Raw genomic sequence first — 62,646 nt, 5'->3', positions numbered from 1 at the left:
CCCTCCCTCGGACGGAATGGTCGAAGAGCTTCCTCATCTCGGCCGTGAACCCCTGGTATGAAGCCATGCAGGGATCCTGTCGTTCCCCCAAACGGCTGAAGCCCACTCCAGCGCTCGACCACGCAGCAACTCAATCACAAAGGCTATCCTAGCCTTGTCTGTGGCATAAGAGTAGGGCTGTAGATCGAACACTAACCCACACTGCATAAGGAAGGAACGGCATCTTCCCAGCTCCCCCTCATATTTATCCGGCGTCGGAACCTTGGGCTCACGGAAGGACACAGCTCCAGAAGCGGCAGGCGAGATGGGTGAAACCGGTAGTGGATCCTCCACCGGAAACTTGCGCTGGTTCTGGACCTCCGTCAGACCGGTAGAAAGGTTCCGAACTGACAACGCGATCTCCTGTAGTACCGTGCTATGATGGCCCAACATCTTCTCCTGATGGGTAATGGCATGGCGAACAGAGTCCAGGTCCACTGGGTTCATTACTGGCCGGATCGTTCTGTCACGGTTTACTAAGCCAGAACCCAGAAGCAGACCAGGACAAGGTAAGTTGAAACAAAGGTGAGTGTTTATTTAATAGATCCACGAGTGAGGCTGAATAATCCAGGGAACAGAGCGGGTGGCGTGGATGGGTTGTTGAGGGTGCAGTGGTAGGTCCAGTAATGGCTCGGCAGCCGCCCGACCATCAGGCAGAGGTTGGGTGAAGGTTCCGGGTGAGTGACTGCAGATAGAACAAAACGGAGGTAAGTATACAGCAAGTCAAAAAGGTGCAAAACAACAAAACTAACGCTAGAAGTTCCAAGGCTGATACACGGACAAACATACTGTTCATGGCTAACGATCCGGCAGGGAATGGATGTCAGGTCAGAGCTATGAAGGTGATGATCAGGGCCAGGTGTGCAGATTGCTGATGGAATGCAGGTGTGGAAATCAGGAGAGCTCCCGCCTAGCAACGTAGCCCGGCAACCAGGCAGGAGCGTTCCAGAACCCTCGGGAAACTGGAGATCCCGAGCAGAAAAACTAATACACAGACAGGAACTGACTCAGACTGCCGGAATCGTTACAACACCAGGAGATTTTCCACCCCAAAAGCCCTTTTTAGGGCTCAGTGCCGATGCACCGCCATGACACCTGCGGACCCCCACGACCTTTGTTTCGTGTGTTTGGGGCCGCATGCCAAGGAAGGAGCCGGCAATCCCCCGAATTGCGCCTCCTGCGCCCTCCTTCCTATGAAGGAGAGGAAGCAGCGTTGGCGTTTTTAGGGAGGATATCCCCCTAGAGGGACGTATGTGTCTCTTCTCGCCTCTGCTTCAGAGGCGTCGTCGGACAGTGCTGGCTCAGGGGATGATAAGGAGGGAGACGCAGAGATGGATGTTCCAATGGAACAATCCGACCCTCTAGCGCCAACCTTCAAGGCCCCCTTCCCTATGGGGAGTACGAGGTCTGAAGGCTCCTTATGCGAGGACGACACGGGCTCTGTTACGTCAGCAGCCCTGTCCTTCGCAGCGGCCTCTCGACTCGACATAGCGCTGCCCCCTGCTCCCCCCCCTGTGGAGGTTGACTTGATGGAGGGCGGCCCCTACTCCAAACCAAGGAAGGCAGCTGAGCCGATGGCTCCGGCTATGCCTTCCCTTGGGAAATATGTCGAGGGCTCGTGGGACACACCCCTGGCGGCGCGTTCGCCGGCCAAGGTGTACATCCCATTCACGAGAGTGGCTGGACGTGAGTGGGCGGCTAAGGGAATCCCTAAGCTCGAGAGCGCCATGGCGGCGTATCTAGTGCCGGGTTCGAGTCCCTGGGCGGCCTCCAAGAAAGCCATCTTACCAGCACAAAAGACAGATTCACAGCACAGCTGGCTGAAAAGTCTTTCACGCTGGGAGCCCAAACTGTGTCAGCGACTAACAACATCGCTTCTCTCGCGGCCTCCCTATCCCGCCTAACAACGGGTAGGTCAGAGTTGACCAGCGACGAGATTGAAGAGGCGTCCAGGATTTCTGGCGCTATTCTTCACTTGACACAGGCGTCAGCGATATGCGCAGGCCGGTCCATGGCCACCTCGGTGGTCATGGGACGTCACCTCTGGCTGTCAATGACAGCCATGAAGGAGACGGACAGGGCCTCGCTACTGAACGCTCCCGTCTCTAGCGAGGGCCTCTTTGGGGGTCGCCCGTTAAAGAGGCGACGGAACGTTTCGGTAAGCTGGACGAGGAGAAGAAGCACCTGGCTAAACACCTGCCATTGGCAGGCAAGTTTAGCAGGGCCTCAACCAAACCGTCAACCTCCAACGCCCCCAGTAGAACTACAGGGAGGCGACGGGGCCAGGCGACAGGCGCCTACCACCGACAGCAGGCGGCGGGCTCGGCCCTCCAGCGACGACGGTGGTGGCGACGATCCCGCCCGGCGAGAGAGGTCGATCACGAAACCGTCCTGGCAACACCGGAAGGTCAGCCAGAAAAAGACGGCACCAATGACGAGACGAGGGGGAGAGGACGGATGACGGCTCGGCGCAAGACGCGACAGAGCCCACTGTTCCCCCCACCCTACTGTTCAGGGCATGGAGGGAAATGTTTATTGTTGTTGTGTGAATAAAGAGCTGGCTCTCACTGACATTGTCACAAAAGGGCCTGTCTTCCATGACACATTGCAGAGTACTTCACGTCCTATGAATTTCTCTCACCATCCTGAGTGTAGCTCAACCCACCAAGAGTGCGTAGTTGAACACACTCAGGAGAGGAAAGAGAAAAAGGTAGCAAGGCGTAGCCTTAGCTCACCTGATAAAGATATTTTACTACAGACTCCTAGGAGCTCTGTAGTAAAGGTCTCACATAGCAGGCAGCCGTCTCAGTCTAAATATGACATGAAGACGCAGCCGCTAGCTGGGAATGACGCCTTGCTTCAGGCTAACGCCTCAGCCAGCGCAGCTCAGACCCGTGCGGCGTTCACGGAGGGCGGGAATACTAGAGTTACAGGTGTAACCAATGTATGGAAGCCCCCGGCTAATTCAGAACGTAACAATGCCCATTACTCTGAGTGCAGCTCACCACACCCAGAGTGTGCTGTTGAGCAGCCTCATGAGACCAGTGAAAAAGAGGTATTGTGGCGCCACCTTGTGGTACCAGTCAGAGACCACACTTTCCAGACTCTTTTGAGTACTGCAGTGGACGGATCTCATGACAAGCAGCAGTCTCAGTCAGACAATGACATGATGACGCAACTGCTATCCGGGGAGGGCGCTCTGTCTCAGGTTAATACCTCAGTCAGTGCAGCCCAAAACCGTGCTGCGTTCACGGAGGGCCGGAATACTAGAGCTACAGACGTAACTAACGTATCAAGGCCTCCGTTTCTCTCAGAACGAGCTGATGTTTCCTCTCCCTTTCGAGGGGGCCCGCCTTGGGCTATTCCACCAACCCAGTGCTGGGGAATAGCGGCGGCGAGGGCCATAGAGGAATACAGGTCCTTCCTACTGGACGCACCACAGCTTCGTGCGCGCCCGCTTTCTCTGCATTGCTGGCAGTGGCAACGAAGCTGTACCCTCTCACGCTGGCTAGAACAGACGTTGCAGAAGGGTTATGCCCTCCAATTCCATCGAACCCCACCCCCGTTCAGGGAGTGGTGAGACGGTGATGAAAACGCCGGACAAAGTAGCCGCTCTGATGTCAGAGATTACGGAACTTTTGGCGAAGGAGGCGGTCACAGTAGTTCCCCGGGAGCAGAGGAACAAAGGGCTGTATTCGCCTTATTTCCTAGTGCCCAAAAAGACGGGGGGAGTGAGGCCGATTTTGGATTTACGCACTCTCAACGAGAGCATAACCAAACGACCCTTCCGAATGCTGACGACAAAAGCGTCTACTGGAATGTGTCCAGAAAGGAGACTTTTGTACAAGCATAGACCTAAAGGACGCGTACTTCCATGTGCCGATACAATCGCGTCACAGGAAGTTTCTGCGGTTCGCCTTTCAAGGGGTGGCGTACGAGTTCACGAGGATGCCATTCGGGTACGCCCTGGCACCTCGAACGTTTTCCAAATGTGTAGAGGCGGCATTGGAGCCGCTACGTCGTCAGGGATAAGGCTATTAGCCTACCTAGACGACCTGCTGGTTCTCGCCCCGTCAGCAGAGCTGGCGTTCACTCACACAACACAGACAGTGATTCACCTCACGCGTCTGGGGTTCGCTGTGAATTGGAAAAAGAGCGCACCCTGGCCCAGCCATCAGATTGTCTACCTGGGGATACAGCTAGACACTGCAAGGATGAGGGCTCGAATCTCGGACCCTCGAAGGGTAGCATTGTTGCTAGCCCTGAGGAAGTGCCGACCGAATCACACAGTGACGGCGCTATCGATCATGTCACTTTTGGGTCTCATGTCGTCAGCCCACTCTGTGGTCCCGCAGGGACTTCTGCACATGCGCAGAATACAGCGATGGTTCGCCCAACTAAGACTAGACCCAGTGCGTCAACGTCATCGGTTGGTGGTGGTTCCTCTCTCGCTAAGAGCAGACCTGGACTATTGGAGGAACCCGAGCGTTCTCACGCACGGAGTCCCGATGGGCAAGGTGTCATCCTACATTCCAGTATTTACAGATGCCTCTCTGACTGGATGGGGAGGGACATGTCAGACTCAAGCGATAAGAGGTGTATGGCCTCAATCAGGTCGTCACATAAACCTCTTGGAGTTGGAAACGGTTCGACTGGTTTTGACCCACTTCGCGCCTACCCTTCGGGGTCGCGATGTGCTGGTCTGGCCAGACAACCGAACCACAGTGGCCCACATAAATCGCCAGGGAGGGGTCAGGTCACCTGCCCTCCACCGGGCGGCAGAGGAATTGTGGCTGTGGGCTCACGAGCACCTTCGCTCATTGAGAGCAGCACACATTCTGGGCTACTTAAACGTAGGAGCAGACCTCATGTCATGAGGGGGTCCTCGAGACGACGAGTGGTGTCTGCATCCAGACATTGTTCTCGAATTTGGGAACAGTTCGGGAGAGCCGAGGTGGATCTGTTCGCGTCACGAGTGAACGCGCAATGTCCCCCTATGGTTCTCTCTGAGGGAACAGGACGAGCCACCACTGGGAAGAGACGCATTCGCGCACTACCCGTGGCCGAAAGTTCTCCTGTACGCATTCCCTCCGCTGTCTTGCATTCTCCCACTGCTAGCCAGGGTGAGATCAGAGGAGCTGTCAGTGATACTGATAGCGCCGATCGCCCGGGGGCTCCGTGGTTTGCGGAGATGAGTCAGATGTTGATTGCGCCACCTTGGCCAATTCCACATCGACGAGACGCGTTGACCCAGGCGGGAGGCTCGATAGGGCAGTGGCCCATAATCGGCCAACCACTGAAGGCTTGGCTCCTGAATGGGACAGGTTGAGGCGCCGTGGGTTATCTGATTCAGTGATCAGAACCATACAAGGTGCACGAGCCGGTTCCACTTCTAGGATGTATACCAGCAGATGGAACGTTTTCTCACGATGGTGTGACACACAGGGCGTAGACCCCATGAACTGTCAGGTGGAGAGTGTGCTTGTTAGGCCTACTGCTGCTAGGTAGCTCTCTCTGCTCTCTCCCTCCCCTCTGTCTGTCCTTGATTGCAGGAGTGAAGTCTGGTGTGCGGGAGTCAGGGTTCCAGCTGCAGCTCATTCACCATAATCACCTCAGCCTTTAAGACCCGGTCAAACTTACCACTCATCGTCAGATCATAGTCAAGACGACCATGTTAGTCTCGCTGCCGACTCAACCTGGTTATTTTTGCTCTTTGTGTTTTTGGTCTGTTCTATTTACTTTTTCTCCTGTGCCACAGATATTTGGAACCTGACTCCTGCCTCCGCTTCACTCCTGCCACCACCATCCTGCTCTCCAATACCGGACCTCTCTTTTGGACTCATCACGGACACTAGGACATTACGGTACCACACCTGCCCTGATCTGGATCTGTTACCCTCCCTGTAACCTGGACTTGCTCTTCCCATATATTTGGAAACCTGGACTTTGAACATTGTAAATAAACCTGTTAAAACTTCTATGGCTTCGTGTACTTGTCTGCATTTGGGTTCTTATCCAGTTAAATCATAACAGTATGATCTGACCAACATGAACCCAGCAGACAGTAGCTCGGATACCACCCCAGAGTGCACTGAAATTTGGACTGCCATAGCCAATCAGGGCATTTTACTTGGCCAACATGATACCCTGTTTAAGACGATTGCTGAGGACAGTCAGGTGCTGCTTAATCAGGTTCAATTACTCACCAATCAAGTGTCTGCCCTTACTACCCCTTCAGCCCAGATCAGAGAGCCTTTTGTTCCTGCTCCAGAGCGCTATGACGGGAACATGGGAACCTGTGGCGATTTTTTGACTCAATGCTCGTTAGTGTTTGAACAACAGCCCCTCACCTACGCCTCAGAAAGAGCCCGTATTGCCTACCTTATTAACTCTACTAGCGGTTCCGCTCGTGCCTGGGGATCCGCGGTATGGGAGAGTCAGTCGGACATTTGCAACGCTTACGTTGCCTTCACCACGGAGATGAGGAAGGTTTTTGACCACCCCGTACGAGGCAAGGAGGCTGCGAAACGGTTGTTCTCTCTTCGACAGGGGGCTCGTAGTGTGGCGGAGATGGCAGTGGAGTTTCGGACTTTAGCAGCAGTGAGTGGTTGGAATGACGAGGCATTACAAGGAGTGTTCATCAATGCTTTGTCTGAGATTTTAAAAGATGAATTGGTGTCATATGATGAATCGGCTACGCTGGATAATCTTATTTCACTCACTATCAGGTTGGATAATCGGATTCGGGAGCGCCGCCGGGAGAGGAGTGTTAGTTCCAAGCAACCTGTCTGTCATCAACAAACTCCTCCCTGCATCTTCCCTACGGAGAAAGCCGTGTCTTCCCGAGTCGATACGAGGAGCACTGAACCCGAAGCCATGGAGGTGGGTCGTGCACGGTTGTCCTCAGAGGAGCGTGCACGTCGTATTCAGGCTCGGGTCTGCCTGTATTGTGGAGAAGCTGGTCATTTCGTTCCTTCCTGCCCAGTTCGTCCGGGAAAAGGGCCGGCTCATCATTAATGGGAGAAGTTTTGGTGAGCCGAGCAGCGGATTCTTCCTCTTCTCCCCGCATTCTGCTCCAGGCATCCCTCCAGTGGCAGTCCCAGAATTTCTCTGTTAGTGCGCTGATTGACTCTGGTGCCGACGAAAGCTTTTGGATAGAGAGTGGGCTCAACAAATGGATTTGGAGACTGTTCCTATGGACTGTCCGCTGCAGGCTAAGGGTCTAAATGGACAATTGTTGACCCGTATTACCCATCAAACTGTTCCTGTTTGTCTTAGAGTGTCGGGAAATCATCAGGAGAACATTCAATTCCATATTATCGACTGCCCACAGACACCCCTGGTCCTTGGTATCCCCTGGCTCATAAGACACAATCCACACATTGATTGGGTGACAGGTAACATTGTTTCATGGAGCACATTTTGTCATGTGAATTGTTTGTGTTCTGCTCAGACTCCTGCCAGTACTGTGCCTCAACCTCCACTGGAGTCCATGGATCTCTCTGCTGTCCCTGACGCGTATCATGACCTGGCATCCGTTTTCTGCAAACACAGAGCTACTTCTCTTCCTCCTCACCGGCCTTACGACTGCGCCATTGACCTCCAGCCAGGAGCCCCGCTCCCCAGCAGTCGCCTGTACAATCTCTCCCGGCCGGAGACGGAGGCTATGGAGAACTACATTCGGGACTCCTTGGCGGCAGGTATTATGCGTCCTTCCTCGTCACCTGTAGGAGCGGGATTCTTTTTGTTGCTAAGAAGGATAAGACCCTCAGACCCTGTCTTGATTACCGTGGTCTTAACAACATCACCATTAAGAACAAGTATTCTCTGCCTTTGATTAATTCTGCTTTTCCCCTCCTTCATGGTGCTACCATCTTTACGAAACTGGATCTACGAAATGCGTATCACCTGGTGCGCATTCGTAAGGGGTGATGAATGGAAGACTGCCTTCAACACACCCTTGGGACATTTTGAGTATCTGGTTATGCCTTTTGGGTTGTCCAATGCCCCTGCTGTTTTTCAGGCACTAGTCAATGATGTCCTTCGGGACATGTTGAATCGGTTTGTTTTTGTCTATCTGGATGATATCTTGATTTTCTCAGAGTCCTCCCAGGAACATGAACTACATGTGCGCCAGGTGTTGCAAAGGTTGTTGGAGAACAAACTGTTTGTGAAGATGGAGAAATGTGAATTTCATGTGTCTGAGACCTCTTTTTGGGTTACATCATAGCTCAGGGGGAGTTGCGGATGGACCCAGCTAAGATCTCTGCTGTCACGGACTGGCCAGCTCCCTCTACCCGCAAACAACTTCAACGATTCCTGGGGTTTGCGAACTTCTATAGGAGGTTCATCAAGGACTACAGCCGCATTGCGGCGCCACTCACCGCTCTCACCTCCATCTCACGACCGTTCGCTTGGAATGAAGGGGCCGAATCAGCGTTCGAAGAACTGAAACATCGCTTCGCCTCGGCTCCCATTCTGATGCAGCCGGACCCCGACCGCCAGTTTGTCGTGGAGGTGGATGCATCCGACACTGGGGTAGGTGCAGTGTTGTCACAACGTTCTCCTGAAGATAACAAACTGCATCCCTGTGCTTTTCTCTCAAGGAAACTTTCTCAGGCAGAGAGGAATTATGATGTTGGCAATCGTGAACTGCTCGCCGTTAAGCTGGCTCTCGAGGAGTGGCGACATTGGTTGGAGGGGCGGAACAACCCTTCATCGTTTGGACGGATCATAAGAATCTGGCTTACCTCCAGTCAGCGAAGCAGCTCAACCCCCGTCAAGCCAGGTGGGCACTATTTTTTGGGAGATTCAATTTTTTCTCTGTCTTACCGTCCTGGGTCACGCAACGTCAAGCCTGACGCCCTGTCTCGTGTTCATTCGGCTGTTGATACTGGTAGTAACCCTGAACCCATTTTGCCTCCTACCTGCAGTATTGCAGTCATCACATGTGACATCGAGGGGATTGTTAGACAGGCTCAACATCATCAAGCTGACCCTGGGAGGGGTCCTCCTAACCGGATGTTTGTCCCTGAGTCTGCTCGCTCCCAGGTACTTCAGTGGGCTCACTCGTCTCCCCTTACCTGTCACCCCTGGAGTTTCGCGGACCCTTGACTTTGTGCGACGTAAGTTCTGGTGGGCCACGATGGAGGCGGACACTCGAGCCTTCATTGCTGCTTGTACGGTATGTGCACGAAGTAAGAACTCCACCCAGGCCAGCGCTGGTCATCTACGACCTCTACCTATACCCAGCCGGCCCTGGTCGCATATCGCTATGGATTTTGTCACTGGACTTCCCCCTCGTCTGGTAAGACTGTCATTCTTACGGTGATTGATCGTTTTTCTAAGTTCGCTCATTTTTTGGCCCTACCTAAACTGCCTACTGCCAGAGAGACGGCTGATATTTTGGTTGAACATGTGTTCCGCTCTCATGGTCTACCCACGGATATTGTCTCTGACAGGGGTCCCCAGTTTGTCTCCCAGGTGTGGAAAGCTTTCTGTAAAGCTTTGGGCATTACATCCAGCCTGTCCTCTGGATATCACCCCCAGACCAACGGGCAAGCCGAGAGAGCGAACCAGGAGATGGAGACCGCTTTTCGCTGTGTCACTGGGTCTAACCCTGGGTCATGGAGCTCCATGCTCCCCTGGGTGGAATATGCTCATAACACCTTGACTAACGCTTCCTCTGGTTTGTCTCCTTTTCTGTGTGCTCTGGGTTATCAACCTCCCCTGTTCCCTTCCCAAGAGAGGGAACTGGCGGTACCCTCGGTGCAGTCCCACATGCGCCGCTGCTTCAAGGTCTGGAGGAAGGCCAGGGTAGCTCTGTCCCGAGCTTCGGCGTACATGCAGAGGCAAGCCAACCGTCACCGGTCCCAGGCTCCCGGTTACTCTCCTGGTCAAGAGGTATGGCTGAAGTCACGGGACCTTCCATTGAAGGTGGAGTCTAAGAAGATGGCGCCTCGTTTTATAGGACCGTTCAAGATACTGTCTATTGTTAACCCCTGCGCGGTTAAGCTACAGCTTCCTGCCTCCCTACGGGTTCATTCCACCTTTCATGTTTCCCAGATTAAGCCTGTGTCGGTTAGCCCTCTGTGCCCGCCCTCTCGTCCCCCTCCTCCGCCCAGGATCGTGGGTGGGGGTCCGGCCTACACTGTCCGGCGACTTCTGGATGTTCGCCGCCGAGGTTGTGGTTTCCAGTACCTGGTGGATTGGGAGGGTTATGGTCCCGAGGAACGTTCCTGGGTGCCCAGGAGCTTCATTGTGGATCCTGCTCTGGTCCGAGAGTTTCATAGGTTACATCCCGATAAACCCCGTCGGCCGCCAGGTGGCGTCCGTAGAGGGGGTACTGTTAGGCCTACTGCTGCTAGGTAGCTCTCTCTGCTCTCTCCCTCCCCTCTGTCTGTCCTTGATTGCAGGAGTGAAGTCTGGTGTGCGGGAGTCAGGGTTCCAGCTGCAGCTCATTCACCATAATCACCTCAGCCTTTAAGACCCGGTCAAACTTACTACTCATCGTCAGATCATAGTCAAGACGACCATGTTAGTCTCGCTGCCGACTCAACCTGGTTATTTTTGCTCTTTGTGTTTTTGGTCTGTTCTATTTACTTTTTCTCCTGTGCCACAGATATTTGGAACCTGACTCCTGCCTCCGCTTCACTCCTGCCACCACCATCCTGCTCTCCAATACCGGACCTCTCTTTTGGACTCATCACGGACACTAGGACATTACGGTACCACACCTGCCCTGATCTGGATCTGTTACCCTCCCTGTAACCTGGACTTGCTCTTCCCATATATTTGGAAACCTGGACTTTGAACATTGTAAATAAACCTGTTAAAACTTCTATGGCTTCGTGTACTTGTCTGCATTTGGGTTCTTATCCAGTTAAATCATAACAGTGCTCTCTTTTCTGCAGTTTATGTTTGATAAGCAGAAATCGCCCTCCACCATTCGGGTGTTTGCAGCGGCAATTTCAGCTGGTCATAAGGGGTTTGACGGAAAGAACGTGTTCAGTCACCCATTAGTGAAACGTTTCTTATTGGGAACGCGGCGGCTTAGGCCAATGCCTAGAGCCACGCTGCCCCAGTGGGATTTGGCCTTGGTTCTCGAAGCGCTATGTAAGTCGCCGTTCGAGCCATTGAATCAAATACCCCTCAAGATGTTGTCTATCAAGACGGCACTGTTGCTCGCCTTGACTACCGCTAAGCGTGTCAGTGATTTGTGTGCCCTGTCGACGAGACCCGACTGCCTTGCCATTAATGGCGATCTGAGCAGAGCGGTGTTACGTCCTAACCCGGCGTTTGTGCCGAAGGTTATTAGCAGTGCATATAGATCACAGACCGTAGAGTTGTGGGCTTTTTCTCCCCCTCCTCATAGGGAGAGGAGTGAGGAAAAGCTTAATTGTCTGTGCCCAGTGCGCGCTTTGGCGTGTTACGTTGAGCGCACAGCAGCGGTTAGGTCATCGCCTCAGCTGTTTGTGTGTCACGGTGCGGCTGCATTAGGTAGACCACTTTCAAAACAGCGATTGTCTCATTGGCTTTGTGAAGGTATTGAGACAGCGTACGAGGCAGCGGGGCGACAACTGCCTCAGGGTATCAGAGCTCACTCCACTCGTGGAGTAGCAGCTTCTACTGCCCTCTTCAGAGGAACAGGGGTAGAGGATATTTGTAGAGCAGCGTCATGGTCGACGCCGTCTCCATTTATTTGTTTCTATCTATTAGATATGTCTTCTAACTCTTTGGCTCGATCTGTACTCAGCGTGGCTGAAGGAAGATCTTGAGTAAGATAGAGAGGGAAAAGCAGGACTGTGGACATGTGTGTCCATCAGGTCCGCTTTGGTTAGGAAGATATATTCTGTTCTATCTATTAGATATGTCTTCTAACTCTTTGGCTCGATCTGTACTCAGCGTGGCTGAAGGAAGATCTTGAGTAAGATAGAGAGGGAAAAGCAGGACTGTGGACATGTGTGTTCATCAGGTCCGCTTTGGTTAGGAAGATATATTCTGTTCTATCTATTAGATATGCCTTCTAACTCTTTGGCTCGATCTGTACTCAGCGTGGCTGAAAGGAGATCTTGAGCAAGAAAGAGAGGAAAAAAGCAGGACTGTGGACATGGGTGTTCATCGAGTCCGCTTTGGTTAGGAGGACATATTATGGACAGATATGTTTTCTAACTCTTTGGCTCGGTCTGTACTCAGCAAAGCTGAAAGGTGACTTTGAGCCAGGAAGAGAGGATAAAGCAGGACGATGGGCAGGTTCCAATCAGGTCCGCTTTGGTTAGGAAAACATGTTTGTTGATAGATAGGCTTTCTAGCTCTCTGGCTCGATTGTACTCAGCATAGCTGAAGGGGAATCTTGAGCGGGAGGAGAGAGAAGCAGGACGATGGACACAGGTCTCTATCAGGTCCGCTTTAGATGGAAAGCATATCTTGTGGCATGTCTCTTGACTGACAGGGTCAGTATAGTAGAGATATGTATTGAATTGACAGAATGTGAGGTCATCTATCTGATGGTTCAGTTTAGTATGACTTATATTTTGTTCCCGCCTACTAATCTCTGGGTTCCATTGAGCGAGTGAGGTGGTCTACTGGGCACATAATGTAGAGTGACACTTGGTGTCATTCCATTAGTGGTCGGTGGTGTTTTTACAGGATATTGAGGCACATCTATCTGCTAGTACAGATTAGTGTAGCTTCTATTCTGATGATCTGCCCACTAGTTATTGGCATTGCCATTGAACTAGAGGGGGCGGGTCTTTAACCGATGACGCAGTATATTGTGACGCCCGGAGGGGTTTTTAGTTGCAGTACTGCGGGAATTGGTTGCGGCCATTGCTAGGCTTGACCTTTTCATTTTTTAATGGGAAGTGTTAGGCTCGGCAGGGGAGTACATTTTGGGAGCGCTACGCTCCGCCTTCAACCACTAGGAGCAGAGCTCCCCTATGGGGCGGAGCTCCACGATATAGAACGATTAGTTACCGGAGTGTAACTCCAGTTCTATGAGTGGAGCGGAGCCCCATAGGACTTAAGGCCCTGCCGACCCTCTTTAGTCTCGCTGAAGATAATGTCTCGGGAGGCTGAGTGAGGGATGTGTCCCCTTTTATAGGGGCACCTGTGCTCCCATTGGCTGCAGGTGTGTGCATAAATTTGCTTTCAGGCTGTTCTGCCTTAGGGCAGAGGGTAAACCACTAGGAGCAGAGCTCCCCATGGGGCTCCGCTCCACTCATAGAACTGGAGTTACACTCCGGTAACTAATCGTTCTTTATGCAGACTTGCCCAGGCTTGACGTAATACTTTCGTGATTTCCCAGAAATCCTGGTGTGTCTAGGCTGTTGGCGCCGCCTTCTTTCTGTGTTTGAGCAGAGCAGAGCAGACCCAGACACTTGCTAGGTTAACATCGAATTGGCGACAGATTGTCATGAAGATTTGATAAAATCTACATAAACAAAACATGCGCCTTTCCCCACCAGTGGTGTGTTTCCACCAAACTGTCTTGTTTAGGATAAAAATCAGTATGTGATGACGTAGTGCACCTAAAATGTGGTTTTTCCCTCAAGTTTGAAGGTAGGGAATACAAATCTAGAGTTCAATGTGTTTGCATCGCATTTTCAACTCTACCAATAGATTTGCCAAAAACTTTTGCATAAAATAGCAAATGTGCCTACTCGGTGTTTGGCACATGCGCTCTAGCCAACAGTTCGCAGATAAAGTGTTATTTGTCAAACAGCAGTCAAGCATCGATCATCATGTTTGGTTAGACTTCGGTGCAGTTTTGGACATTATCGATCAAAAATGTATGTGTTATGGCTTTTCATCCCCTGCTATATCGTGGATCGAGAGTTACCTTTAATTAGCATAATAAAAAAATCCCCCATAAAAATCCGTACTGTTTGCACATTATCCCACCAGTGGTGTTTCCACCAAACAGACTTCTGGATGAAAAGCAGTGCGTTTTCATGTATCTAATTAAAATCTAAAGTTCAATGTGTTTCCATCACATTTTCAACTCTACAGATAGTTTTGTCACAAAAACTGTTGAGTTAAATAGCAAATGTACCTACTCTGGTCTTGGCACGTGCGCTCTAGCCAACAGATGGGGTAGGCTGGGCAGGTAGGCTAAATGATGAGATCATTATGGATAAAAGCAAGAAATTAATCATAACTTATTTCATCTGTAGCCTAATAAATTGCATGCTTTCCCAACTAGTCATAATGGGAGGACCACACAACATGTCATAGCTGACTCCATTTACTTTGATATGATGGTTATTATATCAATATTTGCTCATAAAAGCGTCCCCATGACATTTCTCGCATAATTCATTTTACTGACACAAAAAAATCCCACCTTGTCTAGCATATTTTGTTTTGTGGGCATTTGGAAAGTTTACCAAAAAAAAATCTGTTTCCATCAGGCCTGTCCTTTTTTTTTTGCCTACTTTACTGGCATAAAAAGTTTGGATGGAAACCTTGTTAGTGATAGTAAACTAATACCCTACATGACCAAAAGTATGTGGACACCTGCTCGTTCAACATCTCATTCCAAAATCATGGGCATTAATATGGAGTTGGTCCCCCTTTGCTGCTATAACAGCCTCCACTCTTCTGTGAAGGCTTTCCACTAGATTTTGGAACATTGCTGCAGGGACTTGCTTCCATTCAGCCACAATAGCATTAGTGACGTTGGGCACTGATGTTGGGCTATTAGGCCTGGCTCGCAGTCGGTGTTCCAATTCATCCCAAAGGTGTTCGATGGGGGTTGAGGTCAGGGCTCTGTGCAGGCCAGTCAAGTTCTTCCACACCGATCTCGACAAACCATTTCTGTATGGACCTCACTTTGTGCACTGGGGCATTGTCATGCTGAAACAGGGAAGGGCCTAGCCCAAACTGTTGCCACAAAGTTGGAAGCACAGAATAATCTAGAATGTCATTGTATGCTGTAGCATTAAGATTTCCCTTCACTGGAACTAAGGGGCCTAGCCCGAACCATGAAAAACAGCTCCAGACCATTATTCCTCTTCCACCAAACTTTACAGTTGGCCCTATGCATTGGCGCAGGTAGCGTTCTCCTGACATCCACCAAACCCAGATTCGTCCGTCAGACTGCCAGATGGTGAAACGTGATTCATCACTCCAGAGAACGTGTTTCCACTGCTCCTGAGTCCAATGGCAGCAAGTATTACACCACTCCAGCCGACACTTGGCATTGTGCATAGTGATCGTAGGCTTTTATGCAGCTGCTCTGCCATTTCATGAAGCTCCCAATGAACAATTATTGTGCTGATGTTGCTTCCAGAGGCAGTTTGGAACTTCGGTAGTGAGTGTTGCAACCGAGGACAGATGATTTTTATGCGCTATGCACTTCAGCGGTCGGCGGTCCTGTTCTGTGAGCTTGTGTGGCCTACCACTTGAGGCTGAGCTGTTTTTGCTCCTAGACGTTTCCACTTCACAATAACAGCACTTACAGTTGACTGCGGCAGCTCTTGCAGTGCAGAAATTGGACAAACTGACTTGTTGGAAAGGTGGCATCCTATGACGGTGCCACGTTGAAAGTCAATGAGCTCTTCAGTAAGGCCACTCTACTGCTAATGTTTGTCTATGGAGATTGCATGGCTCGATTTTATACACCTGTCAGCAACGGGTGTGGCTGAAATAGCCGAATCCACTAATTTGAAGGTGTGTCCACATACTTTTGTATATATAGTGTACATCAATGGTGCTACCTGAAATCCATTGTCTGTGAATGTAGGCTATAGCAGTCTTTGAACAAAATATGATTATTGTTTTATTAGCTATCACCCTAGGGTTAGGCTGAGATATAAAGGCATAAATAATGACATAAAGTTATAGGGTGGCATTCTGTGGACGCATTTATTTTTGCTCATTGGAACTTCACATGATGATGATGCCTTTTCGGCCGTTGGACTCAATAGAGTTGGAACGTGGTCACCTCTCCGAAGCTGGACGGGTTCCGCCGGAGGTTGGGCGTGTTGCGCCGAAACCCAAACCGCCCGTTGTAGCCTATCAGCGGCTTGATGTCCAACATGAGACCACTGTGGTTGCTCACCTGCTCTCGGGAATGACCTGTCCGGTGCAGAGACAAGATAGCCTATACCAGTGACTCTGAGCAATGATGATGATGTCAAACATGATAGATTATGAATCCCATGTAGGTCTACGGCTAAATAAAAGTACATTGATTTATTGAATAGAATAGAATAGTTTCTTCAGAATATAACTGTAACCTATTCCTCAGTGTCCTCCAACTGTTTGTCACTTCACATAGCCTATAGGCCTATCTCCCCCCATCCTTAATTCGACAGGTCAAAGAAAGCAATGGCATGCATTGATTATTTCCCCAAGGTGGCCAGAAAAGCCACAATCTGTATATAAAGTCGCTGTGGATAAGAGAGTCTGCTAAATGACCAAAATATACAATGTAAATGTAAACTTATTTCTCTGATTCTGTGGATCTAATTTGATGTCAAACAGGACATATTATGAATCCCATTGAATGCAAATTTGTTTTTAAATAGAATAGAACAGCCTATATAATACAATCAAATAGAATATAATAGAATATCCTAGAATAGAATAGAATATCCTAGAATAGAATAGAATATCCTAGAATATCATAGAATAGAATAGAATAGAATAGAACAGAATATCCTAGAATAGAATAGAATATCCTAGAATATCCTAGAATAGAATAGAATAGAATATCCTAGAATAGAATATAATTTCCTAGAATATAATAGAATATCCTAGAATATCCTAGAATAGAATAGAATAGAATATCCTAGAATATCCTAGAATAGAATAGAATAGCCTAGAATAGAATAGAATATCCTAGAATAGAATAGAATAGCCTACCTGCTCCGGAAGTGTTCCTCAGGTCTAGGGACTTTTGGGCAGCGGCGCTCTTCGGTTCCTTGTTCTCGGTCTTCTGCGGGACCCTCTGCACGGACGGGATGGTCTTCTGCAGGACCCTCTGCACAGACGGGATGGTCGTGTAGCGCGCAGCGTGGGGGTCGTTGCGTGCGTCGTACTGGGGGAGCACCGACCAGAGCCGGGGGCGCATGTGTTCGTATCCGAGCGCAACCGAACTGACGGCGATGCAGTCGAGCACGAACATCTGCTCGCGCTTCTCAGGCCCGGAGTGATTCATTTTAGGCAATGCAACTCTGCAATTACAAAATATATACAATTAGTCCACATTCAATATATAAAAATTAGGCATAGAGCCTTTTAGAATTAGACTAAGCTACTACAATAAAACTATTTAAAAAGCTGGTCAGATTCGGGCCTAACTGTGCAGTGTGTGTTAGACTTATGGAGGAACATTTCATTATGGTATGGAGGGACATGAATTGGCCAAAACACTCACATGAACAATCACAGCAAAAGCACGTAAAATCAACACTCACTCCCCCGGTCAGTTGTGCACCTGCCAATGTGGTCGTTTACACATTACTTCAAAAGCCTGCTGAATGACGCAAATGTAGCGCTTTATTACGTTTCAACAGACATCGCTGGGGGGCAGTGAGAATAGCTCCATAAGAGGGATGCCAATGCGCAATTGCTCATCTACCATTCTTGATTACATCGGTCTCAGAAACACAGGGACAATTTTCATGACATGAACTATCTGGATTCAACTCGGAAGGGATCCTCAAAGTCATTATACAGGCCTATTTGCTTTTAGAAGACATGCTAAAGTCAAAATAAACGGAGTTTCTAATCTGCAGGGCTAAACTTTGGCCCCAGCGCCTGTCGCTGCGGGGGGTGCAAGTGGGTCTATTGTGACGTCGCTCGTAGCAACAAGGTCAGTGTTGGAGTTGCGCGCACGGGTGTATTTCCCATCGAGATTTATCACCCGAGGAGACGCACTGTAATGTGCTGTCTGGAAATGGGTGGATTGAGCCGAATCTGGAAGTCCGTGGATTGAGCTGAAACAACTCTAGTTCTCTTTTCTTTTTTTAAAGATCTTTTGCAACACTTCCTCTAATTGTCAAGATGACCGACTTGCTGTCCGTGGTGTCGGAGGCGGAGAGGAACTCCTTTCCAACCATCTCTCAGCTCTCAGAAAACGGTCAGGACAGAACCCACTTTCTAGCCTATTTTATTGTACTGTAGAAAATATACGCTAATATATAGCCCACCTTGCTGCATCATAACAACGCCTAGGCTATGCGCATTTGTTTGCAAACTTTGTGCAATTTACAATCAAGGTGTGCATTGTCACACCCTGGCTCTGGGACTCTATATGTTGAGCCAGGGTGTGTTCATTCTATGTGGTTTATTTCTATGTTGGGGGTTCTAGTTTGTCGTTTTCTATGTTTGCCTTAGTGACTCCCAATCAGAGGCAACGAGTGTCAGCTGTTGGCTGGTTGTCTCTGATTGGGAGCCATATTTAACTGTCTGTTTTTCACTTTGTGTTTGTGGGTTTTTGTTCTGTGTTCGGTCATTGTCACCGTGGACTTCACGAGTCGTTTATTGTTTTTGTTCGTGCTTTAATATAATAAAGTAACATGTTCATTCATCACGCTGCGCATTGGTCTACTTCTCTCCCTGACGATCGTGACAGAAAAACCCACCATACTAGGACCAAGCAGCGTGTCCAGGAGCAGGCAGACTGGACATGGGAGGATCGCCCGGCCATGGAGTGAGACTGACGAGAGGCAACCCCAAAAAAATTTTAGGGGGGCACACGGCATGGGACGACGGGGCTGACGGAGGCAAAGAGGGGCGGATTCTGGAGGCCACCAGGTTACGAATAACACCGCCCTGTACGTCCTGTGCGGATGCCTCACACAGAGTGTGTGAGGGTAGGCATTCAGCCAGGACGGGTTGTGGCCGCTCTTCACTCCAGGGCTCCTATCCGTCTCCACAGCCCGGTTCGGCCTGTCCCTGCTCCACGCACCAAGCCTACGGTGTGCGTCGCCAGCCCGGTCCGGCCTGTCCCTGCTCCACGCACCAAGCCTACGGTGTGCGTCGCCAGCCCAGTCCGGCCAATCCCTGCACCACGCAGTCCTACGGGTGCGTCGACAGCCCAGCCCGGCCTGTCCCTGCTCCACGCACCAAGTCTAAGGTGCGCGTCGCCAGCCCGGCCCGGCCTGTTCCTGCCACTCGCACCAAGTCTACGGTGCGCGTCGCCAGCCCGGCCCGGCCTGTTCCTGCCACTCGCACCAAGCCAGGGGGTGCGAGTCGTCAGTCCGGTGAGGCCCGTTCGGCTCACGCACCAAGCCAGGGGGTGCGAGTCGTCAGTCCGGTGAGGCCCGTTCCGGCTCCACGCACCAAGCCAGGGGTGCGAGTCGTCAGTCGGTGAGGTCGTTCCGGCTCACGCGCAAGCCAGGGGGTGCGAGTCGTCCAGTCGGTGAGGCCCGTTCGGCTCCACGCACCAAGCCAGGGTGCGAGTGCGTCCAGTCGGTGAAGCCCGTTCGGCTCCACGCACCAGGCTAGGGGTGCGCATCGTCAGCCCGGTCCGCCCGTTGCTGCTCCACGCACCAAGCCAGGGGGTGCGCATCGTCAGCCCGGCCCGGTCAGTTCCTGCCTCACGCACCAAGCCAGGTGTGCGCGTCGTCAGTCCGGCACAACCCGTGCCTGGGTCATCGGTGCCAAATCAGGTACCGCTCAACTGCTCCACAACGGAGCTGAAGCTAGCCGCTCCTGCTACGTCCAGGTCAGCTCCAGCAGCGGGGCCAGACCGGACCAGGGGCGCTATGGGGGGTTTATTGGAGGGTGGTGGGCAAGGCCGGAGCCAGAACCGCCGCCGAGGAGGTATGCCCACCCAGCCCTCCCCTGTTTTGCTCTTATTGAGGCGCGGTCGCAGTCCGCGCCTTTAGGGGGGGGGTACTGTCACACCCTGGCTCTGGGACTCTATATGTTGAGCCAGGGTGTGTTCATTCTATGTGGTTTATTTCTATGTTGGGTGTTCTAGTTTGTCGTTTTCTATGTTTGCCTTAGTGACTCCCAATCAGAGGCAACGAGTGTCAGCTGTTGGCTGGTTGTCTCTGATTGGGAGCCATATTTAACTGTCTGTTTTTCACTTTGTGTTTGTGGGTTTTTGTTCCGTGTTCGGTCATTGTCACCGTGGACTTCACGAGTCGTTTATTGTTTTTGTTCGTGCTTTAATATAATAAAGTAACATGTTCATTCATCACGCTGCGCATTGGTCTACTTCTCTCCCTGACGATCGTGACATGCATGTCATTTGATTTATGCTACATTTTTTAAGCATTTAGCTATATAAGCTATTTTTATTTTCTGAAAATCGGTCTGAAAATGTTCCCCTTTATTCCAGAGCGTTGACAGCATTTGGTCAAACGTGTCATCTTTCGTGGAGAGACAGATGACCTTGCAAAAGGTGAGAGCACTTCAGAAAGTAGCCATAGCCATAGTCAGTGGTCAGTCAGTTCAGCTAAACCTAGCATATGGCAAAGTAGGATTTTTTTAGGAGGTTGAAGCACATTTACTGCATTTCATTTAAAAACTCTAAAATGCTAATTGAAGATTAGCAAAAACAAACTAAATGACATCAGACATTAATTATCACCACAATATCAGGTTTAAAGGTCTGTGGAAGCGCCATTAATTATCACCGCAATATCAGGTTTAAAGGTCTGTGGAAAGGCCATTAATTATCACCACAATATCAGGTTTAAAGGTCTGTGGAACGGCCATTAATTATCACTGCAATATCAGGTTTAAAGGTCTGTGGAACGGCCATTAATTATCACTGCAATATCAGGTTTAAAGGTCTGTGGAACGGCCATTAATTATCACTGCAATATCAGGTTTAAAGGTCTGTGGAACGGCCATTAATTATCACCGCAATATCAGGTTTAAAGGTCTGTGGAAAGGCCATTAATTATCACCACAATATCAGGTTTAAAGGTCTGTAGAACGGCCATTAATTATCACTGCAATATCAGGTTTAAAGGTCTGTGGAATGGCCATTAATTATCACAGCAATATCAGGTTTAAAGATCTGTGGAATGGCCATTCATTATCACAGCAATATCAGGTTTAAAGGTCTGTGGAACGGCCATTAATTATCACAGCAATATCAGGTTTAAAGGTCAGGAACAGCAAAAGGTGGAAATAGGTTAAGTGCGCCATTAATTATCACTGCAATATCAGGTTCAAAGGTCTCAAGTAAAAGTGAAAGTCACCCAGTAAAATACTACTTGAGTAAAGTCTAAAATATTTGGTTTTAAATATAGTTATGTATGAAAAGTAAATGTAATTGCTAAAATATACTTAAGTATCAAAAGTAAAAGTAAAAGTATAACTCATTTACATTCCTTATATTAAGCAAACCAGAGGGCACCATTTTCTTGTTTTATTATTTCTACGGATAGCCAGGGCACACTCCAACACTCAGACATAATTTACAATTGAAGCATTTGTGTTTAGTGAGTCCGCCAGATCAGAGACAGTTGGGATGACCAGGGATGTTCTCTTAATAAGTGTGTGAATTGGAAAAAATGTCTGTCCTGCTAAGCATTCGAAATGTAACTAGTACTTTTGGGTGACAGGGAAAATGTATGGAGTAAAAAGTACATTATTTTCTTTAGGAATGTAGTGGAGTAAAAGTAAAAGTTGTCAAAAATATGAAAAGTAAAGTACAGATACCCCCAAAACGACTTAAGTACTACTTTAAAAGTATTTTTACTTAAGTACTTTACTCCACTGGCATTGAAATAAAAGGCATAGCCTACATCAGACTTACTTACAGTAGGCTTACAATCGACAGGGACGCATGAAGAGAAACTCGACTAAAGAATGACGAAAATCACGAAATACAAAAGGAAAATCTACACATGCCTTTTTAAAGGGCGCTAAGGCCACGCCCGTGATTCAGCACCGCGGGTGAATGGACAGCGCCTCGGTACAGGCATTGTGGAGCTCCGTGACGTGGTGATGAATGGACAGCGCCTCTGTCTAGCAGCCAGCCACAGTGCATTCGAAAAGTATTCAGACCCCTTCCCTTTTTCCACATTTTGTTACATTACAGCCTTAATCTAAAATGGATTAGATTATTTTTTTTCATCAGTCTACACACAATACCCCATAATGACAAAGCAAAAACAGAAATACCTTATTTACATATGTATTCAGAAACTTTGCTATGAGACTCGAAATTGAGCTCAGGTGCATCCTGTTTCCATTGATGATCCTTGAGATGTTTCTACAACTTAATTGGAGTCCACCTGTGGTAAATTAAATTGATTGGACATGATTTGTAAAGGCACACACCTGTCCATATAAGGTCCCACAGTTGACAGTGCATGTCAGAGCAAAAACCAAGCCATGAGGTCGAAGGAATTGTCCGTAGAGCTCCGAGACAGGATTGTGTCTAGGCACAGATCTGGGGAAGGGTACCAAAAAATTTCTGCAGCATTGAAGGTCCCCAAGAACACAGTGGCCTCCATCATTCTTAAATGGAAGAAGTTTGGAACCACCAAGACTCTTCCTAGAGCTGGCCGCCCAGCCAAACTGAGCAATTGGGGGAGAAGGGCCTTGGTCAGGGAGGTGACCAAGAACCCGATGGTCACTCTGACAGAGCTCCAGAGTTCCTCTGTAGAGATGGGAGAACCTTCCAGAAGGACAACTATCTCTGCAGCACTCCACCAATCAGGCCTTTATGGTATAGTGGCCAGACGGAAGCCACTCCTCAGTAAAAGACACATGACAGCCCGCTTGGAGTTTGCCAAAAGGCACCTAGAAGGACTCTCAGACCATGAGAAACAAGATTTTCTGGTCTGATGAAACCAATATTGAACATTTTGGCCTGAATACCAAGCGTCACGTCTGGAGGAAACCTGGCACCATCACTACGGTGAAGCATGGTGGTGGCAGCATCATGCTGTGGGGATGTTTTCTGGGAGACTAGTCAGGATCGAGGGAAAGATGAACGGAGCAAAGTACAGAAAGATCCTTGATGAAAACCTGTTCCAGAGTGCTCAGGACCTCAGACTGGGGCGAAGGTTCACCTTCCAACAGGACAACTACCCTAAGTACACAGCCAAGACAACGCAGGAGTGGCTTCGGGACAAGTGACTGAATGTCCTTGAGTGATTCAGCCAGAGCCCTGACTTGAACCCGATCGAACATCTCTGGAGAGATCTAAAAATAGCTGTGCAGTGACGCTCCCCATCCAACCTGACCGAGCTTGAGAGGATCTGCAGAGAAGAATGGGAGAAACTCTCCAAATACAGATGTGCCAAGCTTGTAGCGTCATACCCAAGAAGACTGGAGGCTGTAATCTCTGCAAAAGGTGCTTCAACAAAGTACTGAGTAAAGGGTCTGAATACTTATGTAAATGTAATATTTCAGTTAAAAATATATAAATTGGCAAACATTTCTAAAAACCTGTTTTTGCTTTGTCATTATGGGGTATTGTGTGTGGATTGATGAGGGAAATGTAATCAAGTTTAGAATAAGGCTGTAATGTAACAAAATGTGGAAAAAGTCAAGAGGTCTGAATACTTTCCGAATGCACTGAATGTAATTATTTCGTTTGTGGGCAGTTCGAAGTGTTTTGGGCACAGTTAGATAGCCTACAATGCATATATGAAAATCATAACTGGTACGCAGATCTTTAGAAATGGTAGGATCAATTGTAAATTGGCGCTCCACATGAAAAAGGTTGCCGACCCCCGCTATAGGCTGTATGAAGCCACCCTTGTGGAACGGCAGCGCGGCCTACAGTGTACCATGACAGTGTCATTGTCTCGTGTGCTTCCCACCAACATTGTCTCGTTGCGTTGCATTCAGAGATGTTCCTTATGTGTGCGCCCGCCCAGTTCATTTTTGCATTTTCATCCATCGCCAGGGAGGGAAACATTCTGCGAATATTGAAACATTGTATCAACAAGGTGGCGCTGAGAATATTGAAACGTATCAACGAACGAGGCGGCTCGGGAGAATATTGAAACATTTTGTATCAACAAGGGGGCTCCGAGAATATTGATTGCAACGTAGTAGCCAAAGAAGGGGCCGCTCCCGCATTTTCCCTCCCGTGAACTATTATGTTGCTTAAGCAGTTGGATTATGTCGTAGAAGATTATGATTGTTAATGTTTTTAAGTGGAACCTGAAAGGATGTTTATTTTTGCAGAAGAGAGCCGGTTTTAGTGTGACACCCCGGATAGGACAGAGAAGTCTGTGTGTTGTAGACAGGGGATTGGACAGTAGAGGAGCCACCCATATCTTGGGAAGATTATATATACTGGGTAAAAAGCGCGAAGAGGTTAGAGCGGCCATTGCAATCTGGGACGCCCGTTCTCCGGGTGATCTTGACACCTGTAAACTCATGCTGAAATCTTGTGATATGAATAAAACTTATGATCAAAGGTTCAGTATGAGCGGACTCCTTTGTTTATCAGCAATAATTGCCAGCATTGACTCGATACTACAAATGCCGTCACGAAAAGGGAGGGTCTGCATCTCTCCTTTGTTCCATTCATTGCCGCTAAGCTGACTCGTTCTGAAGTCATGGCCAGATAAGGGTGAGTTTTTTTTTTCTTTTTCTCACCACTTTGGCATTTGTTAGGTTGGAGGCTATTTGAGTGTGCACTGGAGAGATGTACCGTTAGGACCGATGTGTGGCTCGTGTTGCTTTATTACTGAGAACTGGGGGGTCTGGCTAATCATTATACATTTTTTTGCACTGGTAAACAGCGCAAAAGGGGGAGAGTACCTATAAAGGGTCTATAGAGATAGGAATTCTAGAGCAATCGATGGCAGATATACAAGGCAGATATACAAGGCAGATGTACAAGGCAGATATACGTATACATTAGGGCATTGCAATCTTGGAAAGACCCCAGGGGGGCGACCTATAGGGTGGGCCTAAAATCCTGATAACGCATTCGGTGTGATTAGGTGGGTTCTGGGAACTCGAGACGATGGAATATATTTGATTGTGGTTACTGCTCATCTTCTATCCGACGGTGTATCTGTTTGGGAGAACCTCTCAGTAGATATCCATTGAACTCACGGCAGCATAAAAGGTAGAGAATAAGACAAAGAAAAAGGGCAATGCAGGTTACATTGTTACATGTTGCACACCACATGGTAGATACATGCTAATGCTAAATGCTAATGCTAAATGCTAATATGCTGCATGCTACATGCTAACATGTGACCTTAGAGGGCCATTGCGATGGAATAAAGCCTCTTAAATTATGTTTGTGTGTGTAGAATTCAGGTTCTATGCTTTGTGAGCTCTGTTAAATGTTGTTTGACTATGAGGGAAAACGGAGGTACAGCAGGACTGTTAACTGTCTGTTTGGGTTGGGGAGAGAGCTGAGAATCTCCCGTCCACGGTGAAATCGTATTGATAAATGTACCGCGCATGCGTTTGATTTTACGGCACTACACTACAACACGTGGGATTTTACTACACCTACAACACGTGGGATTTTACGACACTAGAGTGACGTAGGGAGAATGGATCCTCTGTTACACTGCAAGGGGGGAGACAGAGACACAGACGAAGGAACAAAGAGAAGAGATTTGAACACGAATGGAATGTTCTGGTTGTTACATCGGCTGTTGTTTGAAGATGAAACTATTTCTTGAGACATATTGAATTGATAAATGAGAGAGATATGTTGACGGATTAAAAATAAAAATAATTAAATAAATAAATAAAATAAAAATGTTATTGAGCTATTTGAATGCGATTCCTGAGTTAATTCTTAGAGCGAATGTGAACGGAGGAATATTGAATGGTTGAAGTGACTCAGTGACTGCATAAAATGCTAAATTCTTTTCTGTTTCTCTGTTCTTTTGTCATATGAGAGGCGATGGGACGAGAGAGAGAGAGAGGAGGTGCTGACGTGTACATCACGTGACAAGGGGTGACGCGACAGAGGATCGAGTCAAAGTTTGGTGCTGTTCTGTTTACAAAATCTTCCCCTACAGGATATTTGATGTTATGACAATTTCACAGAGACTTGGCACAATACTGATTCATAAAAAATTGCATTTGGAGTTTCTGTGCATGAGTGGGTTTAATTACAGTTGTGTTGGGAATCGAGTACTGACATTATTCTGTAAAATTAAGATAATTGGGTGCTTATAAAGCAAGGGGTTTATGGGTATTGTAGTGTTGTAGGATTGGAAGTCTTTATTTTGGATTGCTCTGAAGTTGACTACTTGCATTTACTTTCCGGATGGGTTGTGGTAAGATAGCCACTAATTGATAAATTGGTAAAATAGGATATAGAAATAAAAAATTGTTTTTGATTATTCATAATTTTTTAATTGATTTTTTAATTGATTTCTTATTTTTAATAAAAAAAAAATTAGTGAAATCTTTTTTTAATAGAATTTTTTTATAATCATATTTTTGTTGATTGATAAAAATAAAATAAAATAAAAAATTTTTTTTGTTGTTTAGTTTATATTAATAATTAAAGGGGGGAAGCCATAGGCTATATAGTCTAAAATAAAATAATTCACAATAAAGGAATATAAAAGAGTTGGTACAATGGGAAAAAGATATCCGGACTATGAAGGTAATTACACCTGTTGATATAGTACAAAATAGTAATCCTTTAACTAAAGTATTGCGAGGTTATCCGGCAAATGAAACAAAAGTTGGCCTGACATTGAACAAACCATAGCTAGTAGAGGGAATCTTAACCCTGACGGCATCAGAGATGAAAGTGATTGAATAATAGATAGAGGACAAGCAGAAACGACAATAAAATGAATCCAAAACTCCAGAAGTAAGAAAAAACCGAGATGTCTGGAAACTAAGAGAAGAATGAGGTTCGGAAAGATGAAGATAAAGATGAAGATACAGAAGAGAAGAAAAACTGCTGAGAAAAGAATCCCAAGAATTGGAGGAGAAGAATAGATTGAGGCCAAGGAAAGAGAGAAAAGTAAGAAGATGATGGAAGATGATATTTCGAGGGCAAAACTTAGAATATAAGCTGTTGAAGAATACTGATATGTCAACAACAAGAAAGAACAGGACCAAGAAACTCTCAGAAAACTCAATCAAATACAACTGGTGGAGAAGAAGAAGGAGAAGAAACAAGCTTTGGTTATGAAGAATCAGAGTGAACCAAATCAACAATCACTGCTACAGCTTCAACTGAACAGGGCTGTCTGGTAGAAGATTTTAAAAGTAGGGTTTTTGGGAATCATATTTGCTTGAAAAGATAATATCATAGGAAGGATGATAATCTATTAGACTGCCTATTAGACAATCTGTCTGCAAAATAAAGTTAAAAGGGGTGACTGTTATTCTGGGTTACATTCCTACACAGAGATTTCAGACTAGGCTAAAAGATGTTTGATCGTTTGCCAAGTCTGTGTGTAAGAAGTCAGAAGCAGGTGGGGACTTCCCCATCACATATTCTAAAAATTGGGGGTAAAGGCTTTTGTGAATAAATCAGTGGAAAGAGGTTTTTAAAGGTTAGGAGAAAAGATTAGATTAAAAAAAAGTTAAGAAAATTAAGATTGAAGAAACTCTAGGACAGTAAGCTAGGTTTCAAAGGTAGTAGTAAGAGAGAGAGAACAGTGGTGAAGGACATTTTAGAGTTTAGTGGGAAGATAGATATGGCAGGAGTTTAGATCTGTTAGGAGCAGATGCATTGAGAAAGTATGCGTTGTTGAATGATAAGAGAAGATTGAGGGTGATTGAGTATCTATATTTACAGTTCCTAGCAGGAAGATCAAGGTAATTGTAAGTGTATTTTTTATAATCAAAAGTTTGAAAGTGAGGGTTTAGAGTAGGAAGAGAGAGTGAATGTAGTGACACTAGTGGTGATAGATGGAAGTACAAGTAAAGAGTTCAAAGCTTTGGGGAAACTAGATGAAACAACGACAATGACATCAACACTTCAGTCTATTATAACAACAGTGAGAAGCAATTCAACTCTTTCAACATTGATAGTTATTAAAGCCATAAATATATCGCATTTGATTACAAGGGAACCAATAGCTCCAGCACCAATTTTAGGGGGAAAAAATACTGTTATTAGGGTTAGGATGGGTGATACAGCTCATCTTCCTTGTAGCTGTGAGAGATGGAGTGGGGATGGTGACGTTCCTCCCACATGGAGAGATAATTATGGAGAAGAAGTATTGTTATCAGGACCAGAAGTAGAAGCTGTTGCACCTAGTCAAAGGAAGTATAGTTTGTACAACGATATGAAGTGGAAGAGGTTATGAGTGATTGTTCATTTATTTTGCGTAATGTTACAGAGAAAGATCAGGGGAGAATATATGTGTACTTATCTAGTGCAAGCATTAAAATTTGTTCCGGTTAAGAATTATTGGTTAAAAGGCTATGTAATTCGTAAAGTGACGCTTATAATGGAAGATTTGAAGTCTGTTGAAGCTTCCACAGTCACCAAAGGAGTTCAGGAGAAGTATATTACAGTAGCCACTCCAACAGTAAATAATACACAGAGGATATCGGTAGCTTTCCCACTAGAAGTAGTTAAGGGTGTTAATACATCAACTAAATCAACTACTTTAATGGTAACTTTGAAAGGGATTAATGGTACGACGGCAATAACAAATGTTAGGAAGTATGACACCGACACCAACAACAACTTTTCTGAAATTAAAGGATGTAGCAAAAGTGACTGAGGAGTTTATGGTACGGATGGAGAGTGCTGTCAATGGTAGTAAGGATAGGGTTAAAATAGGAGAGCAGATGGTGGTAGAGAAGATAGATTCATCTGAAATAGTGCAAGATACTATCATGGAGGTACAGGATGAGTTCTTTGATTTCAACATAACATCAGAAGATACATCTGATCAATACCGCTCGTTAGGGAAGAGAGAAACTAAATGGAAGGCATATGGGTTTGATTCTTCTGTTGTGAAAATTAAAGATGGATGGGCAGGTAGGAATCTTTGGTTCCAGCAGCTAGCTCATTCTGTAAGATCAGTGAGGAATCTTGAGGGTCCATGTCTGTTGAGAATTCCAGCACCAGACACGTGGGGTTCCATTTTAGAGACGGTCGCTCAACCTCTATCAAGTACGTGTCAATCTTATGCTTTGTCATGACTGTTGTATCAGCAACAATCATTAACAGATAAAATAATGTCGTTGTCAAAACATTTGTTTAAGCCTAGGTTTAGGTGTTCTTGGTTAAATGAATTACCCTATGTGAATTTGTTAGATGGGAAGGAAAATCAGGTAACAGCGAACCCTGAAGCATTGGAGGTGAAACCAGTGAGGGTTAAAAGTTGGTTTTGTTCTAATAAAACATATGATGGAAGGGGTATGTTTATGGGAATATCAGATTGTGATGATTATATGATGACTTTGGGTAAGCATGACCTTAAGGGTAGTAATGAGAAATATAATGTTACTTTTATGTTCCAGTTAGTAAGAAGAGCAGGACTTTGATGGTGAAAGATTAGCTTTTGCCTGACAATGTGACTATTGGGAATTTTAGAGATATTTGGAGGGTTTGTGGTGATAAAGCGTATATATTCTTACCCTATGGATGGACAGGATGTTGTTACATGTCAACGTTGAAGCTTCCATATGAGGTTTCTACCATTAAAAGAGGGGGTAGCACCGGACACAGATAAATCTGAATCTAGGTTTGGAAGTAGTGTGAAAAGGGACATGGCGACATTTCATAGTCTTGAAGCCTATCATTGGAGGATAAGTCTAAGAGAGAAGGGGGACTTTTTCCATGGTATGGTGTAACATTTTTGGCAGATCATATTGATAATATTACCTATACTTTGATTCCAGATAGTTATAGATGCATTGAAGAATATAAGGGATGCGTTTGGTAGATCTGAAGGAGCTGGATGGTCAGCAAAGACTTGGTTGCAAGATCAGTTAGGCCAAGTGGGAGCAGTGATGGTTTACGATTTAATAGCAGTTTTGATAGCACTGTGTGTGATGTTTGTAATTTGTTACTGACCTTTAAGAAAGCTATGATATTGAGATAGGTTGGAGTTGTGATGCCTGGAGACAACGCTCAGATGCCGTTGTTGACTGTTCCTGATCTGGATGAAGATGGACAAGTGGGACTGGATGGAGTATTGATGGATAAATATCCTTTTTGATTATTTGATCATTTTTCAAAAATTATTTTTTTCAATATTAGTGTGATTTTAGTATGATGTTATGAATCAAAGGGGGGAAATAGGATGATGTGATTCATATATCATTTTATATCATTTTTTTATATTCTTAGTTGATATTGATGTTTTAATTTGAAAATGTTGTTTTGCAAAAGATACTGTTTGGTATTTTATTTTCTTCCAGAAGCATTTGGGGGAATATGTAGAGATTGAAATACTCAAACAAGGACAATATGAAGGGACAATATGAAAGGAGAATTACTGGAGGAGATGGAACAAGGAAGGTGTGGAAAGGTTCGATTCCATCATCAACGATGCATTGGATCGACACTGCTGAGGAGATGAAGTGTAGTGGACTACATTCCAGTGTCTGCAATGAAATATAGACATATTTGCATGTGTAATACATAATGTGTGTCATATTCTTAGGTATTAATTTTTGTAGAATGATATTTGATGTTATTGGATACATGTGGGGATCTTAGATGTTTTTGTTTATTTCGGGAATGCTTAGGGACATGGAGTCTAGGCAGGGATAGAGATCCACTGTAGGGTCCGGAAGGGTCGACCAGCCTGAGAGTGGACATTTTGGATAGTATTTTGTTTGCTGGGGCTTTCATGTGTATTTAATTGCATCATAGTTTCAAATGCATTGATAAAGATTTATGAGTTGATCTGGAGTACCTAGGTGGTTGCCTGGGGCAGAGGGACCGTGAGAGAATTTTACTGTCTTGATTGATGGATGGATATTTGGAAAGAAGGCTGCCAGACAGTTTTTCGCTCTCACACTCCATAAAGATTAGTTCATATTTCATAGTAATGTATTCACACTCCATAAACATTTGTTCATATTTCATAGAAAGGTATTTACACTCTAGAGAAAAATGTTTTTGGTTTAATGTTAAAGATACTCAATAAGATAAATTGTTACTTGTCATAATCCTATTCTGTTTGTTTTCGAGACTTTTAGTCTCGAAGGGGGAATGTCGTATATGAAGATTATGACTTTGTTAATGTTTTTAAGTGGAACCTGAAAGGATGTTTATTTAGCAGAAAGAGAGCCGGTTTTAGTGTGACACCCCGGATAGGACAGAGAAGTCTGTGTGTTGTAGACAGGGATTGGACAGTAGAGGGAGCCACCCATATCTTGGGAAGATTATATATACTGGGTAAAAACGACGAAGAGGTTAGAGCGGCCATTGCAATCTGGGACGCCGTTCTCCGGGTGATCTTGACACCTGTAAACTCATGCTGAAATCTTGTGATATGAATAAAACTTATGATCAAGGGTTCAGTATGAGCGGACTCCTTTGTTTATCAGCAATAATTGCCAGCATTGACTCGATACTACAATTATCTGGGTGATTATTATAGTTAAAAAACAACCTTACATCTTCACTATAGCTAAATAAGTTAGCAATATTTAATGACGTTTTACCAACAAGATGGATCTGTAAAAATATCTCATTTTAATTGAGGAAGATGGACAAGCAAGATTGATAGAGTGAGAGGTGGAAATGCATGATTCCAAAGGCAGGACTCCTACCCAAACAGAGTCAATACAGACTACCTAACCTGTGAAACAGAGAGAGGGGCCTCCCCAAACAGAGTCAATACAGACTACCTACCCTGTGAAACAGATAGAGGGGGCCTACCCAAACAGAGTCAATACAGACTACCTACACTGTGAAACAGAGAGGGGCCTCCTCAAACAGAGTCAATACAGACTACCTACCCTGTGAAACAGATAGAGGGGCCTACCCAAACAGAGTCAATACAGACTACCTACCCTGTGAAACAGAGAGAGGGCCTCCTCAAACAGAGTCAATACAGACTACCTACCCTGTGAAACAGATGGATAGGGGCCTACCCAAACAGAGTCAATACAGACTACCTACCCTGTGAAACAGAGGGCCTACCCAAATAATACAGACTACCTACCCAAACAATACAGACTACCTACCCTGTGAAACAGAGAGAGGGGCCTACCCAAACAGAGTCAATACAGACTTTCTACCCTGTGAAACAGAGAGAGGGCCTACCCAAACAGGGTCAATACAGGCTACATACCCTGTGAAACAGAGAGAGGGGCCTACCCAAACAATACAGACTACCTACCCTGTGAAACAGAGAGAGGCCTATCCAAACAGAGTCAATACAGGCTACCTACCCTGTGAAATAGCGAGAGGGGCCTACCCAGAGTCAATACAGGCTACCTACCCTGCGAAACAGAGAGGGGCCTACCCAAACAGAGTCAATACAGGCTACCTACCCTGTGAAACAGAGAGCGGGGCCTACCCAAACAGAGTCAATACAGGCTACCTACCCTGTGAAACAGAAAGAGGGGCCTACCCAAACAATATAGACTACCTACCCAAACAGAGTCAATACAGACTACCTACCCTGTGAAACAGAGAGGGGGCCTACCCAAACAGAGTCAATACAGGCTACCTACCCCTGTGAAACAGAGAGAGGGGCCTCCTCAAACAGAGTCAATACAGACTACCTACCCTGTGAAACAGATGGATAGGGGGCCTACCCAAACAGAGTCAATACAGACTACCTACCCTGTGAAACAGAGGGGCCTACCCAAATAATACAGACTACCTACCCAAACAATACAGACTACCTACCCTGTGAAACAGAGAGAGGGGCCTACCCAAACAGAGTCAATACAGACTACCTACCCTGTGAAACAGAGAGAGGGGCCTACCCAAAAAGGGTCAATACAGGCTACATACCCTGTGAAACAGAGAGAGGGGCATACCCAAACAATACAGACTACCTACCCTGTGAAACAGAGAGAGGCCTATCCAAACAGAGTCAATACAGGCTACCTACCCTGTGAAATAGCGAGAGGGGCCTACCCAGAGTCAATACAGGCTACCTACCCTGTGAAACAGAGAGGGGCCTACCCAAACAGAGTCAATACAGGGTACCTACCCTGTGAAACAGAGAGAGGGGCCTACCCAAACAATACAGACTACCTACCCAAACAGAGTCAATACAGACTACCTACCCTGTGAAACAGAGAGGGGGCCTACCCAAACAGAGTCAATACAGACTACCTACCCTGTGAAATAGAGAGGAGGCCTCCCCAAACAGAGTCAATACAGACTACCTACCCTGTGAAATAGAGAGGGGGCCTACCCAAACAGAGTCAATACAGGGTACCTACCCTGTGAAATAGAGAGGGGGCCTACTCAAACAGAGTCAATACAGGCTACCTAACCTGTGAAATAGAGAGGGGGCCTACCCAACGACAGTCAATAACCTACCTACCCTGTGAAACAGAGAGGGGGCCTACCCAAAGAGAGTCAATACAGGCTACCTACCCTGTGTGGCATGCGTACTTCCCAGAGTCATTTGCAGTAACGGTAGAGAACCAGAGCGCGTTCCCCCGTCCTCTCACAGCCCCGTCGTCTCTGAGGAAATCTCTGTCTCTATTGGTTTCCCCCTCGGCCCTCGACCAATCAGCTTCCTCAGAGCTGGCTGTGATGTTGTAGAGGCGCTCACAGAGACCGGCGGACTGTGGCTTAGTACATTGCACGACAAACCCCTCCCCAGAGAAAGCCTTGTAGCCGTACGTCTCTGTCTCTGAGCCTGGCTTCAAACCTACACGTGTCACACAAGACAGACATCTCTCATTCCACACAGATGTATGTATAATGTAATTAATACTGAAGGCATATGATAGGTCTGTATGCACATAGAATACCTACCTGGTCAAATCTATTAATGTTGTTTTGATAATAAAGATAAGTACCTTCTTTCTTGACCCAGCCACTTTCACAGAAGTATCTCTGCAGAAAACATGTGATGATTGCTAAAGCCAGTGACGGTCCAGTGTGCATCCCTCCGCACCACTTAATTCATTCCAATATCAAACCCACCACTGCGTGTCGTAACTGTCAGAAGGATCTGGGTTTCCTAGAAACAGAAGCTCTTTCACCAATCTAAAACCAGACAAATAGCTCAGTCAGTCCCTTGCTCTCCTAGTAAAAGAGGAGGGACGTATCTGAGCTAGCTCCCCTGAATTCCACTGACCTGTTCTCCAATAGCACACTAGTCTGTGCAGCTTGCCTCTTAGATGGTTGGAAACCAATTATATCTGATACAGGTTCCCTTCAGAGATGCACCATGTGGTCCTCTGTAGCTCAGCTGGTACAGCATGGCGCTTGTAACGCCAAGGTAGTGGGTTCGATCCCGGGACCACCCATACACAAAAATGTATGCACGCATGACTAAGTCGCTTTGGATAAAAGCGTCTGCTAAATGGCATATTATTATTATAACATGACCACCAGTTTCCTATATGGCAACATCCATTTCCTGGTTAGATTAAGAGATCTACTTTGCTAGAGTTCACACCATCTGTGGGTTTCTGTGCATCTGTGGGTGTAGGTAGCCGGAGTGTGAAGTGTCTGTGTAAGTATGCAAGGCTGATCTGTGATGTAAGAGAAGACAGCGTTTCACTTGAATTTATAAATTGTAGTATTTTCCTCCCTGAAGAACTCACCAATTAGTCGTCTTTGTTGCAAGTGTAAAACATTTATTGAAGCCCAGTGTCAATACATTAGTAATACGGAACAGTGGTGAGTATACAGACCATTACATGGCAAACAGAGTAGGGTGGACAGATATGTTCTGTAATGAATGATACAGGCTTTGGCACAGCCTCTCAAGACTTGGTTTGACATCTGTTGACAGAATCAGAGAGGCTGTGTCCCATATAGTACACTACTTTGGACCAGGTCCCATAGTCCCTATGCACATTTTATGCCCAGAGTAAATACCCAAATAAAGGATCAATGAAAACACAATAAGAAATGTCCACATTGGGGACTACTACTGTCTAGATAAAACAGAACTAAAACACAAAATAAGTAAACACAAAACAAGACACATTTAATCAGTCATAAATGACTTCATAAATACCTGTCATAACCCCATCTACTCATATCATGTGGATTATGTGTAAATTCTTCATCTATATATCCTGTCTGGACATTCTGTTTATACTTGTAAGCATCTTTCACCAGGTCAAATTCATGGTTCATGTAAATGTACTTGGTGATTCGATTGTGATTCTTATCATAGCAGACTCCCACATACAGCCCTATGAAATATCAGGGCCAAGGAATTAATGCATTTCTTCTCTATGTCACTTCTGTTTCATGTTTCTGGGGAGTGTACGTACATTCAGGTGTGACTTGCTGCTGTGCGTGTGGTCTTTCCTTGAATCAATGAAAGTTTTTTTGGGGAGTCTGGCCCCGACTGGGAACAGAGAGAAACAGGTAGAGCGAGAAAGACAATTCTTCTGTCCACTGGACAAGCAGAGCATGCCGTGGTAGTTTTGAATGGAAGTCAATGGGTCTTAAAGTAACTGTCCAGTGAAAATCTCACTTTTAAAAGTTCATATTCCATTAACTCATAACCAAATAATGTCCTATACTCATATTTGTGGCCAAAGCATACATTTGAGAAACCCCCCACAAAACCCCCCACCTCAAACCTATATCTCAAATACACCACTTGCTATTGCCTCATAGAACATGATGTCATGTTGGCTCATTGGCTGAGCTCATTGCCAATCAGCGGTCTATTCGCATGAATATTTTTAATGACCAGTATACGCCCACACCATTCTGTTGCTGGGGTACGGCAGCACCATTCCAACACAGAAAAGCTGCTTTTAAAAAATACAAATAAACGATTTCACTCATGTAGGTAATAATTGCACATTAATCACGTTAGATGCATTTATTTCACTCATCTTTCAGGGTAACAGGTCTATAGTCTGTCTGGAGGATTCTGTTGTAATAACATGATCTACATAATAATGTTATGGTATAACATTCCCCCATCTTGTCCTAATATACAGTATAATCGGAGTAGGGTGAAGTTGGCCTTAGATGCTGACCTTGGGTCAGTTTAGCATTGTCCCCACTAATGGTTGAGGATTGGGGGAGGGGAAGCTGATCCTAGCTCTGTACCTTGAGGAAACTTGACCCCGGAGCAGGGTTGGGGTCAATTTGAAGTAAAAAAATATAATAAAAAAATAAAAATACAGAGATTCAATTTCAATAGATGCTATTATTTCATTTTGAATTTCAGTTTACTTTGTGAATTGACTGAACCCAAACCCTGCCCTGGAGCCTATATAATCACAGAATGGTCCTACCATCCTTCAGGGGGCGCCGTCTGGTCCTGGCAGGCATACGGTAGCGCAGCTCCTTCCAGAAGGGTGAGGAGAGGGGTTTGGAGTGGGAGCCCCTCCAGGTGACGGTGTGTCCTGACTGGGCCAGCAGCCGCAGGGCCTCAGGGAGGGAGTCCAGCTCCAGATCCACCTAAAAATAATACAGAATAATGTAGCGGATTTTGGGGGTAGCCCGACCGGGACTTGAACGGAGGAACACCGACTGCCAACCCAACAGCTTAGTTGTTACACCAAGAGATCTGAACCCCTTGACGAGATCACTAGGTGTTGTGTTAAGGTCACTACAATCACTCATTTAGCTTATAGTGCTTTTCATTACAAAATAGATTCTCGAAAAAACACTAAAAACGAACAAGCACAACCAATTGCAAAAGTGGAAAAATACAAAGTGTTTCTAGTCTGCTTTGGAAAGGAAATGGAGTTGAAGCAGTTTGAAAGGAAATGGAGTCTTCATGGTGCCGCTTGCTTGGTGGTGCACCTTGCTTAGTGGTGTTGCAGACTCTGGGGCCTTTCAGAACAGGTGTATATATACTGAGATCATGTGACAGATCATGTGACACTTAGATTGCACACAGGTGACTTTATTTAACTAATTATGTGACTTCTGAAGGTAATTGGTTGCACCAGATCTTATTTAGGGGCTTCATAGCAAAGGGGGTGAATACATATGCACGCACCACTTTTCCGGTATTTATTTTTTAGAATTTTGTGAAACAAGTTTTTATTAAATTTTTCACTTCACCAATTTGGACTATTTTGTGTATGTCCATTACATGAAATCCAAATAAAAATCCATTTAAATTACAGGTTGTAATGCAACAAAATAGGAAGAATACCAAGGGGGATGAATACTTTTGCACGGCACTGTAGGCATAACTCGTCCATAGGCATAACTACCTGGCTGTCTGGGTCTGACTCTGTTTGGAGGAGGACTAGCCAGGTCTGCCGTTCCACCAGTGCAGCATGGAGCCCAGTGAGCAGACCATACTGGCTGTCCTGCCCTGGGTTCAGCCCCAGGCTGCTGGGCACCAGGATCAGTCTCCGGCTCTGCTCTCTACACCCCAGCACCGCCTCAGCCACCGCTGGAAACACATAGCACATACTGTACTGATACAGGAACAGGAACAGGAATAGGAACAGGAACGGGAACGGGAACGGGAACGGTAACATGAGCGGGTACAGGAACAGGTACAGGAACAGGAACAGGTACAGGAACAGGAACAGGAATAGGAACAGGACGGGAACGGTAACATGAGACGGGTACAGGAACAGGTACAGGAACAGGTACAGGAACAGGAACAGGAATAGGAACAGGAATGGGAACGGTAACGGTAACATGAACAGGTACAGGAACAGGAACAGGTACAGGAACAGGTACAGGTAAAGGAACGGATACGGATACAGGAACAGGAACGGGAACAGGAACAGGTAAAGGTACAGGAACAGGAACAGGAACAGGAACAGGAACAGGTACGGATATGGGTACAGGAACAGGAACAGGAAATGGTACAGGAACAGAAACAGGAACAGGTACAGGAACAGGAACAGGAACGAGTACGGGAATGGGAATGGGAACGAGTACAGGAACAGGTACGGATATGGGTACAGGAACAGGAACAGACACAGGAAATGGTACAGGAACAGAAACAGGAACAGGAACAGGTACAGGAACAGGAATGGGTACAGGAACAGATAAAGGAACAGGAACGGGTATGGGAATGGGAACAGGAACAGGAACAGGAACAGGAACAGAAACAGGAACAGGAACAGGTACAGGAACAGGAAGAGTACAGGAACAGGAAATGGTACAGGAACAGGAACAGGTACAGGTAAAGGAACGGATACAGGTACAGGAACAGGTAAAGGTACAGGAACAGGAACAGGAACAGGAACAGGTACGGATATGGGTACAGGAACAGGAACAGGAACAGGAACAGGAAATGGTACAGGAACAGAAACAGGAACAGGAACAGGAACAGGTACAGGAACAGGTACAGGAACAGAAACATGAACAGGAAATGGTATAGGAACAGGAACAGGAACAGGAACGGGTACAGCTAAAGGAGCAGAAACAGGAATAGGTACAAGAACAGTGCATACACACACACACACACACACACACACACCAGTATGAGGACCGATGTTAGGACAGTGGACTGACTCACCCTCCCCAGGGAGCACGTCACGGTCGTAGAGACACAGGCTGTAGCCATACTCCTCCTCCAGCACCTCCTCCACCTGACGCCTGTCCTCCTCACTGACGCCTGACTCTGAGTCACTCTTATAACACAACACATAGGCATCGTAACGCTTCCCATCTGAAACACACCATTCAGACACATTATAACACAGGACTTAGACATTATAACACAGGACATAGGCATTATAACACAGGACATAGGCATTATAACACAGGACATAGACATTATAACACAGGACATAGACATTATAACACAGGACATAGGCATTATAACACAGGACATAGACATTATAACACAGGACATAGGCATTATAACACAGGACATAGACATTATAACACAGGACATAGGCATTATAACACAGGACATAGGCATTATAACACAGGACATAGGCATTATAACACAGGACATAGACATTATAACACAGGACATAGGCATTATAACACAGGACATAGACATTATAACACAGGACATAGACATACCACAGGACATAGGCATTATAGCACAGGACATAGACATAACACAGGACATAGGCATTATAGCACAGGACATAGAAATAATAACACAGGACATAGGCATTATAACACAGGACATAGACATTATAGCACAGCACATAGGCGTCATAACACATCCCATCTGAAATAACACAATTAATCCAAATCATGTGGTGAAACACGATCTACAACAAGACTGTTTCAATGTGACATTGGCATGTTTGGTGCAAGGCATTATTCTCACCAGAGGCGTTGTGATGATGCCAACCCAGATCATCTCTGAGAAACAGAATTATGTCCACCTTCAGCTTGACATAGACAACAGTCACCACCACCACCGTCACGGCAAAGACCCCTACTATACCCAGCACCAGGAAGTGAAACTGGGGTGGACCTAAAGGAGGCCATGAAATACACATGAACACACACACGGCCACGCACTGTCACGCTCTGGCTCCGGGACTGTGTATTTTGAGCCAGGGTGTGTTCTTTTGGTTGTGTTTCCTTGTTTGGTCGTGTGACTCCAATCAGTGGTAACGAGTGTCAGCTGTCGGCTGCGTTATCTCTGATTGGGAGCCATATTTAAACTGTCAGTGTTCACCTTAGTGTTGTGGGTTTTGTTCCTTGTCAGTCATTGTAACCGAGGACTTCACGATTCGTCATTGTTTGTTGTTTTTGTAGTGAGTACTTTAATTTAATAAAGTCATGTTCGCTCCAACGCTGCGCTTTGGTCTCCCTCATTAGACGATCGTGACAGAAAAACCCACCATAACAGGACCAAGCAGCGTGAGGAAGAGAGAGGATGGACTTGGGAGCAGTTGAGTAGGAGTCTCGACTGGGCCAAGCCAAGAGAAGAGGAGAGAGGTTGGACATTGGAGCAGTGGGGTGAGAGTCTGGCAGAACTATGGAGGCCTGGTCCACGAAGAGGAGAGAACCCCAGAAAATTTTTAGGGGGGCTCACGACGTCGGACCAGCAGGAGGCCGCGATAGAACGGTCCAGTGGGTTGCCGGAGGAGGCCGCCGGGTTACGGGGGCCACTGGTCGAAGAGGGGATGGAGGAAGTAGAGGCACGGCGAGAGGTACTGGCGTGTGTTGCCAGTCCGGTCCGGCCCGTTCCAGATCCCGGTGTAGGGCCAGTGGTGTGTGTCCCCAGTACAGTCCGGCCCATCCAAGCTCCCGCACCAAGCCAGTGGTGTGCGTCGTCAGCCCTGTCCGGCCCGTTCCTGCTCTCGCGCCAAGTCTGTGGTGCGCGTCGCCAGCCCTGTCAGGCCCGTGCCTGCTCTCCGCACCAAGTCTATGGTGCGTTTCGTCAGCCCTGTCCGGCCCGTTCCTGCTCTCCGCACCAAGTCTATGGTGCGTTTCGTCAACCCTGTCCGGCCCGTTCCTGCTACGCGCACCAAGCCGAGGGTGCGAGTGCGTCAGCAGATTCAGCCCATTCCGGCTACTCGCACCAAGCCAGGGTGCGAGTCGTCAGCAGATTCAGCCCATTCCTGCTACTCGCACCAAGCCAGGGATGCGAGTCTTCAGCCTGGTGAGGCCTGTTCCGGCTCCACGCACCATGCAAAGGGTGCGTATCGTCTGCCAGGTCCGGTCCATTCCTGCCTCACGCGCCAAGCCAGGGGTGCGGCGTTGGCAGTCCTGATCCAGCTAACTGGGTCAGATCGGACTGGGGAGCACTACGGGGGGATTGTAGTAGGGTGGTGGTCAAGCCCGGAGCCGGAGCCGCCTCCGAGGAGCAATACCCACCCAGCCCTTCCCTATTTGGGGTGTAGGCGCGGTCGGAGTCCGCGCCTTTAGGGGGGTACTGTCACGTTCTGGCTCCGGGACTGTGTATTTTGAGCCAGGGGGTGTGTTCTTTTGGTTGTGTTTCCTTGTTTGGTCGTGTGACTCCCAATCAGTGGTAACGAGTGTCAGCTGTCGGCTCGTTATCTCTGATTGGGAGCCATATTTAAACTGTCAGTGTTCACCTTAGTGTTGTGGGTTTTTGTTCCTTGTCAGTCATTGTAACCCGAGGACTTCACGATTCGTCATTGTTTGTTGTTTTTGTAGTGAGTACTTTAATTTAATAAAGTCATGTTCGCTCAACGCGCTGCGCTTTGGTCTCCCTCATTAGACGATCGTGACACGCACGCACACACGCACATACACACAAATAAACCTGATAATATCAAACCGCTGTTACTGTACAGCGGAAAGAGAAACTGGAGGAAAGAAACCTGAGATAATCATTTGAATTTCACACAGAAGTGATAATAAACTCTTCTTGATTAAATGTCATGGTAACCTAAGAGCAGAAGAGAGGGTTCTGTGAAATGGCCAGTAGAGTTTGATAAAGGCAGACTCTGTAATATTTGTAATGATTGGAAAGCAAAGACTGTGCCTTTTAATGGGATATAAAATAACAATCTACCTCATACTCATTATTCAGTAGATAAGTGTTGAAATGTCCCTTTAAGAGGCTGCTTGACTTTCTCCTCTGTTTGAAGGTGATAGAGACGTTGGAGGTCCCAGATGGAGACTCCAATTTACAGGTGTATCTGTTCCTCAGCTGCTCCTCGGACACCTGCCTGATCACCAGCGATACCAGGTGATGGCCATTCTCTCTGGAGGAAACAGTCAAGTGTGTTGTGTTAACTGTGGAGAACCACGTTTCTTTACTCGTTTTAGAGGGATGAGTAACTGGGCTGATAAACCAGGGAAACAGAGTCTTCAGAAGGAAAAAAAAGTTGATGTCATCATATCAACTGATCAATCAATCTCATGATAGTATACTTGTCTACTGTTCAGCGACTATGCCGTTTGCTGTAAATGCATATTTCACATCCTTTATCTGGGCTTGATTGGGCTTTCCTGGCACAACGGAACCAATAGAATAGTCACAAAAGTGCTCCAGGCAGGCTGAAGGAAGCTCTCAAAGTATCTGAAAGATTTTAAATAGTATTTGAACCCAGGTCGTTTCTGTAGTGACTGTACATGCTCACTGTGAAGTATTATAAAACACTGGTAGGGCCTCCATGTTCTCCTCCACAAAATATATGTTTTCCATCCAGTGGAAGGAGTCAAAATCAGAGTACAGGACAGCCCTGCAGACCACCACCACAGTGGATCCTGGAGAAAACACACACATTATTCACTAACACTTTACTTAGAGCAGGGATGGGCAACTCTGATGGGGGTGAAGGCCACAGGGATGGGCAACTCTGATGGGGGTGAAGGCCACAGGGATGGGCAACTCTGATGGGGGTGGAGGCCACAGGGATGGGAAACTCTGATAGGGGTGGAGGCTACAGGGATGGGCAACTCTGATGGGGGTGGAGGCCACAGGGATGGGAAACTCTGATAGGGGTGGAGGCCTCAGGGATGGGAAACTCTGATGGGGGTGAAGGCCACAGGGATGGGCAACTCTGATGGGGGGTGGAGGCTACAAATAATCGGAACTTATCTGAACCATGATTACTAAGTTTAGATAAGATAGTTGGTCGTTAGACTAACTTACCAATCTATAAAATGTTAGCTGACATGGGCTAACTGAGTGACTATCAGTGACTGGCATAACAAGATCAAAACTGTTGATGCACAACCACATTTTGAAATTGCTTTTTAGTATATTCTACTGTTCTTTCTCGCAACAGTAAGTTGAGACCCCGACTGAGTCCCCCAAAGGTGTGTGTGAGGGGGTTGATCCTTGTGCCTGGGCCAAAGTTGCCCATCCCTGACTTAGAGCATACAGTTACTTATAATGTATTTTACTTGTTGTAACAAGGCTTACAACGCCTTATGAATTAATCTTAAAGCATTAGACCTGTACACCTTCAGTAAGTGTTACTGAACATTCTAGGAATGTAGATCAAACACAAAACATAATTCACATGGATATTGCATACACACACACGCAGGTACACATAACACACACACACGCACGCGCACACACACACGCACACACACTTGACTGAAAACGCTGATTTACACCCATACAGATAGGTAGAGGAACTCACCCATATGTACTTCAATAAACTCCCCATCCTGAGGGCTAATGATCTTTGGCTTTAAATGGGAACTTCCTGTACAAACAATAATATCACTGCAGTTAAAACAGAAATATCCCTGTAGTTAAAACAGAAATATCACTGTAGTTAAAACAGAAATATCCCTGTAGTTAAAACAGAAATATCACTAGTTAAAACAGAAATATCACTGCAGTTAAAACAGAAATATCACTGCAGTTAAAACAGAAATATCACTGCAGTTAAAACAGAAATATCACTGTAGTTAAAACAGAAATATCACTGCAGTTAAAACAGAAATATCCCTGTAGTTAAAACAGAAATATCACTGTAGTTAAAACACAAACATGAATGTAGTTAAAACACAAACATGAATGTAGTTAAAAGGGAACAATGACATTCACTTTCTATCAATCGTTTTGAACAAAATAAACCATAACTATGGGCAAAAGTTACAGATCCTTGTTCTTGCATTGACTTTAGCTTTCCCCTAGAATCCAGATTCAGATCAACCAAACATTGAATAAATCTTAATTGACAAATACATTTCAAGGTATCTTTGCAAAAGGTCAGAGAGTCCAAAACCATACAGCAGGGTTGGGTCAATTCCATTTAAATTCCAGTCGATTTAGGAATTGCACTGAAATTCAAATTCAAATTCAAATTCTCTTCAATGCTTTACAATGAGTAACATTTTTGAATTGGAATTGAAATTTGGTTTACTTTCTGAATTGACTGGAATTGAAATGAATTGACCCCAACCCTGATATACAGTACTGTACAGTAGCTTCTTACCTTGTTTAATTGTCCGCTCCATGGTTTTGGACAAGGTAAACACCTGTCCATCATGGAGGTTTGAGTTGTATGTATAGTATGAAGTGCAGGTATAGTAACCACTGTCACTCTGTAGCACTTTCCAGGTATCCATCGGCAAAGTCAGAGGGTAACTCTATGTCACAGTTCTACAATACATTAATCAATACACATGTAATAAACAGGTAATAAACAGGTAATACACATGTAATAAACAGGTAATACACATGTAATAAACAGGTAATACACATGTAATAAAACAGGTAATACACATGTAATAAACAGGTAATACACATGTAATAAACAGGTAATACACATGTAATACACAGGTAATAAACATGTAATAAACAGGTAATACACATGTAATACACATGTAATACACAGGAGTTTGTCCTAGCCACCGTGCTTCTACATCTGCATTGCTTGCTGGTTGGGGTTTTAGGCTGGGTTTCTGTATAAGCACTTTGTGACTTTATAAATAAATGTGATTAATACACATGTTATAAATAGGTACTAAACAGGTACTAAACGGGCAATAAACTGGTAATAAACAGGTAATAAACAGGTAATTCAAAGCCTGTCTATTGACGCTAGTCGCAAAACTGAGAGTTGTTTTTGCTGCACCATCCATGACTGGTGAACTAAAGCATTGATGCTGGCCCCTACGCTAGCTAGGACAGCCACCCAGGCTAGGGGAAAACATGATATAACAGGGAAATACCCTGTGGCTTTTTGCCTAGTGGAATAAATCACCTTCAACAGACTATTCAATAATACTTTGCCAATGGCTAGGGGAAAACACACCTCCTCAAGCAGACGTAATGACATATGTCTTTCGTTTTAACCAAAGGCAAAGTAAGTAGAACTAGTGGAAACTCACCATCACTGAATATTTACTACTACTTTGCCAACTGGTGGAGGAGGGGGACAAAGAAAAGAAGAAGCCATACCTTGTACCACGTATATTTCAGTTTGGTGAAGTTTTGTGGGATGCTGTGGTCCGACATCCATGTATACGTTTCGCAGGACTCTCCCAGATAGCAAGTTGATCGATACACATCCATGTCTGTGTAGCACTGGCCAGAGAACACTGTGATGTTAAACCACGCTGTCCTCAGGGGCTGGCCACTGGCATTGCTGCAACGGTCCAGAGAAAGATATGACAATCAATCAATCAATCAAGCAATTGATCATTCAATCAACCAATCAATCAAACCATCAACCATTAATTAAATCAATCAATCAATCAACAGAATAAAATAAAATAAAATACATCAGACGGAAGGAGAAGACAATTGAAGAACAAAAAGTATGATTGATAAAACGGACAATAAAAGGCCATCTAGATGTGTAAGTGACAGACACATACAGTAGTGAGCAGGAGTAGAAGACCCCCTGTTCGTTGGGGGAGACCCTCAAGATGACGGTGAGAGTGTCTTCAGACCTCCACACCACAGGCTCCTGCAGCTCCCCAGGCCCAGAGTGGTTGCGCCATGCCAGGGTCAGGTTCCCCTCCCTGTGCCCTGCACTGGTGGTCCGCAGCGGGCACTGCAGCACTGCCATTTCTCCCTCCCGGACATAAACAGGACGTTGGACACACGACTTACATGGAGATGGAGGAGCGTCACATGACGAACAGCCTCCTCTGACCAACTCTGTGGAAGAACATCCAAGATAGACCATCTCAGTGGAGGACGGAGGGCACCCTATTCCCTATATAGGGCACTACTTTTGACCAGGGTCCATGACACCCTATTCCCTATAGGCACTACTTTTGACCAGGGTCCATGGCAGCCTCATTCCTACATAGTGCACTACTTTTGACCAGGGTCCATGGCACCCTGTTCCCTTCATAGTGCACTACTTTTGACCAGGGTCCATGGCAGCCTATTCCCTACATAGTGCACTACTTTTGACCAGGGTCCATGACACCCTATTCCCTATATAGGGCACTACTTTTGACCAGGGTCCATGGCAGCCTATTCCCTATATAGTGCACTACTGTTGACCAGGGCTCCCTATTGGGCACTATGTAGGGAACAGGGTGCCATGGTCCCTGGTCAAAAGTAGTGCACTATATAGGGTAGCCTAAATGTACTGTACAAATATTTTATGCGGTACAAATAAACATTTCACAACAACCTTCAAATTGTTAGAGGGTGCTCAATAGTACAACAATTAATGGTGAAAGGTTTGTTGTAAAAATTGTCCCTTTGGTTGGCTATCACCCGTTTCTAGGGCAGGATTCTCATCAAATGTTACTTATAAAACATGTGTAACCTGCTCATTCTAACATACCTAAGGATGTGGAGAGGAGGAGGATCATAAACAGTGGGTTCATCTTCACCATCTTCTTAATTCACACACAGACAAACACACAAACACACACAGTGAGAGAAAGTCAGTGGGGAAAAAGCCCCCTGAATGGCAGGTAATATATATATATATATATATATATATATATATATATTAAGAATGTATATTGCGGAGAAACTTAAGAGAACTTTTCATAAAAGTATTTACAAAAATATAAACAGGTACTACCAGATCAGCATAACAGTATTATGTTATAGAAGGTCTTATGACTATATATAGAATAAGACTAGCCTACAATACAACAATTAATAACTTACTCAGCTGTGAGTGTGGAGGTAAATTCAAGATTCCGAGAGTACTGTGTATTTTCGCAGATCATTAACAGAAACTCAAGTCACGCTTTCTGTTCTAGGCTACTTCCCTTTTCACTTTAGAATATCAATTTCGTTCTCGGTATGAATTGGAATATCTATATTAATGTTATATTATATTTCACATTGCTCCTCCTATAATCTACAGTCAAATAGACCGAGTGAATAAAGCTATTGACTCAATTTAGTGGTCTATTTGCATGCTACACGCATACTAACTGTAAGATATCAAAGTGAAACTTTCTGATTCTAGTGAAATTGCAGGTGCTTTATGCAGACTTGCCCAGGCTTGACGTAATACTTTCGTGATTTCCCAGAAATCCTGGTGTGTCTAGGCTGTTGGCGCCACCTTCTTTCTGTGTTTGAGCAGAGCAGAGCAGACCCAGACACTTGCTAGGTTAACATCGAATTGGCGACAGATTGTCATGAAGATTTGATAAAATCTACATAAACAAAACATGCGCCTTTCCCCACCAGTGGTGTGTTTCCACCAAACTGTCTTGTTTAGGATAAAAAATCAGTATGTGATGACGTAGTGCACCTAAAATGTGGTTTTTCCCTCAGAAGTTTGAAGGTAGGGAATAAAATCTAGAGTTCAATGTGTTTGCATCGCATTTTCAACTCTACCAATAGTTTTGCCAAAAACTGTTGCATAAAATAGCAAATGTGCCTACTCGGTGTTTGGCACATGCGCTCTAGCCAACAGTTCGCAGATAAAGTGTTATTTGTCAAACACCAGTCAAGCATCGATCATCATGTTTGGTTAGACTTCGGTGCAGTTTTGGACATTATCGACCAAAATGTATGTGTTATGGCTTTTCATCCCCTGCTATATCGTGGATCGAGAGTTACCTTTAATTAGCATAATAAAAAAATCCCCCATAAAAATCACGTACTGTATACACATTACCCCACCAGTGGTGTTTCCACCAAACAGACTTCTGGATGAAAAGCAGTGCGTTTTCATGTATCTAATTAAAATCTAAAGTTCAATGTGTTTCCATCACATTTTCAACTCTACAGATAGTTTTGTCACAAAAACTGTTGAGTTAAATAGCAAATGTACCTACTCTGGTCTTGGCACGTGCGCTCTAGCCAACAGATGGGGTAGGCTGGGCAGGTAGGCTAAATGATGAGATCATTATGGATAAACGCAAGAAATTAATCATAACTTATTTCTTCTGTAGCCTAATAAATTGCAACTAGTCATAATGGGAGGACCACACAACATGTCATAGCTGACTCCATTTACTTTGATATGATGGTTATTATTTCAATATTTGCTCATAAAAGCGTCCCCATGACATTTCTCGCATAATTCATTTTACTGACACAAAAAGATCCCACCTTGTCTAGCATATTTTGTTTTGTGGACATTTGGAAAGTTTACCAAAAAAAATCTGTTTCCATCAGGCCTGTCCTTTTTTTTTTGCCTACTTTACTGGCATAAAATGTTTGGATGGTGTCGTATCGGGTGAATACTGGCAATTATTGCTGTCAATCAAGGAGTCCGCTTAGGCTGCACCGTGTTAGAGGCTTTTATTAAAATCACGAGGTTACAGCATAAGTTACAGACCCGCGGTGTCTGGAGAACGGCGTCCCAGATTGCAATGGCCGTTCTGCCCTTTCTTTGTCTAGCCCCTATTTATAAACAATGCAAAAAGATGGGTGGCTCCTCTTCTGGCCAATCACCAGTCTCCCCTGTCTACAACACACTTCCTGTCTGTTGTATGTGGCGTTACACTAAAACATTCCCTCTTGATACTAAAATCAACATTCTTTCAGTTCCACTTAAAAACATTTAACAAAGGCATAATCCTAATACACGACATATCCCCCCTTCGAGACCGAACTAAAAGTCTCGAAAAACAAACAGAATAGGATTATGACAAGTAACAATTATCTTATTGAGTATCTTTAACATTAAACCAAAACCTTCTTCTCTAGAGTGTAAATACCTTTCTATGAAATATGAATAACTGTTTATGAAGTGTGTATACATTACTATGAAATATGAACAAATCTTTATGGAGTGTAAGAGCGAAAAACTGTCCGGCAACCTTCGTTCCAAATCCATCCATCAATCAAGACAGTAAATTCTCTCACGGTCCCTCTGCCCCAGGCAACCACCTCGGTGCTCCCGATAAACTCATAAACAATGTAAATGCATTTGAAACTATGATGCAATTAAATACACATGTAAGCCCCTGCAAACAAAATCCTATCCAAAAAATATCCACTCTAAGGCTGGTCAACCCATTGGACCCTACAGTGGACCTCTCCCTGCCTAGACTCCTGTCCCTAAGCATCACCGAAATAAACAAAAACATCTAAGATCCTCACATGTATTCAATAACATCAAATATCCTTCTACAAAAATTTATCCCTAAGGCTATGACACAAATTATGTATTACACATGTCTATATTTCATTGCAGACACTGGAATGTAGTCCACTACACTTCATCTCCCCGTAGTCTCCTCTTCCAATGGACTGTTGATGATGGAATCGGAATCTTTCCACCCCTCCTTGTTTTATCTCCTCCAGTCATTGTCCTTTCATATTGTCCTTGTTTGAGTATTTCAATCTCCACATGTCCCCCAAATGCTTCTGGAAGAAAAGAAAAAACCAAACAGTATCTTTTGCAAAACAACACTTTCAAATTGAACATCAATATCAACTAAGAATATAGAAATGATATATAAATGATGTATGAATCACATTAACCCATTTCCCCCTTTGATTCATAAAATCATAACAAAATCACCCTAATATTGAAAAAAAAAAAAAAAAATTTGAAAAATGATCAAATTATCAAAAAATGATATTTATCCATTCAGTTCCACTTGTCCATCTTCATCCAGATCAGGAACAGTCAACACCGGCATCTGAGTGTTGTCTCCAGGCATCACTCTCCAACCTATCTCAATATCATAGCTTTCTCAAAGGTCAGTAACAAATTACAAACATCACACACAGTGTTATCAAAGCTGCAACTAAAATCTGAACCATCACTGCCCCTACTGGCCCTACCTGATCTTGCAACCAAGACTTCGCTGACCATCCAGCTCCCTCAGATCTCCCAAATGCATCCCTTATATTCTTCAATGCATATATAACCCTAGTGATAATATCTGAACTATCTGGACTCAAAGTATACCTAATATTATCAATATGATCTTCCCAAATGTTACACCATACCATGGAAAAAGTCCCCCCTTCTCCTTAGATTTATCCTTCAATGATAGGCTTGAAGACTATAACATGTCTCCATGTCACCCTTTTAACCCTAGATTTAGCTGTGTCCGGTGCTACCCTCTTATAATGGTAGAAACCTCATATGGAAGCTTCAACGTTGACATGTAACAACATCCTGTCCATCCATAGGGTAAGAATATATACGCTTTATCACCACAAACCCTCCAAATATCTCTAAAATTCCCAATAGTCACATTGTCAGGCAAAAGCTAATCTTTTAACCATCAAAGTCCTGCTGTTCCTACTACCTGGTACATAAAAAGTTACATTATATTTGTCATTACTACCCTTAAGGTCATGCATACCCAAAGTTATCATCATAACATCACAATCTGATATTCCCACAAACATACCCCTTACCTCCTATGTTTTATTAGAACAAAACAACTTTTTAGCCCTCAATGGTTACACCTCAAATGCTTCAGGGTTTGCTGTTACCTGAGTTTCCTTCCCATCTAACAAATGCACACAAGTTAATTCACTTAACCCAATACCACCTAACCCTAGGCTTAAACAAATGTTTTGACAACGACATTATTTTATCTGATTACTGATTGTTGTTGCTGATACAACAGTCATGACAAAACATAAGATTGACACATACTTGATAGAGGTCGTCCCACGTGTCTGGTGCTGGAATTCTCAACAGACATGGACCCTCAAGATTCCTCACTGATCTTACAGAATGAGCTGCTGGAACCAAAGATTCCTACCTGCCATCTATCTCTAATTTTCTCACAACAGAAGAATCAAACCACTCCATTTAGTTTCTCTCTTCCCCTAACGAGCGGTACTGCAGATACCTCTCCTTGTCTGTCATTAAAATCAAAGACCTCATCCTGTACCTCCATGATAGTATCACTATTTCAGATGAATCTATATTGTTCTCTACTACTATCTGCTCTCCTATTTTAACCCTATTCAGTACTATCATTGACAGCACTCTCCATCCGTAACATAAACCCCTGAGTCCTTCTTGCTACCCCCTTTAATTTCAGAAAAGTTGTTGTCAGTGTCATACTTCCTACATTTGCTATTGCCATCGTATCATTAATCCCTTCCAAAGTTACTATTAAAGCAGTTGATCTAGTTGATGTATTAACACTCTTAACTACTTCTAGTGCGAAAGTTCCCGATATCCTCTGTGTATTATCTACTGTTGGAGTGACTACTGTAATCTACTCCTCCTTTGGTGACGCGGAAGCTTCGACAGACTTAAAATCTTCCATTATAAGCGTCACTTTACGAATTACAAAGCCCTTTAACCAATAATTCTTAACCGGAACAAATTTTAATGCTTGCACTAGATAAGTACACATATATTCTCCTGATCTTTCTCTGTAACATTACGCCAAATAAGTGAACAGTCACTCATAACCCTTTTCCACTTCATATCGTTGTACAAACTATATCTCCTTTGATTAGGTGCAACAGCTTGCTTCTACTTCTGGTCCTGATAACAATACTTCTTCTCCATAATTATCTCTCCATGTGGGAGGAACGTCCCCATCCTAACCCTAATAAGTATTTTTCCTCTAAAATTGGTGCTGGAGCCATTGGCTCCCTTATAATCAAATGCGATATATTTATGGCTTTAATAACTATCAATGTTGAAAGAGTTAAATTGCTTCTCACTGTTGTTATAATAGACTGATGTGTTAATGTCCTTATTGTTACTTCATCCATTTTCCCCAAAGCTTTGAAGTCTTTGCTTGTACTTCCATCTATCACCACTAGTGTCACTTTTTCCCAACTCTCAGTCCTATCTCTAATCCCTGACTTTCAAACTTTTTTGATTATAAAAATACACCAACAATTACCTTGATCTTCCTGCTGGGGATTGTAAATATAGATACTCAATCATCCTCAATCTTCTCTTATTATTCAGCAACACATACTTTCTCAATGCATCTGCTCCTAACAGATCTAAACTCCTACCATATCTTCCCACTAAACTCTAAAATGTCCTTCACCACTGTTCTCTCTCTCTTACTACTAACTTTGAAACTTAGCTTACTGTCTTAGAGTCCCTTCAATCTAGTTCTCCTAACTTATTTTAATCTAATCTTTTCCTCATAACCTTTAAAAACCTTTTCCACTGATTTATTCACAAAATCCCTTTACCACCAATTTTTAGAATATGTGATTGGGAAAGTCCCCACCTGCTTCTGACTTCTTTACACACAGACTTGGCAAACGACTAAACACCTTTTAGCCTAGCCTGAAATCTCTTGGTGTAAGAATGTAACCCAGAATAACAGTCACCCCTTTTAACTTTATTTTTCAGACAGATTGTCTAATAGGCAGTCTAATAGATTATCATCCTTCCTATGATATTATCTTTTAAGCAAATATGATTCCCAAAAACCCTACTTTTTAAAATCTTCTACCAGACAGCCATTTAGTGTACATCTTATTGTACAATTCAATTCAAACAATGCATCTCTTCCCACCACTGCAATAGGTATATGTTATAATATTAGTATGTCTATTTTAATTTCTCCTGATTTTTTATAGCATAGCTCAATTGGTTCCCTAAGAGTAATTAACTGTTTTACTACCTCAAATCCCTATCCTAATTAGTTAATTTTTACATAGTGAGATGTTTAACCTTTTTTAGGCTCAACACAGATAAAAGCTTTTACACTATTCACTATCACTTCTCATAGTCCTCTGGTTTTACTTCAATTGTTAGATATTTTCTCTTCTTCTCTAATCGGTGCTACCAGCTGACACCCCCCTTCGTATCTTCTAGGCACTCTAGAATCCTTAGGGTTCACCTGGAGAACAGGTGATCTTGACTTGCTCCTGTATCTTCCTTAAAAATGTTCTCTGTTGTTTCCTCCTGGCCCATTGCACTCACAGGTAAAGTAACCCACCTGTCCATAATTATAACAGTCTTCTGAAAGTTGCTGGAAGTGTAGCTGAAATCTTCCTCCTCCTTCTAAGCCTTCTCGTCCTCTTCCTCTCCAATTCTGTGTCTGTCCAGAAACTGGCTGTGGATATGAAACACCTGGTACCCCCCTTGGTGGCTGGTACAATTGCATTTGATATTGTTCAGTTGAAGCTGTAACAGTGATTGTTGATTTGGTTCACTTTGATTCTTCATAACCAAAGCTTCTCTTCTCCACCAGTTGTATGATTGAGTTTTCTGAGAGTTTCTTGATCCTGTTCTTTCTTGCTGTTGACATATCAGGATTCTTCAAAAGCTTATATTCTAAGTTCTGTCCTCGAAATATCATCTTCCATCATCTTCTTACTTTTCTTCTGTGCCAGTCCTTGTAGGATAAACTCCTTTTGAATACACAGCACCTTTAGTCTCCTCTTTATCGCTGTCTTCATCTGAACTCGAATCTCTTGTATCCTTCTTCCTTCAACTTCCATCAGAGATCAAATCTCTAGTATCCTTCTTTCCTCTCTTGCCAACTTCCTTCTGATCACAGAGTCATATCCACCCATGATCTCTCTCTCAATCACTCTGATCTTCATCTTCATCATCTTCTTCAAGTTCCATCTTCCTTAACCTCACTCTTCTCTTTCAGACATCTCATTTTCTTCCTTCTGGAGTTTTGGATTCATCTTTCTGGTCGTTTCTGCTTGTCCTCTATCTATTATTCGTTCATCTTCCTCTCTGATGCAACAATCACCCTGCTGGATGATCACTGGAAGCTGAGGATAAACATCCCTAAGCTCTACTTCCTTCTCGTAAGGTGGGTGTCTTTTTGCTGAATCCGTATGTGAGACAGGTGTACTAACTTCTGCCATTAGTTTTCCTGTCGCCTTTTCTTCCTTTAGCATTTTCTCCATACCTTTATCTTATCGCTGGAATCTTTTTATCAGTTTTTGTTTGAGAATGAAGAGCAACTTTTTGTTTCATTTGCCGGATAACCTAGCAATACTCTTAACTAAAGGATTACCATTTTGTACTATATCAACCGATGTAATGACTTTCATAGCCTTGATTTCGTTTTTCTCCCCATTATAACAACCCTTTTATATTCCTTTATCGTGAATTATTTTATTTTAGACTATATAGCCTATGGCTCCCCTTTAATTATTAATATAAACCTAACAACCCAATTTGGTTGATTGATTTTTTTATAAAATCAATCAACCAAAATATGAATATGAAAAATTCAATTAATTTTTTTATCAAAAACCATTTCTAATTAAAATAGAAAATCAATTAAAAAATCAATTAAAAATTATGAATAATTAAAACCAATTTTTTATTTCTACATCCTATGTCACCAATTTATCAATTAGTGGTGGCTATCTTACCACAACCCATCAAATGCAAGTAGTCAACTTCAGACTACAATACCCATAAACAAAGCCTGTAACCCTACCATTACTACAATTCCCATAAACCCCCTTGCTCTATAGGCACCTAATTATCTTTATTTTACAGAATAATGTCAGTACTTGATTCCCAACACAACTCCAATCAACCCCAGTGATGCACATAGCCTCCAAAATGCAATTTTTTATTTGCCAAGCCTATGTGAAATTGTCATAACATCAAATATCCTGTAGGGAAGATTTTGTAACCAGACCAGTCTCAAACCCTTGACTCGATCCTCTGTCGCGCCACGTGACGTGTACGTCAGCACCCCTTCTCTTTCTCTCCCTCTCTCCTGTCGTATCGTCCCTATTGCTCCTCTCATTTGACAAAAGAACAGAGACACAGGAAAATATTTTAGTAAGTTAATGCAATACTGAGTTACTTCAACCATATTCAATATTCCCCACTCACATTCGCTTTAAGACTTAATTCAGGACTAAATAGATCGCTCAAAAACATTTTTATTTTATTTTAATCCGTCATTTAATTTAATTCATTATACTCCGTCAACATATATTTAATTTATAAATTCACTACATCTCAACAAATAGTTTCATGTTCGAACAACCGTCACTTTAACGATTTAGAAGATTCGTGTCCAAATACCTCTTGTCTGTGGCTATTTCTCCCCCTGCAGTGTAACCCCACAGAAATATGACCCTTTACCCACAACCCCGTGTTGTAGTTTAACCAATCTCCTCATGTTGTAGTTTTAGCGCCGTAAAATCAAGCGCATGCGCAAATCCATTTAACCATACGATTGCCACACAATAGAACGATAGCATTACGCTACAGCTTCACTATTTTATACCTTATAATCGAACAATTACACATAACAGAGCTCACATTTGCGTAGAACTCTGAATTCCACACACACAAACAAGTTTAAGAGGCTTTAATCCATCGCAATGGCCCTCTAAGGATACGTTAGCATGTAGCACGCAACACAATTAGCATTTAGCATTAGCCTTTAGCATTAGCCGCTATGTACAATGTGGCATGAACCACACTCCAGCATTTAGCATTAACATTAGCCTTAGCCTTTAGCTAACTGCGGCCTACCACACACAAATAAGCATCCTGCACTGCCCTTTTTCTTTGACATATTTTCCTACCGTTTTGTGCTACCGTGGACTTAATGACAATTCACCGAGAAATCAGACCCAACAGACCCCCCGTCGGACGAAAGTCGAGCAATAATCACAAATCAGATAAATTCCATCAACCCGAAGTTTTTTCTTTAAAAAACACACCGACTTGCACATTCTATCGTTGCCAGTGGATTTGTCGGCCCATTTCTAAAATGGCCCCCCTGGGGTCTTAAGCGGTACAGTGCTCTAATGTATGCGCATATCTGCCTTAATTGTACACCTTCAATACTTAATTCCTACCGCTTTATGCTCTAAAATTCCAATTATCTGCCGTTTACCAATGGAATAACATTTTAGAATATTATTACAGACTCCTAGTCGACCGCAATAACGCCACATGAGGCACATTTCGGTCGTAATGGTACACCCCTCCAGTGTAACAAGCAGTATCCAACCTAAGCTGTGAGGAACACTCACCCTTGTCTGGTCATGACTTCAGACCGAAGTTAGCTTGGCGGCTACGAATGAGCAAAAGAGAGATGCAGACCAGCCCACGTTGGGCGCCATTTGTCAGATCGGGTGAATGCTGGCAATTATTGCTGTCAACAAAGAGTCCGCTTAGGCTGCACCATGATTAGAGGCTTTTATTAATATCACAAGGTTACAGCATAAGTTACAGACCCCGGTGTCTGGAGAAGCCCCGTCCCAAATTAATCTGAATGCTTCTGCCCGCTCTTCGTCTAGGTCCTACTTATAAACAATGCAAACAGATGGGTTGCTCCCTTTTCTGGCCAATCACCAGTCTCCCTGAGCGTCACCCTCCAAACGGCTACATTTGAACTAAGATAAACAACATTCCATTTCTTCATAAAAACATTTAACAAAGGCATAATCCTAATACACGACAAAGCCAATAACAGGACATGTATTTTAGGGAAATGCTCTAAATAACAAGTTGTTCAGTTGTGTTTATTTTCATAGCAATACATGAAACCAAAATTGCACTAGCCTACAGGGCAAATGAATACAAATATCAATTAGGCCCACAACTATCACAGCCTATATTTTAATAGCAATAAAATAGCTTTGATTTCGAATGGTCACCAAAAAAACGGCTCCCTCACCTTCCAATTCCCAATTCAATTAACCCCTGGCTATCAGATTACAACAAGGCTTACAAGGCCGAGTTCAAATGCCGACATCAATCTCAAAGCAATCGGCGCACTGCCTAAACGGCTGACTGGCAAAGAAAACTGGCACTGTCTCTGCTTTCTGAAAGTAGAGAGGGAAAAGGGCACAGGGTGCCAGCTGCTCTCTGGCGATGCCAGTCAGCCAGTAAAGCCAGCCAGTCAGCCATACGGTAAACAGCTGTTGCATTTAATTGGGATTGGAATGATTTCAGTCAACTCTTTTTGTTGTTGCTTACTTTACATTTTTGGTCTTGTATTGTGTGTGTGTGTATTGTGTGAGTGTGTATTGTGTGAGTGTGTATTGTGTGTGTGTGTGTATTATGTGTGTGTATGTGTGTGTGTTGTGTGAGTGTGTATTGTGTGAGTGTGTATTGTGTGTGTGTGTAATATGTGTGTGTGTATTGTGTGTGTGTGTGTATTGTGTGTGTGTATTGTGTGTGTGTATTATGTGTGTGTGTATGTGTATTATGTGTGTGTGTGTGTGTGTGTGTATTGATGTGTGTGTATTATGTGTGAGTGTGTATTGTGTGTGTGTATTATGTGTGTATTGTGTGTGTGTATTGTGTGTGTGTTGTGTGTGTGTGTGTGTGTTGTGTGTGTGTGTGTTGTGTGTGTGTGTGTGTTTGTGTGTGTGTGTATTGTGTGTGTGTGTATTGTGTGTGTGTGTGTATTATGTGTGTGTGTGTGATTGTGTGTGTGTATTGTGTGTGTGTGTATTATGTGTGTGTGTGTATTGTGTGAGTGTGTATTGTGTGTGTGTATTATGTGTGTGTGTGTATTATGTGTGTATTGTGTGTGTGTGTGTGTATTGTGTGTGTGTGTATTGTGTGTGTGTGTGTGTGTGTGTGTGTATTGTGTGTGTGTATTGTGTGTGTGTGTATTATGTGTGTGTGTATTGTGTGTGAGTGTGTATTGTTGTGTGTGTGTGTGTGTGTATTGTGTGTGGCGACTCCCTGGTCATAGAGGATGACTATAAACTCTGAAATTGGACTATTTTACATGCAACATAGATTTGAAGCTTGCAACTATTCTATGGCCTGATTTTCAGTGAGATTAAGAAATCTTTCAGCTCTGAGGAAAGTTAGGCTAGGCATTAGGAAAGTGAACATGACATATCATAAATAGTAGAGGCGTTACCATGACGTCACACACACACACACACACACACACACGAGTACACACACAGACACACACACACATACACAATACACCTCATACAATACACACACACATACTACACACACACACATGACACATAGACACACAGACACACAGACACACACACACACACTGGGCACACAGACACACAGACATACAACACACACAGACACACACACAAGACATCTTCTGTCAATGCTGGCGTGCCTATGTGAGCGACCGTAGATATCAAGCCTGAGTTGTGTGTCTGTGTGCTATACAATATTGTTCTGATAGCCCGCTGAGCTAAAGCCAGGCATTAACTTGAGGGAACGAATGCAATTCTTCAGGTCCCAGGAAAGCGGTTTAAATGTTAATCATCCCACAAATGTGGTTTGTTTAATGAACCACTTCCAGTATGTTACACTGAGACCAGCAATGTGTCCCATAGAAACAGTATGTTACACTGAGACCAGCAATGTGTCCCATAGAAACAGTATGATGAAAAGGGAATGAATGAGAAAACCCTGTGTGTCTAGATCCAGGTGTTGCTTTTAGCAGGAACAACACAATAACCGTCCGTCCGTTCTAGTCATTGCATTTCCTGTGTGTGCCTGTGCCATCCATCTGTCCGTCCGTCATCACTGCAGGGTCCAGCTCAACTATACAGCCCTGTCTTTGGAGAGCCTGTTGGGAATGGAATAGAGATAGATATCTTGGTGTTAATGTGTCTGTCTGTGGAGGCCTGTTGGGAATGGAATAGAGATAGATATCTTGGTGTTAATGTGTCTGTCTGTGGAGAGCCTGTTGGGAATGGAATAGAGATAGATATCTTGGTGTTATTGTGTCTGTCTGTGGAGAGCCTGTTGGGAATGGAATAGAGATAGATATCTTGGTGTGTTAATGTGTCTGTCTGTGGAGAGCCTGTTGGGAATGGAATAGAGATAGATGTCTTGGTGTGTTAATGTATCTGTCTGTGAGAGCTGTTGGGAATGGAATAGAGATAGAGCATCTTGGTGTGTTAATGTGTCTGTCTGTGGAGAGCCTGTTGGGAATGGAATAGAGATAGACATCTTGGTGTTAATGTGTCTGTCTGTGGAGAGCCTGTTGGGAATGGAATAGAGATAGACATCTTGGTGTGCCTGATCCATATCCAACCCAGGTTGTCTGTCTATGAACGACTGTGTTAGCCCGCTGAGCTAAAGCCTATAGCTTTAACCTGGATAACTAACACAACTCTTCAGGTCTCAGACAAACGGGTTAATCATCACAGGAATCCATTACACTAGCACTAGGAATGTGTGCCATCCATCTGTTCATCACAGCAGGGGGCGTGCCAGTGGTCAGCTCAACTTCACAGCCCTGTCTGTGGAGAGCCCGTTTGAGCGTCACGTGGTGGAGGGCTGTGTGAGAGAGACTCTGCTGGTGTTGCTGAGAGCGTTGCCGCCGGACGCTCAGTCTCTTCACCGTCCACGCCATCGGAGAGCTGTCGTTCTGCCAGAGCAAAGTCAAGATGAAGTTCTACCACGACTTTGTCACCGCCATGGACGGCAGCGGGAAGCTGCTCGGGCTCTCTCCAATGTCAGTAGGGTGGATTAGATATGTAATGTAGATAGTGTGTGTGGGGGGATGGGGATTGGGTGGCGGTAGGGTGTGTGTGTGTGTGTACAGTATGTGTGTGTTTGTGTGTGTTTGTCTGTGTGTGTGTGCGTGCATGCGAGAGACAGAGAGAGAGCAGGTGTGTATGATTGTACAAGTGCATCTGCGTTTGTATTTGTGTTGATGTCAATCCCTCCTACTCCACTCTCTATCCCAGAGACCTGCACCAGCAACTCTCTCCTGTTTCGGGAGAGGATCCAGTATACAGGGACCAGGACCAGCAACACCATCATCCTCCCTAAGATCTCCTCCGAACAGCGGGGAAGGACTGGGGAGAGGAGGCCCTAGCCCAGGTCCAGACAAACTCAGACAGGAAGGAGGAGAATGGTGGTGAGGGAGAGACAGTGGTGTAATCTGGTCCTCTTAAAACCTTAAGGGTTTTTATGGCCAAATTCAACTGATGGCCTTATTCAATTGCTTTGGATGAATTCAGTGTATATCTTGATCAGATTGAGGGGTTTTAATGGGCATAACGTCTCTGGTGAGAGATATGTGTTGGGCTCACTTGACCTTGATAACCCCTGTGTTGGAGACAAAGATAAACTAATATAACATTATCTAGATTTAGGGGCGTATCCCAGAACATCTATTTCTCTCCCCTATTGTTAAGTTACCATGTGTACCCAGAATCCCCGGTGACTCCGCGGTCCAGATCCAGACACACCCTGGGCCCAGCCAGTTGGGATCATTCTCACTGATGACCTTGAGCCCAGACCTCCAGCAGAGACTAACACTGACAGGTACTGTTACTGTCGGCCTCACTGCTAACCGCAGCTATTGTCGGCCTCCTGCTAACCCCAGCTATTGTCAGCTTCAATGCTAACCCCAGCTATTGTCGGACTCACTGCTAACCCCAGCTATTGTCGCCTCCCTGCTAACCCCAGCTATTGTTGGTCTCAATGCTAACCCCAGCTATTGTCGCCTCCCTGCAACTCCAGCCATTGTTGGTCTCAATGCTAACCCCAGCTATTGTCGCCTCACTGCTAACCTCATCTCCTACTGACCATGGTGAATGAACGAGATCACCACACATAAATAGGCTGCATCCCAAATGGCACCCTATTCCATATGTTATGTAGGGCCCTCGTCAAAAGTAGTGCACTACACAGGGTATAGCGTGCCATTTGGGACATGTCCCAGGACAGTGAGTGACACAAGACCCTGGTTGGTCTCTCCTCTAAACCTGTTAATCCAAGACAGTAACACAAAACCCTGGTTGGTCTCTCCTCTAAACCTGTTAATCCATGACAGTAACACAAACCCTGGTTGGTCTCTCCTCTAAAGCTGTTAATCCAGGACAGTAACACAAAACCCTGGTTGCTCTCTCCACTAAACCTGTTAATCCAAGACAGTAACACAAAACCCTGGTTGGTCTCTCCTCTAAACCTGTTAATCCAAGACAGTAACACAAAACCCTGGTTGGTCTCTCCTCTTAACCTGTTAATCCAGGACAGTAACACAAAACCCTGGTTGCTCTCATCTAAACCTGTTAATCCAAGACAGTAACACAAAACCCTGGTTGGTCTCTCCTCTAAATTTGTTAATCCAAGACAGTAACACAAAACCCTGGTTGGTCTCTCCTCCAAACCTGTTAATCCAAGACAGTAACACAAAACCCTGCTTGGTCTCTCCTCTAAACCTGTTAATCCAAGACAGTAACACAAAACCCTGGTTGGTCTCTCCTCTAAACCTGTTAATCCAGGACAGTAACACAAAACCCTGGTTGTTCTCTCCACTAAACCTGTTAATCCAGGACAGTAACACAAAACCCTGGTTGGTCTCTCCTCTAAACCTGTTAATCCAAGACAGTAACATAACACCCTGGTTAGTCTCTCCTCTAAACCTGTTAATCCAAGACAGTAGCACAAAACCCTGGTTGGTCTCTCCTCTAAACCTGCTAATCCAGGACAGTAACACAAAACCCTGGTTGGTCTCTCCTCTAAACCTGTTAATCCAGGACAGTATCACAACACCCTGGTTGGTCTCTCCTCCCTAAACCTGTTAATCCAGGACAGTATCACATCACCCTGGTTGGTCTCTCCTCTAAACCTATTAATCCAAGACAGTAACACAAAACCCTGGTTGGTCTCTCCTCTAAACCTGTTAATCCAGGACAGTATCACAACACCCTGGTTGGTCTCTCCTTTAAACCTGTTAATCCAGGACAGTAACACAAAACCCTGGTTGGTCTCTCCTCTAAACTTGTTAATCCAGGACAGTATCACAAGGACCCTGGTTGGTCTCTCCTCTAAACCTGTTAATCCAGGACAGTAACACAAAACCCTGGTTGGTCTCTCCTCTAAACCTGTTAATCCAGGACAGTATCACAACACCTAGTTGGTTTCTCCTCTAAACCTGTTAATCCAGGACAGTATCACAACACCCTGGTTGGTCTCTCCTCTAAACCTGTTAATCCAGGACAGTATCACAACACCTGTGAAACAGAGAGAGGGCCTACCCAAACAGAGTCAATACAGGCTACCTACCTGTGAAACAGAAAGAGGGGCCTACCCAAACAATACATACTACCTACCCAAACAGAGTCAATACAGACTACCTACCCTGTGAAACAGAGAGGGGCCTACCCAAACAGTCAATACAGGCTACCTACCCTGTGAAACAGACAGAGGGGACTCCTCAAACAGAGTCAATAAAGACTACCTACCCTGTGAAACAGAGAGAGGGGCCTACCCAAACAATACAGACTACCTACCCAAACAGTCAATACAGACTACCTACCTAAACAATACAGGCTATCTACCCTGTGAAACAGAGAGAGGGGCCTACCCAAACAGAGTCAATACAGGTACCTACCCTGTGAAACAGAGAGAGGGGGCCTACCCAAACAGAGAGTCAATACAGGCTACCTACCCTGTGAAATAGAAGGAGGGGCCTACTCAAACAGAGTCAATACAGGCTACCTAACCTGTAAAATAGAGGGGGCCTACCCAACGACAGTCAATAACCTACCTACCCTGTGAAACAGAGAGAGGGGGCCTACCCAAAAGAGAGTCAATACAGGCTACCTACCCTGTGTGGCATGCATACTTCCCAGAGTCATTTGCAGTAACGGTAGAGAACCAGAGCGCGTTCCCCGTCCTGTCACAGCCCCGTCGTCTCTGAGGAAATCTCTGTCTCTATTGGTTTCCCCCTCGGCCCTCGACCAATCAGCTTCCTCAAAGCTGGCTGTGATGTTGTAGAGGCGCTCACAGAGACCGGCGGACTGTGGCTTAGTACATTGCATGACAAACCCCTCCCCAGAGAAAGCCTTGTAGCCGTACGTCTCTGTCTCTGAGCCTGGCTTCAAACCTACACGTGTCACACAAGACAGACATCTCTCATTCCACACAGATGTATGTATAATGTAATTAATACTGAAGGCATATGATAGGTCTGTATGCACATGGAATACCTACCTGGTCAAATCTATT

The 62,646-nt window shown here is 44.8% G+C and overlaps 2 protein-coding genes and 1 long non-coding RNA gene across 3 annotated transcripts; all 3 read right to left on the bottom strand.

Moving 5' to 3' along the window:
• Positions 1-15,887: 15,887 nt before the first annotated feature.
• On the bottom strand, positions 15,888-33,670 carry LOC121546629 (uncharacterized protein C17orf98-like). Its single transcript, XM_045209338.1, has 3 exons — positions 33,455-33,670; positions 16,909-17,219; positions 15,888-16,119 (listed from the first exon to the last, which is right to left on the bottom strand). Exons 2-3 carry the CDS (start codon positions 17,201-17,203, stop codon positions 15,962-15,964), a joined length of 453 nt encoding a protein of 150 aa, XP_045065273.1. The 5' UTR covers positions 17,204-17,219; positions 33,455-33,670; the 3' UTR covers positions 15,888-15,961.
• A 1,732-nt stretch (positions 33,671-35,402) lies between these two features.
• On the bottom strand, positions 35,403-42,047 carry LOC121546340 (interleukin-18 receptor 1-like). Its single transcript, XM_045209294.1, has 6 exons — positions 42,033-42,047; positions 41,504-41,738; positions 39,276-39,425; positions 38,505-38,657; positions 37,237-37,421; positions 35,403-36,469 (listed from the first exon to the last, which is right to left on the bottom strand). Exons 1-6 carry the CDS (start codon positions 42,045-42,047, stop codon positions 36,287-36,289), a joined length of 921 nt encoding a protein of 306 aa, XP_045065229.1. The 3' UTR covers positions 35,403-36,286.
• A 57-nt stretch (positions 42,048-42,104) lies between these two features.
• LOC123482264 lies at positions 42,105-43,935 on the bottom strand. Its single transcript, XR_006657643.1, has 3 exons — positions 43,831-43,935; positions 43,027-43,092; positions 42,105-42,139 (listed from the first exon to the last, which is right to left on the bottom strand). It is a non-coding gene; the product is annotated as an uncharacterized LOC123482264 (long non-coding RNA).
• Positions 43,936-62,646: the final 18,711 nt, after the last annotated feature.

This window comes from Coregonus clupeaformis, chromosome 30 (genome assembly GCF_020615455.1).
Source record: "Coregonus clupeaformis isolate EN_2021a chromosome 30, ASM2061545v1, whole genome shotgun sequence".
In the NCBI taxonomy this organism is placed as follows: domain Eukaryota; kingdom Metazoa; phylum Chordata; class Actinopteri; order Salmoniformes; family Salmonidae; genus Coregonus; species Coregonus clupeaformis.
The sequence above is the reverse complement of the archived record's forward strand: the minus strand, read 5'-3'. Positions and strand labels throughout refer to the sequence as shown.

What these genes read in the sequence shown, in the direction of transcription:
- LOC121546629 (XM_045209338.1), bottom strand. Translation starts at nt 17,203, where the DNA reads ATGAATCACTCCGGGCCTGAGAAGCGCGAGCAGATGTTCGTGCTCGAC. An exon ending in GAGGAACACTTCCGGAGCAG is followed by an intron (nt 16,120 to 16,908) that starts GTAGGCTATTCT and finishes TGCACCGGACAG; the next exon opens with GTCATTCCCGAGAGCAGGTG.
- LOC121546340 (XM_045209294.1), bottom strand. An exon ending in TATCACCTTCAAACAGAGGA is followed by an intron (nt 39,426 to 41,503) that starts GAAAGTCAAGCA and finishes GGCCTCCTTTAG; the next exon opens with GTCCACCCCAGTTTCACTTC. An exon ending in GCATCATCACAACGCCTCTG is followed by an intron (nt 38,658 to 39,275) that starts GTGAGAATAATG and finishes GGTGTGTTTCAG; the next exon opens with ATGGGAAGCGTTACGATGCC.